The 54560-nt window shown below is 40.5% G+C and overlaps 1 long non-coding RNA gene across 2 annotated transcripts; it reads left to right on the forward strand.

Moving 5' to 3' along the window:
• Nucleotides 1–4549: 4549 nt before the first annotated feature.
• Nucleotides 4550–37095, forward strand: LOC109915681. 2 transcript variants are annotated; one of them, XR_007263639.1, is made up of 4 exons: nt 4550–4646; nt 16585–16709; nt 18673–18745; nt 36838–37095. It is a non-coding gene; the product is annotated as an uncharacterized LOC109915681 (long non-coding RNA). The 2 variants fall into 2 exon arrangements; XR_007263637.1 differs by lacking the exon at nt 4550–4646 and having other exon boundaries at nt 16262–16709.
• Nucleotides 37096–54560: the final 17465 nt, after the last annotated feature.

The raw sequence follows: 54560 nt of genomic DNA on the forward strand, positions 1-54560 counted from the left end.
CCACACTTTGTTATCACTGACTCTAGCATCTGCAGTTCTTGCTATCTCTCTTCTTACAATGATTTCTGACTTCTATATTCCCTTCACAATAGATTCCAATATTCTTTACTGTCAAGGATTGAAAGGTTTATAGGTTTCAAGCTTTTTTCATTGTGCACATATTTTAAGGAACTTACTGGGCAATCTTCTCTCTGATTTCCGTGCATATGCCATACCATACTAGTGTATGTTTTACTCCTTAATTTTTTTTTTCTAAACTAGCTTGCCAAATATTTTCATCCTCTTCAGTACAAAGAAATTTAGATCATCTGCCATTCCTTTCTCATTACCTTGGAGTTTATTTTGCCGATCTTTTAATGGCCCTATGCCAACTTTAATTTTTCTTGTTATTTGTGCATTGATACAACATAATTTTACATTATTTGCTAAATTGTTTTTAAAGTTGTCTTTGCCTTCCTAATTTTTTTTTAATCAACTTCTTTCCAAAGATGTCAGTATTCCCTTTATCCTTCCATTTGACATGTAAATATTTCTTTTATGTTGTTTTCTCTTTAGATTAAGTTTTCCCTTCAGCTATTTGTATTCATGGTGCCCATACTTAATTGGCTTGCTTGGCTTTTACTAGAATACAATTTTCTTCAACCCAATTTTAAGGATTTTCAGGTTTTTCTGTTTTTCAATTATTTTATGGGATGTGAGAATTGCTGGGTAGGCCAACATTTGTTATGCATCTCTTTGCTTTTAAAGACATTTTCCCAATTTACTTTAGTCTTATGATTCTATCTGCTCTTGTTTGAATATGACAAGATCCAGCATGATTTTTAATCTTACCTCTATACCCCTATTACATTCAGCTGATTTCAAGGTGGCATACCTGATAATCAAAGATCCCTACAGTGTGGAAGCAGGCCATTCAGCAATCAGGTCCACACCAACCCTCCAAACAACATCCCATCTGAACCTTCCCCCCCTAATCTATCCTTGTATTTCTCATGGCCAGTCCATCCAGCCTGCACATCCCTGGACAGTATAGGCAATTTAGCATCCATCTAACTTGCACATCTTTGGACTGTTGGAGGAAACTGGAGCACCTGGAGGAAACCCATGCAGACACAAGGAGAACATGCAAACTCCGCACTGACAGTTGGCCGAGGGGTGGAATCAAACCCGGGTCCCTGGCACTGAGGCAGCAGTGCTAACCACTGAGCCACTGTGCCACCCCAATGAATGAAAGCTCAGAATGAATGAAAATTCTGTTGCGACCTTCATAATCTGATGTTTGAGTAAAGCTGATCTTTTCCCAGGCACTGTTAATAACCCTTTCACTGATTTTACTGAGTGGGATAAAGCTACCACTGGCATTGTTTCCATTAGGTTTTTTCTTCTATTCTTTTTTGTGGGATGTGGGCTGGCCAGCATGTCTTGCCCATCCCTAGTTGCCCTTGAGAAGGTGGTGGTGAGCTGCCTTTTTAAACCGCTGCATTCCTCCTGCTATGGGTTGACCCACAATGCTATTAGGGAGGGAATTCCAGGATTTTGACCCAGCAACAGTGAAGGAATGGTGATATATTTCTAAGTCAGGATGGTGAGTGACTTGGAGGGGAACTTGGAGGTGGTGGTGTTCCCATATATCTGTTGCCCTTGTTCTTCTAGATAGAAGTGGTCATGGGTTTGGAAGGTGCTGTCTGAGGATTTTTGGTGAGTTTCTGCAGTGCATCTTGTAGATGGTACACACTGTTGCTACTGAGCGTCAATGGTGGAGGGAGTGAATGCTTGTGGATATAGTGCCAATCAAGTGGGCTGCTTTGTCCTGGATGGTGTCAAGCTTCTGGACTGTTGTTGGGGCTGCACTCATCCAGGCAAGTGGGGAGTATTCCATTACTCCTGACTTGTGCCTTGTAGATGGTGGACAGGCTTTGAGGAGTCAGGAGATGAGTTACTCGCCACAGTATTCTCAGCTTCTGGCCTGCCGGATAACTTGTGATCATGAATAAGGCAGTTAGAAATGAGGAAGTAGGGTGGTTTTAGCTGGCTGAACTGTTCACTAGGGTTCACTAAACTACACCTAAGCTCTCTGATGTGAGTAGTGGGATGTGTACCTCAGAATGAAGCATCCATACTTCATATCTTGCCAACATAAACGTATCTATGAATTTCTTAATATAAGCTTCAAAAGCTGTTAATCCTGATGATTGATATTTCTTCTGTGTTTGGTTGACAAAATTTGGCATCTTCAGATATTTATACAAACTGAGCTCAGGAACATATCATATGAGGTGTTGTGGGAATGGGTCCAGTTCCAAAGATTTAGGTGAAATGGCCTGTGGAAGAACCTGCACTGTCAAACAATAGCATGCAGTAGGATCCTGTGGTCCTGCAGCTCCTTTGACACGTATTAATGCAATTGATAGAGAATGTGGTTATGGCACTTACATATTCATTCAAAATTTGGGGAGATGATAGCCAAATGGTATTATCACAAGATCACATGGTTCTCAGGGTATAGGTTTGAATCCTGCCAAGTTAGATGGTAGAATTCAAATTCAATAAAAATAGCTGGAATTAAAAATCTACTGATGAACATGAAACCATTGCCAATTGTTGGAAAACCCCATCTGTTTTACTAATGTCCTTCGGGAAAGAAAATCTGCCATCCTCCCTGGTCTAGCTTACATGTGACTCCAGACCCACAGCAATGCGATTGACTCTCAACTGCCCTTTGAAATGGCCTAGCAAACCATTCAGTTGTATCAATATCTACAAAGTCTCAACAAAGAAATTAAACCAGACAGACCAACTGGCATCAATCTAGGCACCAGAAACAATAATGGCAAAAACAGCCCTGTTGACCCTGCAGATTCCTCCTTACTAACATTTGGGGTCTAGTGCCAAAATTAGGACAGTCTCACAGACTAGTCAAGCAACAGCCTGGCATTGTCCACAATGGATGATTCTGTAAGTATGACAATGTCCCAAGCACCACCATCACCATCCCTGGATCTGTCCTGTCCCACAGCAGGACAAATCCAGTAGAGGTGGTGCTCAGTGGTATATAGCCAGGAGGGAGTTCCCCTTGGAATCTACAACATTGACTTTGAACCCCATGAAGTCTCATGGCATCAGGTTAAACATGGGCAAGAAAACTTTCTGCTGATTACCACGTTCCATACTCTCTCGACTGATGAATCAGTACTCCTCCATGTAGAAAAACACTTGGAGGAGGCACTGAGGCTAGAGAGTGTGCAAAATGTACTGTGGGTGGGGAATTTCAGTATCCACCACCAAGAATGGCTCAGCAGCTGCACTACTGATCAAGCCGGTCGAATCCTAAAGGACATAGTTGCTAGACTGGGTCTGCGGCAGATGGTGAGGGAACCATTAAGAGGGAAAAACATACTTGACCTCATCCTTACCAATCTACCGGCTCCAGATCCTCTCTCCATGGCAATATCAATGAAAGTGACCAGGGAAAAGTCCTTGTAGAGACATAGTCCTGCCATCACATTGAGGATACCCTCCACCATGTTGTGTGGCATTATCACCATGTAAAATGGGACAGACATTGAAAAGATCTAGCAACTCAAAACTCTCCAAACCCATGACTACTTCCACCTAGAAGAACAAAGGCAGCAGATATATGGCAACACTACTACCTGCAAGTTCTCCTCCAAGCCACTCACCATCCTTACTTGGAAATATATTATTATTCATTCATTGTCACTGTATCAAAATCCTGGAATTCCCTCTTAAGGACATTGTGGGTCTACTTACAGCATGTGGACTTCAGCGGTTCAAGAAGACAGCTCACCATCACCTTCTAAAGGGCAACTTAGGCCAGGCAATAAACGCTGGCCAGCCGGTGATGCCCATATCCAATGAGTGAATAAAAAATACATTTGGAAGCATTACGTACATTCTGAGACACACATATTGGAGTAATTCGGTAAATGTGCTCAAATCTTTGTTCAGCACAATTTTTTATTCCCATCAGAAATAACAAATAGACATGAATGGTGTAATCTGCTGTAGTCACTTCAGGCAGTATTGAATGATTCAAATGCAGCCTGGGCAGCTGAGGCTTGTATGAAGCTTGCCAGTGAAAAAGGTAAATAACTAGCCAACTAATAACACAACATGACGCCGAACTGTTCTTCTGCCGTCTTCGCCTCCGTGCTCATTTCTTTGACAAGAGTCCTCTCCCTGCCCCTCAGATCCCTTTGCCCAACTCCAACACTCTCCCTCTACCCGGACCCCTCCCTCCAGCCTTTTACCTTCACTCGATCTTTTCATTGAGAAATGTCGACGTGATATCAGTCGCATCAATTTCACTGCCCCTCTCAACAAAAAAAGAAGTTCTGAGGAATGGTCACCGGACCCGAAATGTTAACTCTGTTTTCTCCTCCACAGATGCTGCCAGACCTGCTGAGCTTTTCCAGCAACTTTGTTTTTGTAGCCAACTAATAACTGCTTTCTGCTGTTTTGAAAAAAATCCTTCATGGCATTTCCAGATTAACAAAAATTGTGACAGTATGAATTATCTTGGTTCTGTAGATCGCCAGGCTGCGAAAAGGATGATAGACTACATCAACAGTTCCTCAGGGAAGATAACAAGGAAAGGTGCTACAAGACAAAGCAATATTGGTCAAGTAAGTACCTGGCACAGCAGTTTGAGAGAAATTTATATGTAACAGAAAAATTACACAAATTCTTAATGTAGGCATACAATGATCACAAATAACAATTGGTTTTATTGGGTTGTAATAAATGATATTATTACTGTAATGTGAAAAGTAGCAGTGGATTGTGACAAAGTTTGCTCCGGAAGCAAAATTTCATAATTTTTTCTTTGACACTTGACTCTTCAAATTTTAGCAAGTAGATGCTAAGTAAGTTCACTATTTGCATACTGTTTAATAGAGGTTTTACAATTTAAAATTTCAGTTTGATAAAGCTTATCCGATCTGTTAAGTGTTTGCATGCTTTGCATGTATATGAAATTCTTTTGCTTGTTATTTTTCAAAGAGATGAGTTTCAAAGCAAATGTCACGATGGAATTCAGCACAGATCAGCATAATTCACACCACCTGTTATGATATTGCCTTATCTTTCACTATTTACAAGACTTAGGTTATTCTTTGAATGTGTCTTTTGTCAAATGCCTTTGATCTAAAATGTTATTCATCTAATGTTTGATCCAATTGCATGAACAAAATCCAAAGATTAAAAAGGAAGGCCGAGTTATTTTTGTATGTGCTCAATTTCTGTCAGTGTATATACTGACAAGTGATCGTAAATACAGCTGTTGGTCAAGAGATTATAACTGTCAAAGTGAATGGAGGACTTTGTTGAAGAAAACAACTTTCAAAATGGAAGGTAATCATGATTGTGAAGGGAAGGATTTGAACGGAAGATGACCATTGATTACTCTCCAGGTAATGACATACACATAAGGATTAAAAGTAAGAACGTACGAGTTAGGAACAGAAATATGCTATTAAGCCCATCAGGCCTGTTCTGCCATTCAATATGATCATGGCTGACCTGTTTGTGTTCTGAACCTCACGTTTCCGTCCATCTCCAATAACTTTTGACTTCCTCACCTAACAAGAAACTATCTATTTCCGCTTAACAAAAATTCAATTACCCCATCTCCACATCCTTCTGAAACAGAGAGTTTCAAAGTCACAAACTGGAGACGATCAATGCCTGGCATTTGTGCGGTATTAATTGTTACTTGCCACTTGTCAGCCCAAGCCTCGATATTGATCAGACCATGTTGGATTTGAACGTGGACCAATTCGGTATCTGAGGAGTCACGAATGGTGCTGAACATTGTGAGATCATCAGCGAATATCCCCACTTCTGACTTTATGATGGAGGGAAGGTTATTGATGGAGCAGCTGAAGATGGTTGGGCCCAGGACACAACCTGAGGAACTCCTGCAGACATGTTCTGAAGTAGAGATGACTGGCCTGCAATGACCACAACAATATTCCTATGTGCCAGGTATGACTCTAACTAGTATAGAGTTTGCCTCCAATTCCTTGATGCCACACACAGTTGAATGTGGCCTTGATGTCAAGGGCTGTCACTCTCACCTCACCTCAGAATTCAGCATTTTTGTCCAAGTTTGAACCAAGGCTATAATGAGGTCAGGAGTTGGTCCAATACTTGATTTGTCAAATCCTTTTCACTTGTATATACTTTTAATGTATTTGTTCATGGGATGTGAGCATCACGGCTAGGCTAGCATTAATTGCCCAGCCCTAATCACCCCTATAAGCCACTCTCTTGAACCATTGCTGTTCTTAGGGTACAAGGACATCCAAATTCTGTTAAAAAGGGAGTTCCAGGATTTTGGCTTAGCTACAGCGAAGGAACAATGATATATTTCTAGGCCAGATTGATCTGTGGCTTGGAAGGGAACCTGGCCATGGTGGTATAACCATGGGTTTGAAATGTACCGTTGAAGGAACTCTTGTGAGTTGCTGCAGTGCATCTTTTAGATGGTATTTTCTACTTAATACTAAGAAGGAATGTGATGTTTAACTTTTATCTCTAGTTCTTTATTTTAAACTTTATACTAAGAAGGACTGTAATGCTTAACTTTACAGTTTACAGTAGATTTGTTTCTTTATTTTTATACTTTGTACCTAAGATTTTGTACCTAAGATTTTGTACCTAAGATTTTGTACCTAAGATGGTGCCAGGAATGGCAACTTGTACACTTTTCATTGTACTCATCTACTTTTGTACTCGACTATACATGACAAAAAATCTAATTCTAATTCTAATATTGCTGCCACCATGCATCAGTGGTGGACAGTGCAAATGTTTAAGGTGGTAAATGGAATGCTGATCACGTGGACTGTCTTGGATGCTGTTGAACTACTTGAGTGTTCCTGGAGCTGCACCTATCCATGCAAATGGTGATTATTGTATGTGCAAACACAACAAAATAAATCAGGTATTGCAATATTTAAGCACATTCATGGCATAAAATAGCATACTTCTGAATCTTGCACCTCCCAAAACTGAAGTGCCAAATAAGAAAGATAATCTTCCTTTAACTTTGTAAGTAATTGTACACGGGAATGATTCACTAGACTAGATTGATTCCAGGGGTGAGCAGTTTGTCTCATGAAGAGAGATTGAGCAGCTTGGACTTACATTTTCTGGAGTTTAGGAGAATGAGAGGAGATCTAATTGAGGCATTTAAGATGTTCAATGGAATTATAAAGTAGACGTAGAGAGGATGGGGAAATCTAGAATGAGAGGTCATAGTTTTAGGATAAAGTGTGGAGATTTAAAATAGAGATGAGGAGAAATTACTTCTCTCAAAGTGTAGAATAGAATAGATTTAGCCTTTATTGTCACATGTACTCAATGAGTATAGTGAAAAGTTTATATATTGCCAATTGCTTAAGGGGAGGCGATGGCCTAGTGGTATTATCACTGGACTGTTAATTCAGAGACTCAGTTAACATTCTGGGGATGACAAGGTGTAGAGCTGGATGAACACAGCAGGCCAAGCAGCATCAGAGGAGCAGGAAGGCTGACATTTTGGGCCTAGACCCTTCTTCAGAAAACATTCTGGGGACCTGGGTTCGAATCCCACCATGAGATGGTGAAATTTGAATTCAATAAAATATCTGGAATTAAGAATCTAATGATGACCATGAATCCATTGTCAATTGTTGGAAAAACCCATCTGGTTCACTAATGTCCTTTAGGGAAGGAATCTGCCATCCTTATCTGATCTGGCCTACATGTGACTCCAGACCTACAGCAATGTGGTTGACTCTGAACTGCCTGATGGGCAATAGATGCTGCCTAACCAGCGATGCACTCAGCCTGCAAATGAATACAGAAAAAAAAATTACAACACCGACTTGGCTACAAAAGTACCTAGGCACAGCTTCTTTAATTACAAGATCTTAGACATTACAGAAATAAAAGTTCAGTACAACAGACCACACTGGCATCTAGCTTCCAGTCCGCATTGGGTCCTGGTTCCAGACCATGCCGGGCTTCACCTTGAGGTTCATGAGACTGGGAAATCGCTCCAGACTGCCATGCCGGGCCAATGAGGCTGCTACAATAGGGAGGGAGGCAACTACGCCGGGCAGGAGGTTGCCACACCACACTGGGAGGCTGCTGCACCAGGCTGTGATGTAGTCACACCACGCCGGGAGGCCGGATCTGTGAAATCGTGAGTCTGTGGAATTCACTACCTCAGAGTGCGGTGGGTTATAGGAGATTGAGTAAATTTAAGAAGGAGACAGACAGATTTTTAATTAATAATGGGTTGAAAAGTTATGGAGACTAGGTAGGAAATTGGAATTGAGGTAGAGGTGCGATCAGCCAGGATTATATTAAATGGCAAAACATTTTGAGAAGCTGGATTGCCTACTCCTGCTCTGAGTTCTTATGTTCTTATGTTCTCCTTGAAAGAATCACACTGTTGAAATGCCAGGTAACAGTAACAGGGTTGCATTATGCTGAGCTAAATAGAATGGCCAGTTTTGGCTACACCAGTTCATTCCCTCCAGCAAATTACAGAGCATTAATGCATGAGTACTGGGAACAGGTCAACAGCCTGTTCCCTCTGACCAGGCACATATGATGTACAGGGATTTAAAGAAGTCTAGAAAATAGAAATAGTGATTGGATTTTGAAGTCAAACATGGACCTGTTGAGAAGATGCAAGTTACAGGATCCAGATGTTCCTGGAATGACTGGAGATTATCTATATTGCAGGTGAAACTTTTCAAGTAGAAGCAATAGTTGCAATGGCCAATCTGCAATAATTCATCCTTCTCCATTTAGAATATTACATCAACCATTTGATCTATTATTATAGGAATCAGGTTTGTGGTTTTAACAAAATAAACTGCAGCATTCTGATAGTTCTGAATGTCTAGGGGACAGAATTAGTTACGACAGGATACACTGTACACAAACATCAGTTAATGATCAAACACATTTCACTAAATAGAATATTGCTGCAGTCAGTAGCCAAATGATAGTCCAGAAAAAAACTTCCCTGTTTTCTAAAACCTCCTTCATTATCACCGTGTCAAGACCCTGGAACTCCCTTCCTTGTGGCATTAGGGCTCTACCTACAGCACGTAGATTCCAGCAGTTCAAGATGTTAGCTCACCATTACCTTCTCAAGGGCAACTATGGATGGGCAATAGATGATGGTCAGCCTGTGAGAGCCACACTCCAAGAGTCAATAAAAATAATCAATTCCCATGAAAATGTCTGCTTAGACCTTTGGAGCTTCATTCCTGGAGACCCTTGACCAAATTTGACATGGAGACATAAAGGAGATATAAAGATAAAGATCACATAAAATGTTACAAATCTCAAATCTGAGCTAAAAATTGGCCTTTGGTTAACGAATTTCTTGTTATAACAAAGACAGTTTAGGAGATAGTTAGCCAAGCCTGCTCCTTGGAGAATATTAAAGTACAGTTATGTGCCTCAGATTTAATGTTCGGTTGAATGTGAGGCAGGGATTATTGGAGCCAGCAGATAAGTATGTTTTCCTTTGATGTAAATACATGTAAAAATGAGATCCAGCTTCCCTGCTTCTCTCCATCTTTGAATTGTGTAATTGGACACTGACTGAAGCCAGGATCGCCCAGTTGCCTCCGGTCTTTATGATTTCTCCATCTTCTGCACTCCACGGCTGAGGCATCTGATCACCTAGAAACATTTCCAATAATCCCTCCACCATTCTTCCAATGTCACTTCCTGCCCCATCCAACCCTGTGATCGCTCCAGCCTCACTCCCAATATTCTGACATTTCCCCATCCCTGCATGTCTGGTGCTGACCTTTGAAATATTGTCATCAAGTCCTCTGAACTTTTGTGAAGTCGGTCTTTGATTTTACCTTTCAAATGGCAGGCAGGACTCAATTCCAGGATTCCCCTAGTTCTAGTTTCTTTGTCTTCATGTATTCTGTTCAGACCCCCAGAATATTATATATTTCCATCAAGTCACCTCTTATTCTTCTAAATGCAGAACATATAAGCCTAGCCTGTCCAACCTTCTTCACAAGGCAACTTTCCCATTCCAGACATTAGTCTGGTTAACTTTCTCTGAACTGCCTCCTATAATTTTACATCCTTCCTTCAATAAAATAACCCAATACTGTTTACAGTACTCTTGATGCAGTCTTACCAGTGCCCTGTGTAACTGAAGCACAACCTCTCTTCGTATTCAACTCCCCTCACAATACGTGGTACCATTCTGTTAGCATTTCTAATTATTTGGCTATTCCTCTTATACAAACCTTTTGTGTTTCATACACAAGGACACCCAGATCCCTCTGCATCTCAGAGTTCTGCAATCTCTTGCTCTTTAGACAATAATATTAACTGTGTTAGTGTCTCTGTGTCATTGCATACCCCTTTACCCACACTCAGTGGTCCCTCAAACCTTCGGTCCAATTCATATACCTTCACCAGCTCCCAATGGCTCTTGATGCTAACCCTTTTATCCTTTAATCCACACCAAGATTGAAAAATGAACTCAACTGAGAGCCCAACTTCTATTAAGTCAGTGGAATCAAGGGAAAGCTTTGCTTGTTAGCTTTTTCTCTTAAATCTATTTTGTCAATGGCTTAATTTTTATTTAGACAAGATATAGAGCTGCAGTTTCTGCCATTGGTACTTTAAAGTTCTGGTTGCTTGACATTTTTATAAGTTGCAGTAATGGTAGTTTGTTATGATGGTACAAGCTTTTTCATACATGCCATTGTTACTGTTAGGTTTATTGGATCTTGACAAAGTGCATACTGGGTGAATGGGCATTCCAGCCTCTCTTTTCCACTTTATCTTCACTGTGACTGACTGCTGAAGATTTATTCAGCCAATAGTCAGTCAATCTTTTATATTCATTGGCTGTGTCAGGAAATGGACTCAAAAAATATTAGTAGGTCCTTCCTTTAAAGTCAGCACTCTTGTTAGAAACTTAGTTGTGAAACAAAACACCTCCAGCCAAACCTTGAGCACCTACTCATTTCCAAGTAAATATTATGGCTAAACACATTTGATTTGACATGCAGAGGAGCCTTGAAGATCCTCTTTATGATGTGTCAGAACATTATCTCGGATAATCTGATGGCCAGATAGTGGTCTAAACAGTGTAGTTGGGGGCTGCATGTCAGGACTATGCAGAAATCCTGATGCAGCTGACCCCAAGAGAATTGTCCCGGAAATCAAAAATTCTAATTAATCTAACTCTTGGTTAAATATTAAACTGGAACCCCCACACCCCACACCTGTCAGACTGGACCCGAAATGCTCACCAACCCCATTCCACATTCCCTGGGCCTAACAGCAGCAACCGCTCCCAATACACCTCTGACCTGAAAATTAGACCAGTCCATGTGCTGTAGGTAGACCCACAGCGCTGTTAGAGAGGGAGTTCCAGTATTTTGACTGATAGGGATTGGCTGGGTTGGATTTGTCTTGCTTTTGTGTTTAGGGGTTTCCTGCTCAATTTTCCCCATTCTTCGGCCAGTCTTATAGTGGAACGACTTGGCTAGGGTTGGAGCAAGTTCTGGACCAACAGTTTTCAGTACTATGCTGAATGTTGTCAGGGCCTATAATCTTTGCGGTATCCAGTGCTTTTAACCATTTCTTGATATCACATGGAGCGAACTGAATTTGTGAAGACTGGTACCTGTGATGCTGGGGACCCCTGGAGGAGGCCGAGGTAGATCAGCCACTTGACACTTCTGGCTGAAGATTGTTACAAATCTTATCTTTATATGGTGCACTGATGTTCTATGCTTTTCTATTAATAAGGATGGGGATGTTTGTGAAGTCTTCTCTTTCAGTGAGTTTAATTGTCTACCTTTATTCATGACTGCAAGTGGCAGGACTGCAGAACTTAGATCTGCTGTGTTGGCTATTGAATTGCTTAGGTCCATCACTTGCAGCTTATGCTGTCTGGGCAAGTAAATCCTGTTTTGTAGCTTCACAGGTTGACATCTCAATTTTAGGTATGCTTGGTGCTGCTCCTGGCATGCCCTCAAGCACTCTCCATTGAATCAGGGTTGATCCTTTGGCTTGATGGTCGTGGTAGAATGGGGGATACGCCATGCCATGAGGATAAAGATTATATGGAGGACAATTCTGCGACTGTTGGTTCTCCACAGCGTCTCATAGAAGCCCAATCTTGAACTGCTATAACATTGAGCATGGTGATAGTGCCATACAACATGATGGAGGGTAATCTGACTGTGAAGCCAGTACTTCGTCTGCTCAAGGACTGTGCGGTGGTAATTTTTACCAATATTATGGTGGACCGATGTGCCTTCAGCCAGCAGATTGGTAAGGATGAGATCAGGTATGCTTTCCTTCTTGTTGGTTCTCTCACCACCTACCATAGACCATGTCCTTTGGACCAGCTCGACTGGTAGTGCTGCTGCTAGGGTGGACGTTGAAATCCCCCACCCAGAGTACCTTCTGTGCCCTTGCCACTCTTAATGCTTCTTCCAAGTGTTGCTCAATACGGGAGAGCATTGAATCATCAGTTATAGAGTCATAGAGATGCCCAGAGTGGAAAGTGACCCTTCGGTACAACTCATCCATGCCGACCAGGTATCCTAAATAAATCTAGTCCCATTTGACAGCATTTGGCCCATATCCGTCCAAACACTTCCTTATCATATAGCCATCCATATGCCTTTTAAATGTTGTAATTGTACCAGCTCCACCACTTCCTCTGGCAGCTCATTCCATACACGCACCACCCTCTGTGTGAAAACATTGCCCCATAGGTCCCTTTTAAATCTTTTCCCTCTCACCTTAGACCTATGCCTCTAGTTTTTGACTCCCACACCCCAGGGAAAAGACCTTGTCTATTTACCCTATCCATGCCCCTCATGATTTTATAAATCTCTGTAAGGTCATCCCTCAGCCTCCAATGCTTCAGGGAAAATAGCCGCAGCCTATTCAGCCTCTCCCAAGCCCCCCAATCCTGGCAACATCCTTGTAAATATTTTCTGAACCCTTTCAAGTTTCACAACATCCTTCCTATTTTAGGGAGACCACAATTGCACACAGTATTCCAAAAGTGGCCTAACCTATGTCGTGGAATGCCACAACACAACCTCCCAACTTCTTTACTCAATGCACTGACCAATAAAGGCAAGCAAACCAAACGCCTTCTTCACTATCCTATCTACTTGCAACTCCACTTATAAGAAACTATGAACCTGCACTCCAAGGTCTCTTTGTTCAGCAACACTCCCCAGGACCTTACCATTAAGTGTATAAGTCCTGCCCTGATTTGCCTTTCCAAAATGCAGCACCTCACATTTATCTACATTAAACTCCAGCTGCCTCTCTTTGGTCCATTAGCCCGTCTGATCAAGATCCCATCATATTCTGAGATAACCTTTGCTGTCCACTACATCTGTAATTTTGGTGTCATCTGCAAACATACAAATCCATACCTCCTATGTTCACATCCAAATCATTTATATAAATGATGAAAAGCAGTGGACCCAGCACCGATCCCTTGTGGCACATCGCTGGTCACAGGCCTCCAGCCTGAAAAGCAATCCTCCACCACCACCCTCTATCTTCTACCTTCAAGTCAGTTCTGTATCCAAATAGCTAGTTCTCCCTCTATTCCATGTGATCTAACCTCGCCGACTAGTCTACCATGAGGAACCTTGTCAAACGCCTTACTGAAGTCCATATAGATCAGATGCACTGCTCTGCACTCATCAATCCTCCTCATTACCTCTACAAAAAACTCAATTAAGTTAGTGAGACATGATTTCCCACTCACAAAACCATATTGACTATCCCTAATCTGTCCTTGCCTTTCTAAATACATGCAAGTCCTGTCCCTCAGGGTTCCCTCCATCAACTTGCCCACCACCAATGTCAGGCTCCCTGATGTCTATAGTTCCCTGGCTTTTCCTTACCACTTTTCTTAAATAGTGACACTATGTCAGCCAATCGCCAGGCTTCCAGCAACTCACCTGTGGTTATCGATGATACAAATATCTCAGCGAGGGGCCCAGCAATCAGTTCCATAGCTTCCCATAGAGTTCTAGGATACACCTGATCAGGTCTCATGGATTTATCTGCCTTTATGCGTTTTAAGCTGTCCAGTACCTCCTCCTCTATAATATGGACATTTTTCAAGATGTCGCTGTTTATTCCCCCACGTTCTATATCTCGCATATCCTTCTCCACAGTAAACACTGATGCAAAATACTCGTTTAGTATCTCCCCTAGTCCTCTGTGGTTCCACACATGGGTAGCCTAGCTGATTTTTAAAGGGCCCTATTCCTCTCCCTAGTTACCTTTGTCCTTAATGTATTTGTAGAATCCCTTTGGATTCTACTTAATCCTATTTGCCAAAGCTATCTCATGACCCCTTTTTGCCCTCCTGATTTACCTCTTAAGTATACCCCTACTGCCTTTATACTCTTCTTGGGATTCACTCGACCTCCGTTGTGTATACCTGACATTCCTTCTTTTTCTTGACCAAAACCTTAATTTCCTTAGTCATCCAGCATTCCCTACACCTACCAGCCTTGCCCTTCACCCTAACAGGAACATACTGTCTCTGGATTCTCGTTATCTCATTTTTGAAGGCTCCCCATTTTCCAGCCATCCCTTTACTAGCAAACATACACCCCAATCAACTTTTGAAAGCTCTTGCCTAATACCATCAAAATTGGCCTTCCTCCAATTTAGAACTTTAACTTTTAGAGCCGGTCTATCCTTTTCTATCACTTTTTAAAACTAACAGAGTTATGGTCACTGGTCCCAAAGTGCTGCCCCAGTGACACCTCAGTCACCTGCCCTGCCTGATTTCCCAAGAATAGGTCAAGTTTTGCACCTTCTCTGGTAGATACATACACAAGTTGAGGAAGGACAGTGCGTGGTAATTAGCAGATATTTTATTGCCCACATTTGATCTGGTGCATTGAGACTTCACGAGGTCCGGAGTCAATGCTGAGGACTCTTAGGGCAACTTCTCCCTCACAATATGCCACTGTGTCACCATCTCTGCTAGTGGGACAGGTCATATCCAGGGAGATTGATGGTCTTGTCTTGGATGTGGTGTTTAAGACATGATTCTTGAGTATGATTATATGAGTATGAGTCTGGCTTGACAAGTCTGTGATACAGCTGTCCCAATTTTGACATTGGCCCCCAGATGTTAGCAAGGAGGACATTGCAGAGTTGACAGGGCCGTATTTTCTGTTGGCATTTATGGTACCTTTGCTGATGCGACGTGTTCTATCCCATTGAATTTCTTTTTTTTTCTAACAGTACAGAGAGGTTCACTAGGCTATTTCAATTTCAACCACATGGTTGTGGGTCTGACCAGACCAGGTTCCCTAACTGACATTATTGAAACAGACGTAGGTTGTTTTGACACATGACGTTGTTTCATGTTTATCATTAGATTTTTAATTCCAGATTTTAGTGAGATTCAAATTTTACAGATGCCACGGTGGGTTTTGAAGCCAGATCTCCAGAATATTACCTGGGCTTCTGGATTAATAGTTCAGTGACAATACCACTATAGCATTGCCTCCTGAAATGGACCATTTAGTCCTTTAAGCTTGTTCTACCATTCAGTGAGACTAAGACCAATCTGCAAACTGACTTCAGAAATTTGCCTTTGCCCCATATCCCTCAATGCCATGGGTTAACAGAAATATGTTGATCTCAGAGGCCCAGATTCAAACCAATAAAGGGTAAATTGGGGATGGAGCAGATTTTTAAGCATCTTGAATCATTCATTGTGATGGGACATTTGAAGGTTTTCTTGATTGTTAAGCTGGGCTGAGTAGTTTTTCCCATTGAGATTACTTTGAGATTTTGTAAATTCTGCGCCGGTTTACAAACACATGATATGACATAGGTCATAATAAAACCCATTTATGCATAATGACACAAAAGAAAACAAATATAGAATGATGTAGAGAAATGGAATTCAGATAAAGAGTTTCACGTAAGGATCCAATGCTATAATGAGTTCAAGTGGTCTGGAGGCACTCTCTTACTGATCTATGGTGGAAATTTTGTCTTCAAGCCAAGAAAATCTCTCTGAAACTTTTCACACCACAACACTCAATTTGTGTTTGTGTTTTGCCAAATTTCCCATTCCTTACTATTCCCATTTAAAGCTGTATACACCTTGATCCAAGAGTCAAAATAAAAAAGTGAATGTTGGAGAAGACAATATAGTGACCAATGGTGTTAATACAGTTCAATAGCCCTGCTATTGACATAGAGGGATGGGTAATCAGATTTCCTCCAGGAAAATCTTCCCTTCCACTAGGACGTTGGCTGAGTAATGATCAGCTTCAACATATAGTGGTTGATGAATCTAAGTGCGTGTTTCACTGAAAATTGTTCACTTTTCTTTCTTTATGTTTGTTGTATTGATTTTGAAAGAAAGAGGCTTTATTGGACAGTTGAGGTGATGTGCTTAAGAAACCTGGGTTAGCTTGATTCAGTCTTTCATTCTGACTTTCTATCTCTGATTCTCTAACAATCCCTTTATTCTGTTTCAATCCTGAACAGACTGAAATCACTAGGTCAACATATAGAGACAGCAGGAGTGAGAACCAATTAATCGACTGCATTGTGTGTTAATGGACCAAAACCTGCACAGGCTAAGAAGCAAGAATGGAAAAATTGCTGACAAGGTTGGTAGAAACTGTGTAATATTCAATATTTGAAGTAAAGAACAGTCCACACAACCCGTAACTGAAATGAAATAAGGAATGCAAAAGGAATTTTTGTCTTGGAACGCCCTCTAGTGCACTAATTATCATTACCGTTACTATACAAGTATGTACATAGGATGAGTGTGTAACCAAAGCATGAGTCACATATGCGCGTATGATTTCCCATATGTGTGCAGATGACCTCCATGACATCAATTGAATCCTGTTTCTTTAACTATTTCCTGACTCAGCTTCATCTCTTATTTGAGTTTCTTCCTCTCATTTAAATCAAGCTCTTACAGTCAGTTTAGAACTGTGATCTTGTCTTTTTTGTGCTGAAGTCTTGAGACAAGTAAAGAGCCTTAGTGGCGTGGCACAAGTGCAAAAACAGCATAGCCCCTATCATTTCACAAGATGTAGACATCTTCTATGGCTGCCTTCTTTCAGTGTTTTCAAATGTACTTTTCATCAGTTTTTAATTCTTGGTCCCCACCCTGTCAACCCTGTACCCCAGGCTCTGGTCATCACACCTGTCTATACACCCAGCGCTACTCACCCATCTCTCCTTAGCCCTGGCCTCTTTACCCAACCCCAAGCCCACACATCCAGCTCTGCTCATCACCCATGCCCACACCCTGAGTACTGCTAAGCCTTGCCAGCTGCACACTCAGCTCTCCTCACCCTCTGCCTGCACCCCTATTACTGCTCACCTTCCCTGCCCATATCCTGTTTCAGCTCAATAGCAACATTTAAGAAGCATCTCTTATGAATAGGAAGGGAATGGAGGGATACAGATAGCATGCAGACAAAAGCAAGTTAGTTTAGAAAGGCATCATGTGTCAATGCAGTCTTTTTGGGCCGAAGGTTTTCTTGTGCTGTATTGTTCTACAAGGAATAAACAATTCTTATCATGGATCTAGGCATATTATTCTGTGTTGTATACCAGTCACAAACTCATGAAAATGGGAAATTAGTATGCATGTCTTTATGTTTCCTCCATTATCAGAGGCAGGAACGCTAATTTGCTAAAATTCTTTCCCTTCCAAGGAGTACAACATAAAGTATGTCCAGCTCACCCAATGTCAAAAAGGGCCAGTAATATGGTTATTGAAACCATGACCAGAAGAGACTTTGATGGTTGGGGCAGGTTAGCTAAGGGAATTGGTTTATTGAGTTAAGTGTTCATTCGTAAATGTTGCTAGTGAAATGGGGTACCATAAGAAGAATACAGAGGAGATATAAAATGTATCATACTTTTACTCAAAGTATAGCAGCTGAGCATGCGCAAAAGAAACTATATTATACTGACATCATTATCACATGAAACTGGAGCCTAGGGCTGTAGGGGTCCAGTTAAAATACCTGCTCTTGCCATCCTCTCTATATAGTTATGTTCAATTATATCTATCATCATTCATTCATGAGATCTCATAAACCTACAAAGGTTACATGCTTACAGATATTTCTTATTTGGGAATTGCTGACAGTTCCTTTGTGGCAGTGGTACAAGACTCTGCAGTACCATTATCATAATTAAGGAATGTATCCAACAGGATGTATCAAGCAAAGTTAAAGCATTAAGCCACCTGGTGTCAGGTTGCTTTCACTCATCATTTTGCTTTCTGACTCAAGTGGCGTTGCCTCTGTAATAGGAGGTTAGTCTGTCAGATCAGAATGAACAGGTGTCCATTAGCAAAAGAGTGTAAACAGGCAGGAATGAATTGTTTTGGAGTGGAATTGTGGCTGGTGAAGAACAGCTTCATATTTTCGATGTAACAACAGCCATTGTACTTTAAGAAGTGATGTAAATTGTTTTGAGACGTTTCAGCATGATAAGATGTAATATAATTGCAAATACTACTTACTTTGTAGTTAAAATTTGGTTATAATGAATGTTGTTTGCTATTAGACTCCTCAGTCCATGTCTGTTCTTCATTACTAGGGACTGTGCGGGTACTTCAAATCACAGTACACTACTTCAATTAATCGCTGGTTGGAGAAGGCTGGAAGGGAAGGTAAATTCACAATCAATTTAAAAGTTATCATCATATTATTTTATTTTTGCTATGTTTTGCCTCTTAAGTGTATGTCTAAAGGTCACATTGAGGTCTTGTTTACATTTTCATAAACTCAATAATAATAAAAAAATTGAGAGCTTGATTATACAGTTATTAAGCAAAACTACTGTATTGTAAGGCGTGTGTACAAAACCAGTTTGTAGATTCTCAACTCCATACTCTATTTTTGTTGAGAATACATCATAGAGTTGTCCTAAACATGTAATGGTTTAGCACTAGCCTTGTAATTCACTCAGAAAAGCTACAAGATGCATATAAAAATGGGAATAATCTTCATGACATCTGTTCAAGTGATCACTCTGAGGCTAACTATTAAAACATAGACAAAAACAGAAAATACTGGAAATACGCAGTAGGTCAGGCAACATCAGTGTAGACAAAAGGAATTACATTTCAGGTTTAGTAGGAACTGCAGATGCTGGAGAATCCGAGAGAACAAGGTGCAGAGCTGGATGAACACAGCAGGCCAAGCAGCATCATAGGAGCAGAAAGTCTGACGTTTTGGGCCTGGACCCTTCATCTGATGAAGGGTCTAGGCCCGAAACGTCAGCCTTTCTGCTCCTATGATGCTGCTTGGCCTGCTGTGTTCATCCAGCGCTACATTTCAGGTTAACAACCTTTCAGTGGGAAGTGGAAAATATTAGAGATATAACTGCTTTAAGCAAATGTAGAGTCTGGGACATAACAGTGAGTTGGTGAGATCTCAGGGGGATTTTCCTTTGGACACAGGCACTGGTAATGACTTTGCTGCACCATCTACTTCTTAGAGACTCATCTTCCTTTTCTTTACTTATCCTACTGTCACACCCTTTTGCTTTGCCTTATAATCTGTCATTTAATTTCTTCTGCCTTTTATCCCAACACAAAGCTACTCTTTATTCTGATCCTGAGTGAGAAAAACGTGGTAAAATATGTTATGGAGCGACAATCATTTTAAAATTATAAAAGGAAAAGGAAAAGAACGTTTTTGGTGGTTGCATTACTTCCTGGAGGTAGTAGAAGTGGTGGAGCATAATTGTTTTAAAATGAAGGCTGACAGTGTGGAACAGAGTCATAGAGCTGTACAGCACAGAAACAGACCTTTCAATCCAACTCGTCCATGCCGACCAGATATCCTAAATAAATCTAGTCCCATTTGCTAGCAGTTGGCCCATATCTCTCTAAACCCTTTCTATTCATATACCCATCCATATACCTTTTAAATGTTGTAATTATACCTGCCTCCACCACTTCCTCTGGCAGCTCATTCCATACACACACCACCCTCTGCATGAAAAAGTTGTCCCATACATCCCTTCTAAATCTTTCCCCTCACATCTTAAACCTATGCCTCTAGATTTTGATTCCCACACCCCAGGGAAAAGATCTTGTCTATTTACCCTATCCATGCTCCTCGTGATTTTAAAAACCTCTATGAGGTCATCCCCAAGCCTCTGACACTCCGGGGAAAATTTTCCCAGCCTATTCAGCCTCTCCCTATAGCTCAAGCCCTGCAACCCTGGCAGCATCCTTGTAAATCTTTTCTGAACCCTTTCAAGTTTCACAACATCCTTCCTATAGCAGGGAGACCAGAACTGCATGCAGTATTCCAATAGTGGCCTAATCAATATCATGTACAGCCGCAACATGACCTCCCAACTCCTATACTCAATGCACTGAACAGTAAAGGCAAGCTTACCAAACGCCTTCTTCACTATCCTATCTACCTGTGACTCCATTTTCATGGGGTGAAAGGAAATCCAATCATGTTTCTTGAAGGAAGTAACGAGGACAGAAGTGTGAGAAATGAAATTGACAAAATCAAGGACACTATCAAATATAGTGAAAAGGAAACTTCAGTTGAGGAAAAATGAAAACTGACTGCAAGTACTGTTGTGCATGCTGTCATCACCAGAACCGGTCTGGTAGAACTGGACAAATGGGGAGATTGGAATAGAATCTTTACAGGAAATGGGACAAAAGGAAGTAGAATCAATGTAGCTGTCGGAGTCTGATGGACTTACTGTAGATGTTAGAATGGGATTGATATGACCTATTGTACACAGAGTAAATGAAATGAAAGATGAGACAAAGTAAATCTGATGAAAATGATCCTATCAGACTGTTTACAATGAACCTTCTACCTTCAGGGATAAAGATGAGCACTGTCAGGCAGAAAACCATTATGCTGACCATAGCACATTGCAGTGTGCAAGTAGTCAAAGCGAGAAAGAAGATGATCAAAATATGATTGTTCCAGACGAAGCAATAATTAGAGAGACAGATATGTTATGGTTTTAAGCAAGATCAAGGTTGAGTGAGGTTGTAGACTTGCTTGCTGAGCCAGTGGGTTTGGTTGCAAATGTTTCATCAACCTGCTAGGTAACATCCTCAGTGCACATCCAGTGAAGCATCGGTGTTCTGTCCCGTTTATTATTTATATGCCATGATTTGCTGGGTTGGTTGGTATTACTTCTGGTTTTGTTTCTCAGTGGTTTGTACATAGAGTCTAATTCACTGTGTTTGTTGATGGAGCTTGGATTGGAATATCAGGCTTCCAGGAATCCCTTGGCATCACTCTGTTTGGCTTAGATGGACATCTGTAACTGGCTTGAAAGGATATTGATGATGGCGAGGAGGATCTAGTCATTGTGGTCCATGTTGACAATTAGAAAATATGAGAGTTCTACCAGGAAGCCATTCCCTCTTACAATTGGGTCAGTAACAAAAGGTAACATATGTAAAATAATTGACATGAAAAACTTCTCTTTTTTTTCTCTATTGAAATATACAACATCCTCAAAATAGGTTAGACACTGAGATGTCTGACTATGGAATCGAGAACACAAGGGGACACAAGGATAAAAGGACAATTATTTAGGACTGAGGTGTTGAGTAATTTCTTCAGTCAGTTGGTGATGAATTCTTTGGAATTCCCCAGAGAATTGTTGATGCTCAATTATTGAATCTATCTGTGGATATGATGCATAGATTTTTGGCCTTTCACAGAATCAAAAGATTGGGAACAGGCAGAAAAGTGGAATTGAGACTGAAGGTCAGTCAGGATTGTATTGAATAAAGGTGCAGCCTTAGGGAGCCAAATGGACTATTACTCCTTCTATATTCTCATGCTGTTAAGCACCATACTACCCTGACTTTGAACTAATTTACCATTCTCACCCTAATGGCACTGTGGATGTAGCTATTATCACATGGAATGCAGTGATTCAAGAAAGCAACTCACCACCACCTTCTTAAAGGCTAAATTCCATGTGATATTTGTCAAGCCACCTCTGATAGTAATGCAAAGCAGTGGGTGCCTACAATAACTCAAACTGATTTTGTGAGGATTAGTGTTAACTTCGGTGCTCAGAAAGATACTAATTGAGCATGAAAGAATTAAAACACTAATTCACTATCAAACTACTGCTAAATTCATGTGTTTCTGACAACATTTAGGAATGAACACAATTAGCCAAAGAATATTCAAATATTTCATCACTAGCAGTACTTTAGATGGTTAGTCATTTGTGGTCATGACATAAACCACTCAGTAGCACTTAGAAGAACACTTAAAAAGAACCATTTCAATGAATGGTCAATGATCACCCAGGATTCTTTACACCCTTTTGCTAATGGACACCTATTCATTCTGTACACATTTCATTTCCATTCTACCAACTGCATTTATTATGTTTGATTTTATCTTCCATTGTTGAAACTAATGTGTTTCATTAGCACACACAATTCAATACTGCCAAACTTTTCTCATACTTGTTTCCCAGCCACACAATATGCCACCAACAAGTATTGTCATTATTGTTATTATTACAATAAGTATTTACATTTTTTTGTGAATAATGTGGGCAAAAGAAAACCTAGAACCACTCTTGTAGATTCTCTCACCAGATATTCCCAACAGTCTTTTCCACTTATTTCTATATCTTCCTGCTTCATAGTATCAATCTGGCTTTCAATCCATTAATTTCATTTGGTTTATGGTATATTTATGAGCCATAACCAGGAATCTTAAAATTCCCAATGCAATGGACACTGTTATGTTCACTTTGCAGATGGATCCAGAGCAGCAAGAATAGCATAAAGATTGCTGTCTACGTTTTACTCCAATCTCATTCTTCTATCCTGCATGTATAAAACATTTGAATTGGAGTAATTTCTGACCAAAGAACTAATAAAGTTTGAAATTTTAACTATTTCAATATTTATAATAACCAGAATGACTTATACTTTTGGGGACCGTAATTGTCTAGTTCATTCCACATTCTTAGACTATAGCTGAGTAAAAGAAAAACAATTGTGGATAAATCCGTATCTTGTCAATTGTCTCCCCATATTCATTTCCACTCAGAATCATTTATTGTCAACAGCAGAGCCAGGGAACATGGATGCAATTCACCCATGAAAAGTTAGATCTATGTTGCTGTAGGAGCAATGGGCTTCAACCTATTTGTGTCATGTATCTTTTGCACTACTGCCAAACGTGCAATAGGGAAATAGCTGACAGGATATTCCAGGATAATCCTAGAGTGCAAACAGAACCCCAGTCTCTTCTTCACTACAAACCATCACCTTAAATCTTTGTTCACTCCACCCAAAACTCCAACAACAAAAGCAAGTACCTCAGGGATTTCTTTTCATAAAGATTAAAGCCATCCATTCTGCTACTCCCGTTCTTTCCCCTGACTGATTTAAATGTCTTAGAAGATTTATCTTTATTCTAGTTCTGAATTGTTGAACCCCTACAGTGTGGAAGCAGGCCATTTGGCCCATTGAGTCCACACCGATCCACCAAAGATCATCCCACTCAGACCCACACCCCTGCCCTATCCCTGTAACCCCACATTTCCCATGGCTAACCCACCTAGCCTGCATATCCCTGGACACTGAGAAATTTAGCATGGCCAATCTGCCTAACCTACACATCTTTGGATTAAAGGAGGAAACCGGAACACCCAGAAGAAACTCACGCAGACATGGGGGCCATGTGCAAAGTCCACAAAGACAGTCGCCCGAGGATGGAATCAAACCCGGCTCCCTAGTGCTGTGAGGCAGCAGTGTTAACCACTGAGCCACTGTGCCATCCCTGAAGTTGTATATGTCTCCATTTTTTTCTCTTAACTTTCTTCATGCTCTCCCTGGATTCATCTTGTCCATCCTGCCCCCTAATACTTCAACCAACCTGTTAACTATCTAACTTTCCATGTTGGTTAGTATTGTTATGGTTCTCTCTCCTCAGGTGCTGACCCCATCCACTTCGAACCGTCTATTATACTTTTATACTTCAAAGAAACATATCCTTCATACCTCTGTCCTTGAACATGACCATCCCATTCTCCAACTTTCCTTTTCTCTCCAAAGTCCTTGAACATGCTATCACCTTCCAAATCTGTGCCTAATCTTCCCTGGCCACCTCTTTCAATGCTTTTATTCAGGTTTTCAAACCGGTCACAGCAAAAAAAAACATTTGCCTAAGTCAGAAATAAAATTCAGTTTGACCATGTAAACTAGCTTTCCTCAAACCATCCTCCTCTAGTACCTCTCTTCTGTCAATGAACTGAGGGAGTTGGCTGTTGCTTTGTTCCATTCTTATCAACTGTTTTGAAGAATCAACTCCAATGGATTCCTTTTCCACTTCCTCTGCATGCTGCCGCTTGATAGCATCATCCGGAAATGTATCAGATGCCATATGTATGCTGATGACACCCACTCTAATTTGTCACCACCTCTGTTGACCATTGCACTGTTTCAAAGCTACTCTGTCTAAAATCCTATTCTGAGGACTGTGAGGAAATAGACTTTGCCAGAGATACAAACTCCATTCCCAGCAGCAACTCCATCTCTTTCCTAGCCCCTGTTTGAGGCTAAACCTGAATGTTCTCAACGTTAACCATCTTAAGTGACCTTGTGATTAAGTTCTGACCCGAAATCTGTTCCATCATCAAGACTACTAATTTTTAAAATTTATTCATGGGGTCAGACTTTGCTGTCATTGTCAGCATTCATTGATGGTCCCTATTTGTCAAAGTTGCAAGCAACTTACTCAAATGTCCACAGATCTTACGTGCACAATGCTGTTAGGTCAGGAGTCCTAGAATTTTGACACAGCTACAATGAAGGAACAGCAATATGTTTCCAAATCAGGGCAATGGTTTGGAGGGGAACTTACAGGTGATGGTGTTTCCAGACAGCAATTAATCCTTGTCCCTCCAGGTGATAAAGGGTGTGCCTTTTAAAGATACAGTTGAAAGAGCCTTGGTGAGCTTTTGCTGTTTGTCCTGTAGATAGTACACACTATAGTCACTGTGTGCTGCTGGTGGAGGGAATTAATGCTTGGATTGCTGTAGGATACCAGTCAATTGGGATACTTTGTCCTAGATGGTTCAAAGTTTCTTCAGCAGCACTTATCCAGACTAGAAAAATATTCCATCATACTCCTCATCTGTGCCTTGTAGATGATGGACAAGGTTTGGGTTGTTAGAAGGTGATTTAGTCATTGCAGAATTCCCAGTTTCTTACCTGCTTATAGAAACACAGAACTTAGGAGCAGGAGGCAGCCATTTGGCCCTTCAAGCCTGCTCCACCATTCATCATGATTGTGGCTGATCATCCAACTCAATAACCTAATTCTGCTTTCTCCCCGTAACCTTTGATCCCATTCACCCCAAGTGCCATATCTAGCTGCTTCTCGAATACATTCAATATTTTGGCATCAATGAATTCCACAGGCTCATCACTCTTTGGGTGAAGAAATGTCTCCTTATCTCTGTTCTAAATGGTCTACCCTGAATCCTCAGACTGTGACCTCCTGGTTCTGGACACACCCACCATTGGGAACATCCTCCCTGCATTTACCCTGTCTAGTCCTATTAGAATTTTATAAGTATCTTTGAGATACCCCCTCATTTGTCTGAACTCCAGTGAAAACAATTTAGTCAATCTCTTAGTATTAATGTGGCTGGTCCAGTTAAGTTTCTGGTCACTGGAAATCCCTGGAATGTGATGATGGAGAAAGTTCATTATCTGACTTTGTCCAGGTCTTGCTAAATTCAGGCATGGACTTTTATTGTTTGAGGAATTGAGAATGGAACTGAAAAGTGAGCAATTATCAGTGGACATTATCTATGTTGGAGAGAAAGATGTTGATGAACCAGGTGAACATAAGCATTGCTTAAAAAGGAAAAGCCTGTTAAAACTTTTCATCTTGCACTCATCAGGACGGACACAGGAATGCCAAATTTCAAAGAGAGCAAGAATTTCATAGATCATCACAGAATCCCGACAGTGTGGAAACAGGCCATTCGACCCAACTAGTCCACACCGACCCTCAGAGCATCCCACCTCGACCCATCCCCCTATAACCCACCTAATCTATGCATCCCTGAACACTACGGTCAATTTAGCATGGCCAATCCACCTAGCCTGCACATCTTTGGACTGTGGGAGGAAACCAGAGCTCCCAGAGGAAACCCACGCAGACACGGGGAGAACGTGCAAACTCCACACAGACAGTCGCCCGAAGCTGGAATCGAACACAGGTCCCTGGTGCTGTGAGGCAACGGAGCTAACCACTGTGCTGCCCCTAATTTATGCAACATATGGAAGCTTCGACAGGATGATGGTTCTTTGGTCAGCGTAAAATGGTAAACTATTGTTTGAAGGAAAAACTGTAATGGAAAAATGAGTTACTTAAAATGACATTTTAAGTATGAGATAGGTACGTTCTAGCAAAAGGGAACCAAAACTATGGTTAATTGAATGAAGAAAAAGATAAGAGAATATAATAGAACAGTGGGTGTATACTGCATTTCATTTAATTTAGGCTAAATACAATAAATTAAGGGGCAGTCAGGGGAGGCAATGGCCTAGTGGTATTATCACTGGACAGTTGATCCAGAGACCCAGATAGCATTCTGGGGACACTGGCTCGAATCCCGCCATGGCAGATGGTGGAATTTGAATTTAGTAAGATATCTGGAATTAAGAATTTAGTGATGATCACAAATCCATTGCCAATTGTTGGGAAAAACCCATCTGGTTCACTGATGTCCTTTAGGGAAGGAAACTGCCATCCTTAACTGGTCTGGCCTACATGTGACTCCAGACCTGCAGCAATGTGGTTGACTCTAACTTGCCCTCTGGGCGATTAGGGATGGGCAATAAATGCTGCCTGGTCAGCCACGCCCTATTCCCATGAATGAATAAAGAAAAAAAGTGAAGAGGCTAATAAGATGTCAAAGACAGAATATGAGAATAGTACCTCAGTTAACATAAAAGGAAACTCAAAAACCTTCTAACAGCATATGGGTATTAACTAGGGAGCAAGAGATGGAGTAAGGCTGCTTAGGAACAAAGAGGGTGACATATATCTAGAGGTGCAGTGCAGTAGAAGAATACTTAGTGAATACTTTGTATTGGTGTTTACTAAGGGGGATTTTGACAAAATGGGAGGAAGAGGAGATGGTAGAGGTAATAGAGAGGGTTAAAATTGATGAATGGGGTGTACCGAAGTGAACTCATTATCTGGAAGAAATGGTTTGCATCTCCAGTTGCAAAGGAAAGGACAGATTGAGACAGCAGAAATGCTAGCCATAATTTTCCAATCTTCCCTAAATGCAGAGCGACAGAATATTACTAGTTACTAGTGGTGTACCTCAAGGATCTGTTTTGGGGCCACTGCTGTTTGTCATTTTTATAAATGACCTGGATGAGGGCGTAGAAGGATGAGTTAGTAAATTTGCGGATGACACCAAAGTCGGTGGAGTTGTGGATAGTGCGGAAGGATGTTGCAGGTTACAGAGGGACATAGATAAGCTGCAGAGCTGGGCTGAGAGGTGGCAAATGGAGTTTAGTGCGGAAAAGTGTGAGGTGATTCACTTTGGAAGGAGTAACAGGAATACAGAGTACTGGGCTAATGCTAAGATTCTTGGTAGTGTGGATGAGCAGAGAGATCTCGGTGTCCATGTGCATAGATCACTGAAAGTTGCCAGCCAGGTTGATAGCGTTGTTAAGGCGGCGTATGTTAGGTTTTATTGGTAGAGGGATTGAGTTTCGGAGCCATGAGGTCATGTTGCAGCTGTACAAAACTCTGGTGCGGCCGCACTTGGAGTATTGCGTACAGTTCTGGTCACCGCATTATAGGAAGGATGTGGAAGCATTGGAAAGGGTGCAGAGGAGATTTACCAGGATGTTGCCTGGTATGGAGGGAAGGTCTTATGAGGAAAGGCTGAGGGACTTGAGGCTGTTTTCGTTAGAAAGAAGGAGGTTAAGAGGTGACTTGATAGAGACATACAAGATGATCAGAGGATTAGATAGGGTGGACAGTGGGAGCCTTTTTCCTCGGATGGTGATGGCTAGCACGAGGGGACATAGCTTTAAATTGAGGGGTGATAGATATAGGACAAATGTCAGAGGTAGGTTCTTTACTCAGAGAATAGTAAGGGCGTGGAATGCCCTGCCTGCAAAAGTAGTAGACTCGCCCACTTTAAGGGCATTTAAATGGTCATTGGATAAACATATGGATGATAATGGAATAGTTTAGGTTAGATGGGCTTCAGATTGGTTTCACAGGTCGGCGCAACATCGAGGGCCGAAGGGCCTGTACTGTGCTGTAATGTTCTATGTTCTATGTTCTATTGCAAAGTGGCAAATGTAACATCCTTAGTCAAGAAATGGTAGAAATTTTTACTAAATAGAGGTTGATCAATTTAACAACAGTGGTAGGATAAGTTTTAGAAACAATAATCAGATTTTGAGTTAAAGACAAAGACCTAGCACAAACTTGTAAAAGGCAGATTGTTCTTGACTGATCTAATTAGTCCTGTGAATCCAGTCTATATGGATGTTAAGAAAATATTTGAAAGCACCACACAAATATTGGTTTTCAAAATTGAGGTTCGTGGAATAAGAGCTTAATGTTAGCATGGTTTAAATATATACTTAAGGACAGAAAACAGCAAATCATGGCAATTGGTTGTTTTTCCAACTGAAGGATGGTAAACAAAAGTGTTCATAGATACATAGAACATACAACTATACAGCACAGGAACAGGTCCTTCAGCCTACATGTCTGTGCAACCACGATACCATTCTAAACTAATCCCATCTGCCTGCACATGAACGTATCCTTCCATTCCCCGCCTGTTCAAGTGTCTGTCTAAACTTTGCTAATGGATCTGCTTCCACCACCTCCTTGGTAGTGAATTCCAGGCACCCACCACACTCTGTAAAAAACATTCCTTGCAAATCTCCTTTAAACTTTTCCCCTCCCAACTTAAAACCTATGCTCCCCAGTATTTTACATTAGTACCCTGGGAAGAAGAATCTTGACTATCCACTCTATCCATGCCTCTCATAATTTTACATAATTCTATCAGGTTGCTCCTTAGTATCTGACACTCTAACGAAAACAATCCAAGCTCGTCCAACCTCTCCTCATAACTAATACGGTTCAACCCAGGCAACATCCTGATAAACCTCTTTTGCACCTTCTGCAAAGCTTCCACATCCTTCCTATAGTGTGGTGACCAGAACTACAGACAAAACTCCAAACATGCCCCAATTAAAGTCTTATGTAGCTGCAATATGACTTGTCAACTTTTATACTCAATGCCCCGACTGAAGGCAAGCATGCTATACATCTTCTCTACCACCTTATCCACTTGTGTTGACACTTTCAGAGAGCTATGGATTTAGTTGTCCAAGGGTCAATGCAATGACCACTGCTTTTTCACTCAGCCACTGAAGGTGGACAGAGTTTAATCAGTCTTCATCTGTTCATTTGTTAACAAAAATTTCAAAAACTAACGGGCAAATTTCAACAAAACCCAGTAGATTGAAAGGATAAGGGCCAATGAAGAACTGATTAGTTTTTAGTGAAGATTTAGATCTGGATCTACATCTTAGAATTTTTTAACATTGCGAGATAGGGTGAACTGACATTTTGTTTAAATGGTGGGGGGGAGGTTTAAATTGGAGAAGCTATGGTTCTCCTTGAAGCAAAAGAGTTTGAGGAAAGGTCAGGTTTAGTTAAAGTAGACAAAGAATAAATGTTTCCATGAACTGATGTTACTAGTATTAGAAGAAACAGATTTAGGCAAGACGTACAGGAAGGATGTGAAGAACTTTTTTACGCAGTTAAGTTTTAATGACCTGGAATTTGCCTATGAGTGTGATCAGAGTTAATGATTTTGCAAGGAAATTAGATAGCTGCTTCAGGTAAATAAACTTGCAGGGCTAAAAGGAAAAGAAAGAATAAAGGCATGAGACTTCCTACATTGCTCCACAGAAAGCCAGCATGGGCCAAATGGTCTCCTTATGTGTTCTTCTGACACTGTGACTCTTTTTTGACTAGCAAGAGACTGAGAAACTACAACTACATTAACATTTTTGACTCAAAAAACATCAGCTCACAGCTGCTGGGCTTAAATCCAAGTTGCGGACATTTTTGGGCATCAGTGAGGCTGAGACTTACCAGTCTTTATCAGTCTCTCTAATAGTACCCTTAGGCTGTTTACTTGAGTTGGTCAGTGCTTATGGACAGGAATGTGAATGGCAGTCAGATAGGTCTGTGGACGCTGGATGTACTAGTGGAGGAGTCTCAGCTCCTGATTTTGGCTAACAGATGTAAATACTTGCTGCATGTAAAAATGAGAAAAAGGTAGGATGGGCAGGAGCACCATGGTTATGTGTGCCATCCATATTAATGGAGAATAAAGGAATATGATGGTCATAGGAGACCATATAATCAGTGTAATAGATAGTTCTCTCATTGGCATTCCCACTATGCATTTGTAAGGTTTTCTTGTTTGCCCAGTATTGGAATTAAGAGCATCTGGAGAAAGTAGCTGTTGTGATCAATGTAGGAACCAATATTGTCAGTGGAACCAAGAATGAGGCTGAGAGGAAGTGGTGTAGGTCCAAGAAAATCAGATTTAAAATTGAATGTGTGGCTGAAATATGGTTGTGAGAAAGAGGTTCCAGTGAGGTTGTTTGCTGAACTGGTGTGTTTGATTGCAGATGTTTCGTCACCCTGCTAGGTAACATCATCAGTGTGCTTCCAGTGAAGCGTTGGTGTTCTATCCCGCTTGTTATTAATATGCCCCAGTTTGCTGGGGTGGTTGGCATCACTTCCTGTTTTGTTTTTCATTGATTTGTATATCGGATCCAGTTCAATGTGTTTGTTGATGGAGTTCCGGTTGGAATGCCAGGCCTCCAGGAATTCCCTGGCATGCCTCCGTTCGGCTTGTGCTATTATGGATGGGTTGTCCCAGTTGAATTTATGTCCTTCTTTGTCTGCGTGTATTGAGACCAGTGAGAATTGGTCGTGTCTCTTGGTGGCTGGTGTAGTTGGTGTTTGTGTATCCTTATAGTCAGTTTTCTTCCAGTTTGGCCTATGTAATGTTTCTCACAGCCCTGCCTAACTATATTACGTTAGTTTTATTGTTTGTGGATATGGGATCCTTTACGTTTCTCAGTAGTTGTCGCAAGGGTGGTTGTTGATTTGAGGGCTACCCTGATACCTGGGTGTCTGAGTAGTCTTGTGGTCATCTCTGATATGTCTCTGATGTACGGTAGGGTGACTAGTGTGTCTGGCTGTGTTGTGTCATCTTGTTGTGGTCTGTTGAGGATGTAATGGCGATTGTGCTTTTTGTGAATCCATTCCTTTTAATAACTCCGGATCCCATACCCACAATAAAACTATTTTAGGCAATGTTACCTCGCAGGGTGACGGAACATTTGTAATCAAACACACCAGGTTGGTGAGCAAGTCTACAACCTCATCCGCAATCCAAGCTACAAATCTTCTCAAAAAAAAGGATTCCAGTTTATGGGACTCTGGTAGCAGTAGTGTACTGGAGACTGAATGAACTGTTCCATTGGGATGGTTTTCATTTAAACCAAGCTGTCTTGGTGTCTTGGAAAATTAAATAACTTGGACTCTGGATAGCATTTTGAATGATGAGGAGGATTGGTAAGGGGAAATTTAGAAATTAGGGAGAAAGACCAAGACAGGGTAACAATTTGGGTAAAATTAAACAGAATGTAACAAAAAGGGATGGTGGGTTTTATATCAATTGTGCATTAGTGAGTAAAGTTCATGCAGGGAAAAATGTTTTTAAAAAACGGTCAAAGCATTCATGACAGGGCAGAAAAACTACTTATACAAATAGAAATAAATAAGTTTGACCTAATAGTTAAATACACATATTTGGCTCTGAGGATGACAAAGGTTGGAAAATGACTACTCCAGGGTACTTAACACTTTGAAAAGACAGGGAAAATGGAGAAGGAGGAGTAATAGTACTGATAGGACAGTAGTACAAAAGTAGACTCAGAAGATCAAGAAGTAAAATATTAGGAATAACAAGTGTGAAGAGCATAAATGGACAGAGTATCTTTCAAGAAATAATAGGAGCTTGCAGGAATATTTAGTGTACACAGTCTGCATTGATAACATTGGCAAAGGTATTTTGGAGAATGACTTCATTTGTGACAGATGCTTAAAACAATACATTGTGGAGCTAAGCAGAAATAACGTAATTTTAGATATTGCTATGTGTAATGAAATAGGATCATCAGTAATATCACAGTAAAATATTGTTTGGATAGAGTCATTATAGTATGATAGAATTACACATTTGGGGACAATTTTATGAAAGCGATATGGGTCTTGGACAAAGCATGTCAAATACACGGAGATAGCAAGAACTGCAGATGCTAGAGTCGGAGTGGATACAATGTGGAGCTGGAGGAACACAGCAGTTCAGGCAGCATCATGTCTCATGTCTCATGTCTCATATCAAATTACAAGCCAGTCATGCAACGAACAGGCTATTAATGGGCCTTCCATGGAATCAGAACTCCAGGAGCAGATGTTCTACCCATTGACAACTACCAGTCAATGAGAGACCAGCAGCTTTTTTGCAAATAGTGCCACCTAGGAAGTGGGGTCTGCTGCCAGAGCAATGTCTGCCTGAGGGCCAGACCAGAAGAAAGTACTGGCAAGAGGGTTTTCACAGGGTGGTATTGTGAGGGAGGACAGTTTGCAGCTAGGTTAGGAGGATTGCTCCAAGCTGGTCATCCCTTCCAATGCCATAACACTTGATCAGGCACTAAGTGAAGAATTCCCAGGAGACAAGAAGCAGGGTTTGCTCTCCATGCTGTCCACACAACTGCTGCTGCTGGGTTAATACCAGTAGTGATGGGGATAATGTCCTACTCACTTAAAGACCTCAATTGGCAGTGGGTGGGAAGGCTATCCAGGGGGTTTTCCTGCCACAGATTCTACCCGCCACCTTCTTGCCTGATTTTATGCCCTCTAAACTCACGTCAGGAGAGGGCATTAAGTAATTAAGTTTAACAGTGATATGCTTAAATTTGAAACAAGAGTTTTAAACTTAAATAAAGCCTACTTCATAGGAAATAGGGACAAGTTTGCTAAGATTGATTGGGAAAACAGACTAAACTCTATTTGGTAGGTAAGAAATAGTGAGCATTTTTATGAAATGATTCAAAATTATCAATGAAAATGCATTTCATTGACAGATAAAAGCTCCTTGATGTCCATTCATGGCCAGTTAAAGTAGTTGGGGATAATATTGAATTAAAAGAAAAGCCTGATGTTGTGGAGAATAGTAAGTGTGATAATTGGAAAAGATTTACAAGTTGACCAAAACATTGAATTAAAAAAGGAAAAATAGAATCTGATAGTAAAATAACAAAGAAAAAGTTTTAAAATTCTTGGAAGAACTTATATAAATACGCAAAAAAAAGGTAACAAATTAGGTTCTTGGAGGTCAGAATGGGAGAAATATCATGGGCAATAAGGACATGACAAATACTAAACTTTTTGTTTAGCTCTGTTTTCGTAGTAGGAGGCACATGCATACCAAAAGTAATGTGAATTAAAGCGTTAATGAGCTTAAGGAGCTCATAATTAATATCCGTAGAGAAAAGAAGTACAAGAGAAGTTAAAAGACTTGCATTTAGGTAGCACCTTTTGTGATGACTGGATCTATCAATGCCCTTTACAACCAGAAAAAAGCATTTTAAAGTATAACCACTGACATAATGTACGATATATGGTAAACAATTTGCACATAGCAGCCTCCTACAAACAGCAGTTTGATAATGATCATATAATCAGATTTTAGGATGGTGATTGAGGAATAAATATTACCCATGATGCAAGGAAAACATTCTTCTACTTTGGAATAATCTTGTAGGATCTTACGCACCTGAAAGAGCAGACAGGCCTCAGGTTAATGTGTCATCCAAAGTCAACATTCCAACAGTGGACATAAAAGTTGGTAAGAAGGCATGTGGGATACCTACATTTATAGACAAGGCATAGATTTTAAGAGTAGGAACTGTAAAAAAAAAAATTAGTTAGGGTACAGCTAGAGTATTGTGTGCAGTTCTGGAATCTACATTATAGAAGGGATGTGATAGCATTGGAGAAGATGCAAAAGAGATTTACTAGGATATTGCCTGTTCTGGAGAGTTTCAGTTATGAAGAGAGATTGGATAGATTGTGGTTATTTTCCTTGGAGCAGAGGACACTGAGGGGGTCATGATTGAGATGTATAAGATTATGAAGGACATAGGAAGATAGGAAGAAACTTTACTCTTGAGGAAGGATTAATGACCAGAGGCATAGATTTAAGGTAATGGGCAGGAGCTTTAGAGAGGGTAAGAAGAATTTTTTTTTTACTCAGAGGTGGTAGGAATCTGGAGCTCACTGCTATAAGGGTGGTAGAGGCAGAAACATTCGTAATATTTAAGTAGTTTTTACATGTAGACTTGCAATGCCAAGGTATACAATGCAATGGGCTAAGTACTGGAAAATGGGATTAGAATAGTTAGGTGATTGTTTTTGACTGGTGCAGACTCAAAGGACCCTTTCTGTGCTGTAGACCTTCAGTTCTTCAACATGTTAAAGTAATAGAGTGGCACTTTCTAACTCAGAGACAAAAATGCTGCCAACTGAGCCATGACTGACACACTAGCTGAAGGCAACTAAATTAAACTAACAGAAATAAAAGTAAAAAAAAAAATCACCCAGACCTAATGGTCTACACCCTAGGATTCTGAAAGAGCTGTCTGCAGAGATAGTTGGTGCATTGATTTGGTCTTCCAAAATTCTCTAGATCCTAGAACAGCTTCAGTGCTTTGGAAAATAACCAATGAAACACTGCTATTCAAGAAAAGAGGGCAAGGAAAACCAGAGAGCCTACAAATCAGTTATCCTAGCAAGAGTTGGAAAATACAGGAATCTTTTATGTAAATGTTAACAAGACACTTCGAGAATATAATGAGGCAGAGCCAACATGGTCTTATAAAAGGGAAATTGTGATTGACAAATGTATTTGAGATTTTTGAGGATGTAACTAACAAGGTAAATAAAGGGGAAAGTGTAGCTGTAGCATATATGGATTTCCAAAACGCAGTTTGATGAGGCGTCATATAAAAGGCCATAATGCAAGGTAAGGAAATGGATAGAGGATTGGTTAACTGGTGGGTTATCATAAGGATCAGTGGCAGGATTCAATTCTGCTATGTGTTATAACATCCATTTCTGCCTCTTCTCAGTTTATCTGTTGCTGCCAGCCTCATCTGTGCCTTTATTTCCTTTAGACGGGGCTATATTTATGCTCATCAGACCAACCTTCTACCTCACACCCTCCAGAATCATAAATTTATTAAAAATCCTGCTGCCATATCCTAACTCATATCAATCCCATTCACCCATTGGCTCCAAGTCTGACAACTCCTTAATTATAAATTCTCATCCATGTTCCAAAATTCCTCCACAGCCTTCCCCTTCCTTATCTCTAACTTTCTCTAGATCTCCAACTCTCAGATTTCTGCACTCCTCTAATTTTGGCTTCTTGGAGATCTCTGATGTTATTGCTCCATTGTTGGTAGCCATGACTTCAGCTGCTGTGTTCCAAAGTTGTGCAATTGTCTGTTTAAACTTCTCCACCTTTCTACCTTTCCTTTCCTCCTTTGAGATGCTTTTTAAGATTTACTTCCATGACCAATTTTTGGTCATCTATTCAGAAATGTGTGTGTGTGTGTCTTGGTGTCAAATTTGGTCTGATTGTTCTTTTGGGCCACTTTGCTATAATCAGGGCATTCTAAAACATTATATAAATACGATCTGTAATACTATATAAATATGAGCATTTGTTCATTCCATTTCATATTCTTTTACATGCTAATAGAAAATTAGGCAGATTAGAAAATGTGTGGATAGGCTATCACCCTATTTGCATGACCATGCAAAATATTTTATATTTCTTAATAGGGAAGATAATGGCATAGTAAGGAGTGGAGTAGTCTTCATGTCACTAATAGTCTCATGTCATGAGACTAATAATCCAGATATGCAGCCTAATGTTCTTTGTGCATGGGTTAGAAACCCACCTTGGCAGCCAGTGGAATTAGAATTCAATAAAAATCTGGAATTACAAAAATAGAGCATAGCCTAATAGCATGTAAACATTGTCAATTGTTGTTAAAAAAAAACCCAGCTGGTCCACTAATGTCTTTTAGGGAAGGAAATCTTTACCCAGTTTGACCTACATATGACTCCAGACCTGCAGCAATGTGATTGACTTTTAAGAGCCCTCTGCACAATTAGGAATGACTAATAAATGCTGGTCTAGCCAGCGGCACCCACATCCCATGAACAAATAAAGAAAATAAATTCTGTCAAAATGAGTTGTAGTTCCACTTTTTGAATCTAAATAAGTAATATTGGAGATGTGATCCTTCTATAATATTGTTGTGGTGGCTTGAATAAGAACACATATCATATCATGAGTTTGCTATATATACTAGGACCAACTTATTCAACATGGTGCAATAATTTTACCAGTAGGTTCAAAGGTTAATATTTTCAAAGTAATACCTCTTTAGATTTTAGTTGAAAGAATGCGCTTTACTTAACGAATCTTAGAGCAAACTGTAATGGATGAAACCCGATTTCCTTCTATCTTACCTAAAACCTTTTTCTTCATTTGCAGAATGCACAGCAATGGAACATCTACTGAGATAATTTACTAAAGATTTGGGATATGTGCAAATACAAGGTCCTCGTTTTCAGCAAACCAGAAGTGCCTATATGTGGGAGATGACCCCTAAACCACATTGCTATGATTATCAGATTCATCCAGAATGGGTGACACAGCCATGGCACAAACAGTATAGACAAAGTCAAACATGAACCTTGCACTTTAACATAATCCATGATGCTGTAAGGAGATAAGGTTAGGTTCAAGATGTTTTTGGGAAAAATTATTACCAATAATCATTAGATTTGGAAATCTCATGTATTATTTTAGTTACATTTTATTAATCTATTTAAATGGTGGTCGTGGATAGCAGCCAATGAATTAGTTTGATATTATTATCAGGCTGTGAGTTTATAGATCAGTTAGTTTCAAATCTGTTTGCAGGACATTTATTCTTCAGTTTTCTGCCTATAGACAGGTCTGACCTACAATATCACAATCTCCACAATAGATGACCAAGGAGGCAGCTGTCAAATGCATTCCAATTGAAATGGGAATTGAACACCATGCTGTGGGTACCAATCTGACCCACACTGGCTGTCCAGCCGACTGGGTTAGTGAACCGCCCCAAGGACTCTGACTTCCTGTGGCAACATTCACTTTTACATAAAAAAAAGCAGAAATTAGTAGCAGGAGTTGTCCATTTGGCCCTTTGAGCCTGCTCCACCAATCAATATAATCATGGCTGATCCTCTATCTCAATGCCACATTCCCACTTTCTCTCTACATCCCTTTATATCTTTAGTATCTAAAAAAATTATTAATCTCTTTCTTGATTACACTTAGTGACCCAACATCCACAGTCTTCTGTGGTAGTAAATTCCACAGGTTGATCACCCTCTGAGTGAAGAAATGTTACCATATGTCAGTCCTAAATGGTCTACTCCATATTTGAGACTGTGATCCCTGGTTCTAGACTCCCCACTCCAGAAAAACATCTTCCCTGCATTTAACCCTAATCTAATTCTAATCCTATTAGAATTTTATACATTTCCTCCAGATCCCCTTTGATTCTTTCAACTCTAGTGAATACGGGACCAGTCAAATCAATCTCCCCTCATATGACAGACCTGCCATCTGTGGTATCAGCCTAATGAACCTTCATTGCACTCCCTCTTTGGCAAGAGTATCCCCTATTAGGTAGGGAGACCAAACTGCACATAATACACCAGGTCTCCTTTCACCAAGGACCTGTATAACTGCAGTAAGACATTTATGTGTTTGTTACAACCCTGAGCAATGGATAATTATGGGCAAGGCACTGGCTTCTTTATATCACACAGCTGACCAGGAATCTCTCCCACATTTTATGATTTTTAAAAATAGAATCCCCACAGTATGGGAACAGGCCTTTCAGCCCAACAAGTCACACCGACCTTCCGGACAGCATCCCACCCAGACCCATCCCCCTGCTCTACCCCTGCATTTCTCATGGCTAATGTACCTAACCTACACATCCATGAACGCTATAGGTAATTTAGCATGGCCAATGCACCTAACTTGCACATGTTTGGACTACGAGTTTATATTTAATCTATTTGACCACATGATGAATTCATTTTCCTTGATCATCTAGTCCTGGAATGAGACTTGAACACAGAGGTTCTGGCTCAGAGACAAGGATACTGCACACTGTTTCACATGACTGCGCTGGAATATTATTCAAATCTATAATTAAGAATAAGGTAAACAAAGGGCAAAGTCTAAAAAAAATGACAGGTTGGTAGATAATTGATCACCATAGCTATTAAGGGGATATGGGGCAAAGTGAATATGTGGAATGAGGTTGCAATTCAGCTAAGATTTCATTGAATAGCAGAACAGGCTAGATGGGCTAAATGGCCTACTCTGTTGCAACGTTCCTATGATTACAAATATGGCAATTAACCCGGAATGTTTTAGTAATTCAGGTAGTTCATGCTGCCATAGCCTATAACAACATTAGGGTATGTTCAATCAGTTAAAAGTATTTTTAAATGTAAAACAGGATACATTAGACCACTATGATTAAAAAGATGAATATTAAAATTTAATTGTAAGTGTGTTAGGGGAAAACGTTAGGTAGAATCAGAAATGAAGATGAAGCAACACTTTTTTTTCTGATGTGATTGAAGCCATCATGACAGAAGTTACATCATTATGTCACAAGTTCATAATCAATAAACAAGTGGCTATTTGGCCATTTTCGACAAGTGTGCTGCCTGTTTGGAAATAAACCTAATAACAATTATAATAATAAAAGATATATGATATATAAAGATATAGCAAATATAATAATAAAAGCCAATTCAATTGTGCAAACTTATGGGTTGTAATATAATGGAATTAACTTTCCATACATAGACTGGGACTGCCATAGTGTTGAGGGCTTAGATGGTGATTAATTTGTTAAGTGTGTTCAAGGGAATTTTCTTATTCAGTATGTGGATATACCGAGCAAAACTTGACCTTTTCTTGGGAAATAAGGCAGGGCAAGTGACTGAGATGTCAGTGGGGGAGTACTTTGGGCCCACTGATTATAATTCTATTAGTTCTAAAATAGTTATGACAAAGGATAGACCTGATGTAAAAGTTAAAATTCTAAATTGGAGTAAGGCCAATAATGATGGTTTTAGAAAAGAACTTTCAAAAGCTGATTGGGAGAGGCTATTCGCAGATAACAGAATGGTTGGAAAGGGGGAGACCTTCAAAAATGAGATAACGAGATTGAGAAGGGCAACAATGGTAGATGTTAGGGAGTGCTGGATGACTTGAGAACTTGAGGCTCTGGTCAAGAAAAATGAGGCTTATGGCAGGTATCAACAGCTGGGATCAAGTGAATCCCTTGAAGAGTACAAGGGCAGTAAGAGTATGTTCAAAGGGAAATCAGGAGGCAAAAAAGGGACATGAGATTGCTTTGGCATAGAGGATTAAGGAGAATCCAAGGAGATCCTACAAATAGATTAAAGGCAAAAGAGTAACTAGGGAGAGAATAGAGTCCCTTAAAGATCAACAAGGCTGTCTGTGTGTGGAACCACAGGAGATGAGTGAGATACTACTTGAGTATTTTCATAGAATTCCTACAGTGTGGAAACAGGCCCTTCGGCCCAACAAGACCACACTGACCCTCATAGCATCCCACCCAGACCAATCCCCCGAGAACCCACCTAATCCACTCATCCCTGAACACCATGGGCAATTTAGCATGGCCAGTCCACCTAGCGTGCACATCGTTGGACTGTGGGAGGAAACCAGAGCACCCGGAGGAAACCCATGCAGACACGGGGAGAATGTGCAAACTCCACACAGTCAGTAACCCAAGGGTGGAATCAAACCCAGGACCCTGGCACTGTGAGGCAGCAGTGCTAACCACTGAACCACCGTGCCACTCATCAGTGTTTACTGTGGAGAGGTAGATGAAAGTTAGAGAACTTGGGGAAATAAATAACGAAATCTTGAAAAATGTCCAACACAGAATTGGTGGTGCTGGACATCTTAAAATGCATAAAGGTGGAAAAACCCTGGGACCAGATCAGGTGTATCCAAGAACTTTGTGGGAAGCTAGGGAAATGATTGCTAGGTCCCTTGCTGAGATATTTGTATCATCGATAAATACGGGTGAGGTGCTGGAAGTAGGGAGGATGGCTAATGTGGTGCCATTATTTAAGAAAGGTGGTAAGGAAAGGCCAGGGAACTATAGACTGGTGAGCTTGATATCAGCGGTGGTAAGTTGTTGGAGAGGATTATGAGGGTCAGAATTTACATGTATTTGGAAAGGCAAGGATTGATTAGGGATAGTCAATGTAGCTTTGTGCATGGGAAATTGTCTCTCACTAGCTTGATAGAGCTTTTTGACAAAGCGACAAAGAAGACTGATGAAGGCGTTCAACAAGTTTCCACAAGGTAGACTGGTTAGCAAGGTTAGATCACATGGTATCCAGGGAGATCCAGCCATCTGGATACAAAATTGGCGTGAAGGTAAGAGACAGAGGGTGATGGTGGACGGTTTTGACCAGCGGTATGCCACAAGATTTGATGCTAGATTCATTGCTTTTTGTCATTTATATAAATGATTTGGATTTGAATTGAGGAGGAATCTTTAGTAACTTTGCAGATGACACCAAAATTGGTGGAGTAGTGGATGGTGAAGAAGGTTATTTCAGAGTACAACTGGACCTTGAGGAGTGGCAGATGGAACTTAATTTAGTTAAACGTGAGGTGTTGCATTTTGATAACTTAGGGCAGGCCTTATACACTTAATACTAGGGTCCTAGGGAGTGTTGCTGAACAAAGAGACCTTGGGTTAGTCAGAGGTAGACAAGGCAGTGAAGGGGGTGTTTGGTACACTTGCCTTTATTGGTCAGTGCATTTGAGTACAGGAGTTGGGATGTCATGTTGCGATAGTACAGGACCTTGGTTAGACCACTTTTGGAACACTGCATCCAATTCTGGTCTCCCTGCTATAGGAAAGATATTATTAAACTTGAAAGGGTGCAGCGAAGCTTTACAATGATGTTGCTAGGTTTAGAGGGTTTGAGCTATAGTAAGAGGCAGAATAGGCTGGGTTATTTTCCCTGGAGCGTCAGAGGTTGAGCGGGTGACATCATAAAAGTTTATAAAATCATGAGGGGCATGGATAGGATGAATTGCCAAAGTATTTTTCCCAGGGTAGGGAAGTCTAAAACTAAAGGGCATAGGTTGAAGGTGAGAGGGGAAAGATTTAAAAGCGACCCGAGAGACTGCTTTTTCCTCTGAGGGTGGTGCATATATGGAATAAGCCACCAGAGGGGCAGTATAGTGGTTCAGTGGTTAGCACTGCTGCCTCACAGCACCAGGAACCGGAGATCGATTCCACCCTCGGATGACTTTCTGTGTGGAGTTTGCACATTCTCCCCTTGTCTGTGCGGGTTTCCTTCGGGTGTTCCGGGTTCCTCCCACAGTCCAAAGATGTGCAGGCTAGGTGGATTGGCCATGCTAAATTGCCCATAGTGTTCAGGGATGAGTGGTATGGGGGATGGGTTCTGGGTGGGATGCTGTGAGGGTCGGTGTGGACTTGTTGGGCCGAAGGGCCTGTTTCCACACTGTAGGGATTCTATGATCTATGATCTATGATCTAGGAAGTGGTGGAGACTGCTATAATTACAACATTTAAAAGGCATCTGTGTGGATACATGGATAGGAAGGGTTTATAGGGATATGGGCCAAGTTCTGGCAAATGGAACTAGATTAACTTAAGATATTGGATTGGCGTGACTGAGTTGGACTGAAAGGTTTGTTTCTGTGCTGAACAAACTCTATTACAATAATATACACAGCCTACCTTTTTGAAATGATGAGATCTCCTGCAAGGTGAGAAACCGTATATGTGAAAAGGACCCCTCTCCAATTATTTTAGATGATTACAACCAGTTTACTAGATCACCCTGGCACTGACAATTCCATACAGTACCCACCTGTGGTATGAGGTGATCTCTGATAAAGCTATAAACATGTCCAGCTCTCACTTGAAGGAATAAGAATGGAAATAGTTAGGACCAGTTTATGGCAAAGAAATTACCAGCATTAACAGTTATTCTGAAAGCTCATTTATTTATTTTATTTCCATGGATTTTAAACAGGACATCTTGCCATCAGAGAGATAGCAAGAACTGCAGATGCTGGAGTCAGAGATAACAAAGTGTGGAGCTGGAGGAACACAGCAGGCCAGGCAGCATCAGAGGAACAGGAAAATTGTTTCTGATTTTTCTGAAGAAGGGTCCCGACACAAAACGTCAGCTTTCCTGTTCCTCTGATGCTGCCTGGTCTGCTGTGTTCCTCCAGCTCCACACTTTGTTATCTTGCCATCAGAACTAGTTTTAAGGAACCAGTTGTTTGAAGAATTATAATCAACAAACTCATCTCCATTCCAGGTCACTGAACTTTAGAACACCTCTATCTAACTGCTGAGTGACGGAGAGGTCATAGACTTTAATAGAATTAATTATTTATCTTATGTATTTTCAGCATTAACTATCAGTTTAGCTCCTATTGTTTCAATAAGCCTTCTAATACAGTACCCTGTGAAAACATCATTGTACACTGCTTAAATAAAAATCAACTGAAAGCAAAAACAAAGGACTATTATTATTAATCCTAATTCTTCACCACTGCTTTTTAAGAAGGCTTGTTAATGGAATTCCCTCTGGGTCGAGGCCTAATGCAAATTACAAAGGGATTAAAATAGTAGTTGTCATTCGTTAATTATTCTGTCGAATAAAAACATATTTTTGTCTCATGACTAGAAATCCCAGTCACAAGAGGATGTTGTAATTTCTCAGAGTGGTATCATAAGTATGTAATAATGAGACAAGATTTATAGTTTCTATTAGAGAGGACATCATGATGCAGTCTTAAAATCATTTGTGTGTGATAATTGCTCACTTATGAACACTTATAATCAGCTGAAAGCTGTTGTCAATGAAGTTAATAGGATCACAAGGTGCTTATGGATGAATTCTACATGCCACACTTTGTTTCATCTCATTTTCTCTCAAACGTTTCCAGTGTTTTCATCTCCAATGCTCTACCTAAAATGCATTCCAAGCGTTGAATACTTTCAGTGCGAAGAACCTTCTGATATCAGTCTGTTTCTGAGTTTTGACCAGCGTCCATGTTATGTTGTTGCATAGATTCCACACAGACAGTGTACCTTTTGGACAGTTAGATGACATCACAAGATGTGATAGATCATAGAATCCCTACAGTGTGGAAACAGGCCATTCGGCCCAACAAGTCCACACCTACCTTCAGGGCACCCACCCAAATCCATCGTCCTATAATCCACCTAATCTACACATCCCTGAACACTACAGACAATTTAGCATGGCCAATGCACCTAGCCTGCACATCTTTGGACTGTGGGAGGAAACCAGAGTACCCGGAGGAAACCCACGCAGACACGGGGAAAATGTGCATACTCCACACAGACAGTCGCCCAAGGGTGGAATTGAAGCTGGGTCCCTGGGCTGTGAGGCAGCAGTGCTAACCACTGTGCCACCATGCCACCCCAAAAAAATTTTAAAAACCCCAGTGATGTTCCAGTATGAAATGTACTCACCTCACCTTCAGTAGTCATGACTATTACTATTGTTATTACAGTTACTGTATGTTTTCTCTATGTAGTTAGTAAGCAAATAACCCAGGCAATGTACTCATCTGAGATCTTATGACAGGGTCAATGGTCAGTTTTGTTAATAAAATTCAAGGCATCTGTCTCAAAAAGAACCTGATCTTCATGAAATATGTTACATGGGCTCAAAAATATAGGAAAGTTCAGACCATAATATTACGGGCAGTGGTGTTAGACCCAAAATACTATATCAGTCTTCTTGTTCTATTTCTATTATTTTGAAGTAGTAATTTAGGTTTTCTTTTACTTCCTTCCCTTCTGCCAAACTACATTCCAGTTATTTCATTTTATTCCTTATATTTCAATTATGTAAAATTACCTTAATATTTGCCTTTCTTCATGACTCCCAATGCAGATGGTAGCAGGTTCACCATCATGTTACTTACAATGTGTTTTCCAGTAATAGGATTGTTATACCAGGCTTGGAATAAAGTAGAATTGTGCTTGACTACATGGTCCTTTCAAGTTTTAAATGTACAGTCTAAAACCTAAGGTGAATTAGAGGACAATTGCTACTGTTGCCTGCAGACTGGTACAGTTTCTAAATTCCCTCATTAAATGTAACTGTCCTTCTTTTCTGAAATGCCTTCTGATATATTGTAGTAGCAAATCTGACATGACATGGTAAACACTTCTACTAATATTTTTAAATAAAAAGGGAACCCAAAAAATCTTTTGCAGGCACGTAAATAATAAGGGGCAGATTGTGCCCAAAAGGGACAACAAGGAAGATGTAGATATTTATAATCACCCTGTCCAGATGTGTTTTGAACCCAGGCCTTCTGGCCTGGAGGTAGAAGCACTACAGATGTAGGTTTAGAGATGCAAGTCAAGGCTGGTATACTCAATGGGTATTTTATGTTGGTATTTTCTAATGCAGAGGATGCTAATAAAGTTAGAGATGATAAATATAATGGATGGAATGGAAATTGATAGAGGTACATTATGTTTGGAATAGATAAATCACCCAATCCTGACAGCTTGCATTCTAGTTTGCTAAAGAAAGTGGGAGTGCAGATGGTGAAAAGACTTGCCACATTCTTTTAATTTCTCATCACTAGGGGAGAGGTGTCAGCTGATTAGAGAATAGCAAACATAACACATTTATTCAAGAAATATGTGAGAAATTGTCTGGAAATTAGAGACCAGTCACATTAACATCTGTAGTAGATCGGGCCTTATAAACAATAATCTTGGAAAACATCATAACTTTAAGTTAGTAAAGGAGAACTAGTACAGATTTGTAAAAGTGCTTGACTAATTTAATTTTTTGATGAAATTATAGAAAATGTTGTTGAAAAGAATGCAATGGATGTTGTCTGTTAAATGATTTCTTAGCATCCATGCAAAGGGCCATCTGAAAGACTGGATTAACAAAATTGAGGATTACGGAATCAGAGGGTTAGTGGTAGCTTTGATGAAAATTTGGTTTAAGGACACACAACAGCAAGTTGTAGTAAGTGGTTGTATTTCAGGCTGGATGGTGTTAGACAATGGTGTTCTCTAAGGATTAGATTTTTTGATATATATAAATGACTTGGATATTGAACTACAGAGAAAAATTTCAAAATTTGCTAATGATATGAAACTTGGAGGGGTATCAAAGACAAAGGATGATACAAATCGGCTGCAAGGGGATTATAGGCTAACAGAATGGAGGAGTGACACATGGCAGACAGAATTTAATGCAGAGAAAATTATACATTTTGAAAGAATAGATAAGAAAAATAAATTACATAAATTCTAAAGAGTATATAAAGGCACAGGGATCTGGGGATTCAGGTGCATAGATCTTTAATGCTGGCTTCTCAAATGTTTAATGCTTTGTATGCGACACTAAGTTGCTGCATTCCAGATCTCAATCACTTGCTGCTCAAACAAGTTGACTTTATGTTATCCTTTGACCAATAAGGATAGTTTGTCCCTAGGTATTCCATCCAGACCTCTCATGATTTTGAACACCTCTATCAAATCCTTTCTTGACCTGCTCCTGTCTTAGCACAACAACTCAGCTTTGCAATCTATCCTTGTGGCCAAAGTCTCATCCAATGAGTCATTTTTGTAAATATTTTCTATGTCCTCTTCAATGCTTTAATAACTTTCTGAAAGTGCAGTGACCAAAACTGGACACAATACCATCACAATACAGTAACCATCAATCAACTTACCTTTTAAGATGCAAATTCTGTCCAGCCAAGAACTGGTACAGCTCAGTTTAAAAGGCATGCAGGAAAACAACAATGTCTATTCAAGCCAGCAATGCATTCCTGGGCACTCCATTCACTGGGGGAAGACAAGCCACCTAGCAGAAATAAAAATAGGAAAAGCTGGAGAAACTCAGCAGATTTGGCAGCATTTGTGTAGAAAGAGAGAGTGTTAACATTTTGAGATGAATCAACAAATAGTTCACTTATTCTATAGTTTAACTGTATTCTACTCCTTCCCAATTTGTCAAAATGTATGGACACATAATCCAGTCCTTTAATTCTTTGTAGATCTGTCAGGTCACCAAGTCAATGCTGCTTTACATTAAATGGACCGAGATCATGAGTAACTGGGCTCATTAAATTGGTTTTCTGAAGAAGGGTCTCAACCCGAAATGTCAGCTTTCCTGCTCCTTTGATGCTGCTTGGCCTGCTTTGTTCATCCAGCAGTACGCCTTGTTATCATTAAATTGGTGTTTGTTCTCATAGCTCTCTTCTTGACGTTTTCCAAGGAACGAACCAAACTGGTCACAGAAGTCCAGATGTAGTCTAACCAACATGGTTAATAACAAAATGCTCATCTTTAATTTGTACTGAATGGTAATTTCGGTTATAATCACAGTTTGCTGCATTGGATATGAACCTTCAGCGACCTGTGCACTTAAACCCTTTTCTCTTGCAACTGCTTCAGTTTGAGTTTTCCAACTCAATACCTGAGACTTACATGGACTGATTTGTTTTTGTAAAAGGAACCAAAAATGCTGGCCACAGGTACAGCGACCACCAAGTGGTGAAGTTTCATGTGGACTAGAGAACAGACAACAGACCTGAAATTAATATTTTATGCAAAGGGCAAGAAGATAGTCAATACCCCTGCCCCAGGGAAGGCATGAAAATACCCTAATCTATTTTTTACACATTGATGAGAATCTTCATTGGTGGAGAGGAAAACAATATCTGCAATTGCCAAGCTTTAAGAGAATGAACTCAGACACGCATTCAGAAATATGCAAACAATCTTGTATTTCAAGAAATTGCAGATGGAGAGATGGATTTTTGACTGCAAACCTGAAGCCACGCTGGGAAAAGCTGTTTCTCAAGAAGTAAAAAGAAAGACCTTAAAGATATAGCTTTTCCCCATGGTAGGGGAGTATAAAACTAGAGGGCAGACATTTAAGGTGAGAGGAGAGAGAAACAAAAGGGTCCAGAGGGGCATTTTTTTTTCACACAGAGGGTGGGGAGTATCTGGAACAATCTGCCAGAGGTAATTGTGCAGGTAAGTACAATTTCATCATTTAAGAAACATTTTCTCGGGTACGTAGATGGGATAAGTATGGAGAGACATGGAAGGCTTTGGACCAAATGTAGGCAAACGGGACTAGGTTAATTGTGAAAACTGGGCAGCATCAACAAGTTGGGCTGGAGGTCCTGTTTCCATGCTGTAACCCTCTATGACTCTATCTCTACACTACATATTTTATTTTCCTTTCCACACTATTATGTGTGTGTGTAGCTTCATAAAGATAGTAAAAAGGTCCAATTCACTAACACTTACATTCATGGATTTACACACACTCACAAGTTGCAAAGTGGGAGGATAGATGAAAGAGTTTTTAAAGCCCAATAACAGTCAGTGGCATGCAGGTTTTGTAGATTGAGCACTTGGATGTTTCGGATTGGGCTTTATGGATTGGGCATCAAGTTGATTTGGAAATGTTGACAGTGTGTCTTCTGATAGCAGCAGCTGCCGGGTTAACTCAAAATGCTGGGTGCAGATAGTGGATGATAAACCAACAGGCAAGGTTCAAGTTTGCAGGTTAGATGGAGAGAGAGAGAGATAACACCCACTCAACGTTTCTTGCATTCAGGCTTGGAGAGAAAAACAGTTTCTTAAGACATAAAAGAGGATTAATTAGCTCTTTACTTGATTCCCTTGCATCAATTCACAAGGGTACCCAGACATTGTCACAGCCATAAAATAAAACAAAGAACTGGATCCTGGAGATCAGAAGCAAAAACAGAAAATGCTGGAGAAACACAGAAGGTCTAGCTGCGGGAAGAAAGCAGAGTTAATGTTTTGTGTCTGGTGACTTTTCACCAGAACTATTATCAACTAGGAATATTGGTATTTATGCTGAAGCTGAAATTGGGGTCGTTGGGCTGAAAAGGGGCAAGTAACATTCACACCTCATAAATGCTAGACAATGACCATCTCCAATAAGAGAGAATCTAACCATCGTCACTTGATATTCCATGGATTTACCATCACCGAATCCACCACTATCAACATCCTAGGTATTATATATATATATATGGAAGAGCAGTACAGATACTAGGAATCTGGCAGTCACTACTCCTCTCCATCACGAATGTTCAGTAGCAGCAATGCATACCATGTACATAGTGCACTGGAGAACTTCAGCAAGTCTTCCTAGACTGCATCTTCCAAACCCATGATCTCTAGTATCTATAAGGTCAAGGGCAGCAGATATAAGGAAACACCAGCACCTGCAAGTTCCCTTGTAGACACTTGCTATCCTGACATTGTTTTTATTCACTTTTGGGATGTGGGCGTTGTTGGCTGCCCTTAAGAAGCTAGTGGTGAGCTGCCTTTTTAAACTGCTGCAGTCCATGTGCTGTGGGTCGACCTGATTAGGGAGTGAGTTCCAGGATTTTGACCTAATGACATTGAAGGACAGTGATATATTTCTAAATCAGGATGGTACATGGCTTAGAGGGGAACTTGCAGTTAGCGGTGTTCCCAAGTATCTGCTGCCCTGGTCCTTCTAGATGGTAGTGGTCATGGATGTGGCAGGTGATTTCTCAGGAGCCTTGGTGAATTGCTACACTACATTTGCAGATGGTATACATTGCTACTACTATGTTTTGTTGGTGGAGTGACTGAATGTTTGTGGATGTGGTTTCAATCAAGCAGGCTGTTTTGTCCTGGATGGTGTCAAGTTTCTTGAGTGTTATGGGAACGGCAGTCATCCAGGCAAGTGGGAAGTATTCCATCACACTCCTGACTCGTACCCTGTAGATGGTGGGCAGGCTTTGGTGAGTAAGAAGGTGACTTACTTGCTGCAATATCTCTAGCCTCAGACCTGCTCTTGTAGTCATTATATTTATATGATGAGTCCAACTGAATGTCTGGTCAATGGCAACACTCCAGCATGTTGATAGTGGAGGATTCAGTGATAGTAACACCAAAGACTGAAGGGGGATGGTGGCTAGATTTCTTCTGTTGGAGGTGCCATTTGCCTGGCATGAATGAATGTTTGCCATTTTTCAGCTCAAGTCTGGATACTGTCCAGGTCTTATTGCATGTGGATAATGGATAGTTTCAGTACCTGAGGAGTCACAAATGGTGCTGGACATAGTCAAATCATCGGCAAACATGCTTACTTCTGACCTTATGATGGAGGGATGGTAATTCATGAAGCAGCTGAAGATGGCTGATCTCAACCAACCACAACGGTCTTCCTTGCTGCTAGCATGCCTCTAATCAGCTGAGTTTTTCTGATTCCCATTGACCCCAGTTTTGCTCAGACTCCTTGATACCACACTTGACTAAGCATGGCCCTAAAATAAGAGGGCTGTCATTCTTAGCTCACCTCTGGAATTTAGCTCTTTTGAAGTATCGTAAATATATCACCATTCCTTCGGTGGCATTGGGTCAAAATCATGAACTTACTCTCCAATGGCTTTGTGGGCCTACCTACAACACATGGACTGCTGCAGTTCATGAAAGCAGCTCACTACCACTTTGTCTAGGGCAACTAGGGATGGGCAGTAAATACTGGCTTAAGCAGCCACTCCTGCATCCTGCAAAATATTAAAAATAAATATTCTTACACTGAATATGGAAGAGGTGCCTACCCCTAATTTGCCCATTGTTTCTGATCATGAAAGATGGCAGCCGGCTGTTGGTCTGTCACTAAGTGAGCATCACAAGATGCAGTGATTCTTCTCAGAAGAGACAACACAGGGATGTCTTTGGCTGTCCAGCCTGTGGCCCATTTTACCTCCACAACAGTCAGCGTTTGAGCACAAAATCTAGTCAAACAGTTCAATGCAATAGTGAGACAGTGCATTTTGGATGAGACATTAAACTAAGGTCCAGTTTGTCCTCTGGAGTTTACGTAAAAGATTGCATGTCGGCTTTTGGTAAAGAGTTGTATGGTATTCCTGATGACCAATAATATTTAGCTACAAACAACATTATTGAAAACAGCTAATAACTTCTTAAGGCAGGTTTCAACATTTCAACTACATAGTATCAGGCACCTGTCTGGTTTGTGTTGCTGATGTGCAATAAAATGGGACAGCAGTGATTCACATACTTTTGTTTTTTACCCCATCCCCAAGAGAGATGATTAACATCTCCATAGGAGGACAGAGAGACTGAGCACAGTCCCGTTGTCTCATCCCACTCCTCCTTGGCACCATAGATTTGCATTCATAGAGGTTGCATTGCTATATAAATGTTAGCCTATAGCCATTTTAGAAATAGACAGTTTGAAGTTTTATGACAATAACTTTATGTTATTGCTGCTTCTTTTGTCAGTCAGTCAGTCAGTCAGTCAGTCAATGGCAGATGGATTAAAAAAAGGTCCCTTCAAATGAAGCATGGTGACTTTCTTACAAAGACTAAATTTGCAAACAGAAATTTGTCTGTTCCTTTAATTATATTAGGTGCAAGCCAGCTCCTGGAGACACCAACTTGAATAGCCATACTTCTTATTTTGGTATGTAAACCAAGCCAAGCCAAAGATTCAGCCGTTTCCATAACTTTTAATGTGTAGGGTTAACTTTACAGGAAGAAGGCCAACTGCGAAATTTGCATAGCTTCATTACTACGTTGTTGGCTTTTATTTTAGCATGACCATGTGAGCTTAAATGTTAGCTTGGAATTTTTTTCAAAGACTTTAAATAACTGGATTTACTGGACCTTAGTAATATAGTTTAGGATGTAATAGAAACATAGAAGATAGGAGCAGGAGGAGGCCCTTTAAGCCTGTTCTGCCATTCATCACAAACATGGCTGATCGTCCAACTCAGCAGCCTAATCCTGCTTTATCCCCATAGCCTTTGACCCCATTCACCCCAAGTACTATATCCAGCTGCCTCTTGAATACAGTCAATGTTTTGGCATCAAAGCTACTTCCTGTGGTAATGAATTCCACAGGCTCACCACTGTTTGGATGAAGAATTATCTCCTCTCTGTCCTGCAGACTGTGACCCCGGATTCTGGACATACCCACCATCGGGAACATCCTCCTTGAATCTACACTTTATAAGTCTCTATGAGATTCCGTCCCCCCGCCTCATTTGCCTGAACTCCAGCGAAAACAATCCTAACCTAGTCAATCTCTCCTCATATGCCAGTCCTACCATCCCTGGAATCAGCCTGGTAAACCTTTGCTACCCTCCCGAGAGCAAGAGCACCCTTCCTCAGGAAAGGAGACCAAAATTGCACACAATATTCTACGTGTGGCCTCACCAAGGCCCTGTATAACTTCAAAAACACATCACTGCTCTTGTCCGCAAAACCTCTCGCAATGAAAGCCAACATACCATTTGCCTTCTTTATCGCCTGCTGCATCTGCATGCTTACCTTCAGTGACTGGTGCACAAGAACACCCAGGTCCGGCTGCACACTCCCCTTTCCCAATTTACAGCCATTCAGGTAGTAATCTGCCTTCTTGCTTTTGCTTCCAATGTGAATAATCTCACATTTACCCAAATTATACTGCATCTGCCATTGATTTGCCCACTTAACCAACCTGCCGAGATCATGCTGAAGGATCTCTGCATCCTAGTCACAGTTCAACAGAGATGTTACAGTTTGTTCCCTCATCCAAATCATAAATATATATTGTGATTAGCTGGGGTCCCAGCACCGATTCCGGTGGCGTACCCCACTTGTTACTGCCTGCCAATTTGAAAAGGACCCATTAATTCCTACTCTTTGTTTCCTTTCTGCAAACTAGTTTACTATCCATCTCAATACACCTACCCCAATCCCATGCGCTTTAATCTCACACAATAATCTCTCACGCAGGACTTTGTCAAACACTCTCCGAAAGTCCAAATATACCACATCAACTGACACCCCCTTGTCAACTCTACTAGTTACATTTTCAGAGAATTCCAACAAATTTGTCAAGCATGATTTCCCCTTCATTAATCCATACCCTGTCAAATCCTGCCACTACTTTCTAAATGCTCCACTATAAAGTCCTTGATAATGGATTAGACAATGTTCCCCACTACTGACGTTAGGCTTACTGGTCTATAACTTCCTGTTTTCTCTCGACCTCCCTTTTTGAATATTGGAGTGACATTAGCTACCCTCCAATCTGCAGGGACTGTTCCAGACTCTACAGAATCCTGGCAGATGACTACCAATGCATCCATTATTTCTAGAGCCACTTCCTTGAGTACTCTGGGATATAGACTATCAGGCCCTGGGAATTTATCCACTTTCAATCCCATCAATTTTCCCAGCACCATTTCTCTACTAATATTGATTTCCCCCAATTCTTCTCTCTCACTAAATCTTGCAATCTCCAACATTTCTGGTATCTGACTTGTGTCCTCTTTTGTTTGAGATGTTTTGATATGGGTAGTTAGAGTGCTTCCACTTGTGAGGAAGATCAAAACCTAACACTACTACTGCCAGAGAATCGTCAAGAATTCAAATAGGGAATTCAGGAAAAAATTTTCTTGATCAAGCAAGGGATAAGAATGTGGAACTTGCAACCAGGAGTAGTTGAGAGGAATACTACTGTATAAACGAAGTTAAGTGGAAGCTAATTGTTTTATCAGGGAGAAAAGGAATAGAAAGTGCTGTATATTCAATACAAGTCATGCCACTGCCTTCTAATTTCTGTACCAGCTTCAGCCTACTCACCTTTCCTGACAAGTATATATCATCTCTGCTTTGGTATAAACCTTCTATGTCAATTTTATAATGGAGATCAGAACAGTTCAGCAACTTATATTTATGTAACACGTATAACTTAATGAGTGACATTGAGGTCCCTTTAAAACTGAATTTTTCCAAGTATTTCTAGCATAGCATGAAATCCAGCTCTCTGCTGTTACAGGACCATCTTCATTGCCCAAACATAAAGAATTTCTAAAAAATAAGGTCAAAAGTGACAACAAATGCCATTGAGGCTACTATGATCGATAAGCTGATGTCAAATAACTATATAGCGCTATATGTAGCCTATTATCAATGCAGAGTTTAGGAAAATAGAAGTCTTGTTCCCAAAAAGAATGAAAATTACCTTTTGATGAATGGACAATGGGCAAAATTTTCCCATGATTATTGGCTAGAAGGATTCAAATGAGTGACGGACACAATGTAAACTACCCACCTCGAGAAACAGGGTATATCATGGACTGTTTAGAATAAGAGGACAGTCCTTACTAGACAACTACCTTTTTCTGGAAGATGGGTCAGGAGGAGAGGGAGATGAGCCAGAGAGATCAGTTACAGGTCATAAATCTTTGTGTCTCATTAACTAATATATCACATCTAAACTGCGGCTTGACAAATTAATAAACAATTAGAAAATGACTCAGAGTGAGGAATGAACTTCACAGAAGCATCATCAAATCTGTCATTAGGCCACATATGATGATATTAGGTAAAAAGAACAAAAGTTTGTGTGAAGAGAAATGTTTTATGTAGTCTTATAGAGGCAAGTGAGGTGGAGCAACAGGAAGGCATAGAGCAGGTATGCTAGCACTTGGGAACTTAAGCAACTGATGGCACGGACTCCAATGGTGGAGCACTTAAAAACAGTAAAAAAAAACCCCAAAAATTGGGTTAGGAGGCTAGAATTAGAGCACTGCAGCTATTTCAGAAAATTCTGCATCTGGAGGAGATTACAATAAGGATAGGGAGGAACAAGGCCATAGAGGGATTTGAAAACAAGAATGAAAATTTTAAAATAAGGGTTGATAAGGGAATAGGACTTATTGAAAGTTAAGTCAAAAATAACAGCATTCTGAATGACCTCAAGCGTACAGAATGTGGAAGGCCAGGCAGCAGTTCAATGGAAGTCAAGTCAAGTAGGAATGAAGGCATGAATGAGGTCTTCAACAAGTGACCTGAGACAAGGACAATTTTATTAAGTTGAATATAGGTGATTTTAGTGAGGTGCAAATGTGAAATCAGAACTCATTCTGGGATTAAGGCTACAAACAGACTGCCTTAATCTAAGATAACAAGGTGTAGAGCTGGATGAACACAGCAGGCCAAGCAGCATCAGAGGAGCAAGAAGGCTGATGTTTCGGGCCTAGACCCT

The sequence above is a fragment of the Rhincodon typus genome, chromosome 1, assembly GCF_021869965.1.
Source record: "Rhincodon typus isolate 14 chromosome 1, sRhiTyp1.1, whole genome shotgun sequence".
NCBI classification, from domain to species: Eukaryota; Metazoa; Chordata; class Chondrichthyes; order Orectolobiformes; family Rhincodontidae; genus Rhincodon; species Rhincodon typus.